The 65,216-nt window shown below is 46.5% G+C and overlaps 1 protein-coding gene across 3 annotated transcripts; it reads right to left on the bottom strand.

Annotated features, from left to right (window-relative positions):
• Window positions 1–11,540: 11,540 nt before the first annotated feature.
• LOC117346081 (neural proliferation differentiation and control protein 1-like) lies at window positions 11,541–57,323 on the bottom strand. Of its 3 annotated transcripts, none has more exons than XM_033915393.1 (9): window positions 57,268–57,323; window positions 30,017–30,163; window positions 26,587–26,691; window positions 23,929–24,120; window positions 21,306–21,372; window positions 15,915–15,993; window positions 14,347–14,426; window positions 13,517–13,637; window positions 11,541–12,639 (listed from the first exon to the last, which is right to left on the bottom strand). In XM_033915393.1, the coding sequence occupies exons 2-9, from the start codon at window positions 30,159–30,161 to the stop codon at window positions 12,562–12,564; spliced, it is 867 nt and encodes a 288-aa protein (XP_033771284.1). In that variant the 5' UTR covers window positions 30,162–30,163; window positions 57,268–57,323; the 3' UTR covers window positions 11,541–12,561. The 3 variants fall into 3 exon arrangements, with proteins under 3 accessions (XP_033771284.1, XP_033771282.1, XP_033771283.1); XM_033915391.1 differs by lacking the exon at window positions 57,268–57,323 and adding an exon at window positions 36,200–36,291; XM_033915392.1 differs by lacking the exon at window positions 57,268–57,323 and adding an exon at window positions 36,200–36,291 and having other exon boundaries at window positions 13,532–13,637.
• Between the last annotated feature and the right edge of the window lie 7,893 nt (window positions 57,324–65,216).

Here is a 65,216-nt window from a genome sequence, read left to right as displayed (position 1 = left end):
AGACTTGATGGGCTATAGCCCTTATCTGCCGTCATCTTTCTATGTTTCTTTAGTATCACTTGATATTGTTAATTCTTAAACTTTTAATTAAAAAATAAAAAATCACCAAGGCATTTTTGAAGAGCAGCGTTGGGTTTTGGTGACAAAAAGCAGCAACTGGTCCAGGGGTGCCGTTACAGTGGTAGCACTTGTGTTTTGACTGTGGCTAATGAAAAAAAAAAAAAAAAAAGGTGTATGTAAATATTTTATAAGCGTAGGGTAGTAAAATCTCACTTCTTTTGAGTTTTGGGGAGAAACAGGCATGTTTCATGCGCGCTTGTTAAAAGCCAACTTTTCTGGTGTCGGGTCAAAAGTGTGCCGGAACAAAGGCGCGCCCAGACAATTGAGCGCAGCGTGGAGGTGCGCACCGCACTAATTTACTGTTTTTTAGGGCTTCGACGGGGGGGGGGGCGTGGGGGGGAACCCCCACTTTACTTAATAGACATCGCGCCGCGTTGTGTGGGGGGTGTGGGGGGTTGTAACCCCCCACATTTTACTGAAAACTTCACTTTTCCTTGTTTTTAGGGAAAAAGTTAAGTTTACAGCAAAATGTGGAGGGTTACAACCCCCCATAACGCCAGCGCGATGTCTATTAAGTAAACTGGGGGGGCTCCCCAACAAAACTCCCCGTCGGATTCCCTAAAAACTGTAATTTAGTGCGGCGTGCGCCTCCGCGCTGCGCTCAATTGTCTGGGCGCGCCTTTGTCTTTCGCGCCGTTGTCTATGAACCACTTTTCTTCTTGTGTGTTTCTGACTGTGTGTCATGATTCAAATTTACATAAAAACCAATTACAAAATTTACCTGAATTATATGAGTTTTTTGGTAGAGAAAGGCAGGGCATGTTTATGCGCGATTGATAAAAGTCGACCTTGCTTCTCCCCTCCCATTCGTCCAATAGCTCTTGTCTGCCAGTGATTGACACACCGCTTACGGCTTACGTGACGCCAATGACGCTTTACAGCACGGAAGATACACAAAGCATGCCGGGATTTGTTCTGTGATTCCAGAATTGCGTTACCGAGCCGCTCGTATTTTGCGCAAGATTTGTGTTAAAATGTGGATGATGCTTCATATCTTCGTGCTCTCCATGTTGTTCTAATGACATGCGCACATTCATGCCTCTTTCCGGTCAGCGACTCGACGCGTGTAAATCGAGCGAATCTCCCCCGCTGTCCGATGACATCATTTGCATGCGAGATTTTTAGAGAATGTCTCGCTTTTTTAAATTTGCTATCACAACGGTTGCTCTTTTACGCGGATTTTTGAGAATCTTGCCCTACGTGACTTGCTCGGTGTCACAAGGAGCCAGTTCACACCCCATCGCTTTAACCCAGGAGTGGGGCAGCCGTGCTCCTCAAGGGCCACAACCCAGTTGGATTTGCAAGACTGCCACCTAGACTCTGCATGAGATCTATTTGCTAATTGGTGCCAATTAACATAAATAATTTGTTCTTAACTGCTCATTAACTAATTCATTTGCATGCAGATCTGGGATCTGCGCTCAGATTTGGTTGATCTTTATAGAATTCAGGGGATAGTGACTCACCCAAGATTTATTGGAATTAAAACTGTGACAGGGAGGTTTGCTTTTGTTTATTTATCCCCTGCCCTTTTCCAGGGCGAGTTACACATTTACATACAAATTAAGACATGACATTTATTGTACAAATCACACCAAAAGCATACTATAAAACAAATTACACACTTATATACAGTGAACTGCTCTGAAATTATCCACAGGAAAGCAGTAACTAAACTAGGTAGTTCTTAGAGTAGGGGGCTGAGAACCAGGGTCATCCAGTTCAAATCCCACTGCAGCTCCTGGTGAAATTGGACATGTCACAATCCCCTTGCCTCAAGTACAAAGTTAGGGGCCCTTTTATTACAGCTTAGAGCAGGGGTAGGGAACTCCGGTCCTCGAGAGCCGTATTGCAGTCGGGTTTTCAGGGTTTCCCCAATGAATATGCATGAGATCTATGTGCATGCACCGCTTTCAATGCATATTCATTGGGGAAATCCTGAAAACCCGACTGGAATACGGCTCTCGAGGACCGGAGTTCCCTACCCCTGTTCTAGGGCATGGGTGGGCAATTCCGATCCTCGAGGGCCGGAATCCAGTTGGGTTTTCAGGATTTCCTCAATGAATATGCATGAGATCTATTTGCATGCACTGCTTTAAATGCATATTCATTGAGGAAATCCTGAAAACCCGACTGGAATACGGCTCTCGAGGACCGGAGTTCCCTACCCCTGGCTTAGAGCATGTTATAAAATGGGCTTCTTGGCATTTAGCGTGCACCAGTAGCGTAGTAAGGAGGGTGCGGTCCGCCCCGGGTGCCACCTTGGTGGGGGCGCCAGAATCTGTCCTTCCCTCTGTCCCCCCCAACTCCTTCCCTTCCCCCCCGTACCTCTTTAACGTTCCCGGCACGAGCAGCAACCTCAACCTGCTGCTCACGCCAGCGTCTGTTCTTCCTCTGATGTCGCTTCCTGGTCCCGCGCCTAAGAAGTGACATCAGAGGAAGAGACGACGCTGGCAGGAGGGGGCAGTGAAGGAGCAGGTGGGGGTGAGGGAATAGCGCCACTGTCCCGGGTGCTTTAGTAAAAGATCTCCTTAAATTTCTGTACCTGACTAACTCAGGGTGACGGAATAATTGTGTGCCAGATGCCTGCGCGCTGACCATCCAGCGCCGACAATTTGGCGCAAGACAGAAGCGCGCGGGGGAAAAAGTAATTTTTAAAGAGCTCTGACGGGGGGTTTGAGGTGGCAACCCCCCCCCATTTTATTGGTTAGTGTTCGCGCTGCTGTTGCGGGAGGGGGGGTGAAACCCCCCCACATTATAGAGAAAACGGAACTTTTCCTGAAAAAAATCAGAAAAAGTTCCGTTTTCGCTATAATGGAGGTTTCCAACCCCCCGATCCCCCCTCCAACATCAGTGTGAACACTAACCAATAAAGTGGGGGGGGTTGCCACCCCAAACCCCCTGTCGGAGCTCTTTAAAAATTACTTTTTCCCCCGCGCGCTTCTGTCTTGCGCCGAATTGTCAGCGCTGGATTATCAGCACGCCGGATTATCAGCGCGCCACTGACTATGAACCGTATCGCAGGCCCTGATGCTCAAAAGGTTTCTGTGCCAGTAAGACTCATTAAATCAGTCCCACTGGCACAGAAATTCTCCTCCCAGTGTTCAGAAGTGTTCTCTGTGGCTGCTACTGATCCTCTTAGCAGCCACCGAGAACCCTATGAAAATGCATTACCAGGAGCTCATTAGTATTCTAATAAGCTCTCCTTGTGATGCACTGAAGGGACCCCCCCCCCCCCTTTTAGGATCGCAATTGTCTGGCAGCTCTGTTGTGCAGCTAGCTGCAGATGGTGGCTCCAGAAACACGATCAACTGAGAGCCGGCAGAGGGGAGAGCGGTGACTGCCGGTTCATCTGATTGCAGCTCCAGAGCTCGTCACCTGGGCAGAAGAGGAGAATGGCGGCTGCAGCCAGGAGCAGGACATGCGCCTAATGATTGCTCTTTTGAGCAGGTGCCAGGCATAGCTCCTCCCCTCTTTCACAGAGCTACTTCATGCAAATATCATGCATATGATTTGCATGCCCCTTGTTTGTGCATAGCCCTGTAAAAGAAAATCATTCCAAACGTGGTATTTTTTACCGTGTTGTCAGAGCGTTGTGCATCCTGCTCCGTCACCTTTAGCCAGTGGCGTAGTAAGGGGGAGCGGTGCCCAGGGCACTGTCGCCCCCTTCCCCCACCCCTTTTTAACTTCTCTTGCATGAGCGGCATCGGTGTCGGCTCACTCTCCGACAGCACTTCCTAGGCGTGGGTCCTGAAAGTGACCTCAGAGAGAGTGCCGATGCGGGCAGCGACCTCATGCTGGGGAAGTAAAAAAAAGGTAGGGGGAACGCAAGGGCCGCGCGTGGCAAGGAGAGGAGCGGAGGGGGCTGCGCCCATAGGAAGATGGTGCCCGGGGTGGACCGACCCCCTTGCCCCCCCTCCCCCCTGACTACGCCACTGAGCCTGAGGGTGACTGAGTGCAGTGAAAATGTCCCCTGCCTTCTGCTCTGCAAAAAAAAAAAAAAGATTCTATAAGCTGCCATCTAATTCATAGAGTATTAAGGGAGGATTCTCAAAATTTACCTTGCCTTTAACGATGGTTGCTAAACCAGCTCCAGTTGGTTTGGCATGGCAGTATTTTACCTTCCAATTATCAAAACGGCATACCATGGTCTTTTCCAAGCTTCCTAGCAGACTTTGACTCTGCCATGCAAATGTATTAAAATGAGGTCATAAATATTAAAATGGTAGTAAAATGGACTCATTAATATTTAAAGGAGCACTCCAGGCAATTCTGTATCATCACCGGGTGATTCCCCAAGTGTGGTGCTGCCTTATGATGACCAAAAATTACCCGCTGGTCCAGGGGTACTGGTACTGTGCAAAGTGCGTCTCAGATGTGTGTTTCTGGCTTTGGCTCAACCTAAAAAATTTTAAAAAACACTATTTACATATAGTAGTTTTTTTGGGAAAAAATATCTAGAAATCAAACGTTGAACGATGGATTTATGACGAGTCTGGCATACTAAAAACTCAGTTTGGATCCTCAGAGGGTAGCCATTGAGACCTTTTATACTTGTGTGTGTATATATCAATAATAATAAAAGGCTAAGCGTGCATGCGCTTTTCAAAAATCGTGATTCCTGGTGGTGTGAGGTGTGCTTCTGTGTCACACCTCACGGCGCCTGCGCTAGCTGGAAGTGCGTGTTCCAGGGACTCTTCCCTCCCGCTGCCGCTGCTCTTCAAAGCGGCCTGCTGAGGGAGAGAGAGAGCGGGCGGGTCAGAGGGCAGAGTAACTCAAGGCAACACCCCCTATTTCCCGGTGCCCGGGCTGCTGCTACTGGTGCTCCAGTCTCCCCGGTAACCGTCTCCAGAGGCAGTAAGCAGAGCGAGAGAAAGATCCCGGAGCGCTGCTGCTCAGGTACCGGGGAGGGGGCCGAGAGGGGGGGGGGTGTCGCAATAACCACCGAAGCCTGGGATCAGCTGAACCGGGCAGCTGCAGGGTGCGGTCGGGGCTCGGTCTGTCTCGCTGGCGGAGCTTCAGACCCTTCCCGATGCAATGTAAGAAACAAAAAAAGAAAAAAAAAGCAAATCCAGGTAGGCGAAGGCAGGACGGAGGCTGCGATCGGCAGCGGCTGCTGCTACTCCTCCAGCCGCCTAGCTCCTCTCCGCCGGCCCCGGCCGGCAGCCCCCTCCACCCCGTCCTCTCTGCTCCGGTGGCCTGCACAGGAGAAGGCGCGGATGAAGCATGATCACAAGGGAGACCGTGCAAAGGGAAATGCAAGGGGGTTGAAAAAGCGAAAGGTGGGACGGGAAGGGAAAAGGGAGGGGGGGGAAGCCTAAAATGAAAAAAAAACCAAAAACAACTTTATACAGGAAGAGGAGTCTCTAGCACCCGTTAATGTAACGGGCTTAAAGACTAGTATATATATAATTGTGTTTGATTTATAAGTAGGAAGATTTCATCTGTCGTATGAGCAAAACCTTCTAAGTACACTTTCAGCAAAAAAAAAAATGAGTTATAGTTTCATATGCAGAAAGGATATTATTATCTACCAGTGTAATTAAATGTTGAGAATGAAAACTGTATTTGTTATTCGCCTGCAGCCAAGTTAAAATAAGGGAGGAGGAGAAGCGCCAGCATTGGCTGACTTGTCTACAGGAATTGCCTCTTGCGGCAAGAGGCACATCCTATAGGCAGTCAGCCACCGCCGCCGCCTCTACTCCCTGGTGTCTCTCCTCCTCTCCACGCCTCTTCTTTTTCAGTACCCCCCACTGGAGGCTCAGGGCCCTGGCTGGAGGGCCTTCGCACATGCACGGACTTCAACATGATGACGTCTGTGCACTTCTGGGTGCCCTCTATCCGTGGCCACCATTTTAATGTGCTGTGGCTTGTAACGTTTGCGAGACACTAAGAACATAAGAGTTGTCTCCGCTGAGGCAGACCATAGGTCCATGTTGCCCAGCGGTCCGCACCCGTGGCGGCCCATCAGGCCCATTTCCTGAGCAGTGGTCCCTGACTAACTTACCTCTACCTCTATTCTTATCTGTACCCTTCTATCCCTTTGTCCTCCAAGTACCTATCCAAAGCTTCTTTGAAGCCCTGTAGCGTGTTCCTGCTTACTACATCCTCCGGCAGCGCATTCCATGTATCCACCACCCTCTGTGTGAAGAAGAACTTCCTGGCGTTTGATCTAAACCTCTCCCCCTTCAATTTCTCTGAGTGCCCCCTTGTACTTGTGGTTCCCCTTAATTTGAAAAGTCTGTCCCTGTCTATTTTTTCTATACCCTTCAGGATCTTGAAGGTTTCAATCATGTCTCCTCTAAGTCTCCGCTTTTCCAGGGAGAAAAGCCCCAACTTTTTCAGTCTGTCAGCATATGAGAGGTCCTCCATGCCCTTTATTAGTTTAGTTGCTCTTCTCTGGACTTTCTCAAGTACTGCCATGTCCTTCTTGAGGTGCGGCGACCAGTACTGAACACAGTACTCCAGGTGCGGTCGCACCATTGCACGATACAGTGGCAGGATGACTTCCTTCGTCCTGGTCGTGATACCCTTTTTAATGATACCCAACATTTTGTTTGCTTTCCTTGAGGCTGAGGCGCACTGCGCCGTCGCCTTCAATGTTGTGTCCACCATCACTCCCAGGTCTCTTTCAAGGTTGCTCACCCCTAGCTCTAAACAGTGAGGGGGGGGGCATACATATAGGCAGAGCTTGAGTATGCCTTCGTCACACATGAAACTTATAGAATACCATCAGTTTCACACAATGCATGGCACGCCCACTTTGCCAGCCTGTCATGAGCAGGTGCACCTAACTTGGCATACCGGTGTGACTTTGCAGTAATACTGCCCTCTTTAGTCATTAAAGAATTAGCACTAAGTGCGCCCCCTTGTGGCACCAATTTATAGAACTACTGCTCTAGTGTTTTAAAGTGGAAGGCTTTGTAAGGGTCAAATTGGAACATAGCTCTTTGCTTATAAAGGGGATAGAAGGTGTCACAGCGCTCTCGGCTTATTAGAGACCAAAAGAGACAAAGCACTCTGTGGTTAGAACAAACAGAGGGTGGCACAGTGTGCTTCCAGTTTACAAGAGGAATGTTCTGGAATATGAGGACAAAAGGTTTACAGAGAAAGATATGATCAGAAGGAAGAAGAGACACTTTGAGAAGAACATTGCAGCATTTCTTTAATGTGTTCTGTCTCCTATAGACACATAAATATACACCCTAAAGAGACCTACACAGAGCTGTACATTCACATATACTCATAAAGCTGCTTTGTGGTAGAATTGAAAGACATTGAGAGCTTGTAGCTCAGTATCTTTTATTTTATTTTGTATTTTAATTTTTTTTTTTTGGGGGGGGGGTGAGGGCATAAAGGCCACAGCGCCTCTGTATACTAATCTTATTTTTAATAAGACCCCTCTTTGGCTGTCGGTGCCCTATCTGTCTCTGTAGCTAAGTAAGACTATAATCTGCTTCAGGTAAGCATACACTTCACCTCCTCCCCGTCCAAACCCTCCTTCACACAGAGCTGCCAAGTTACCCATTCCAGGAGGGAGACTTTTTGGCCAGTCCTGGATTTCCGTCAGTCCCATTGTGGTGCATTACGGGGGGGTGGTCTGCATCACTGATTTCAATGGATAGAATCATGGACTTGAAATGTAAATTTAAAACCAGAAATGACCAAAAAGTCTCCCTCCTGGAACAGGTAACTTGGCAGCTCTGCTCGCATGCTGCCAACTGGCTCCAGACTCACCCAACAGCGTCGATCCACTCCAGGGGCTTGTAATTCTGATTTCCCCCATTTCCCTAAAAAAAAAAAAAAATGCAAGACTACAAATCCCTGCATGTGCTGTGATAAACCTAGGCCTGGATCAACCCTGTTAGGTAAATCTAGAGTCAGTTGGCAACCCCAAGTGGCTGCCCCATTCCAGACCAAGCATAACACAGGCAGCAAGCAGTATAACTTTACACCTACACACAGTGGTGAGGCGCCTGGAGCGATGCCCCCCCCATCCCCTCCTATTGCACCCCTTACCGCTTTAATATTCCCAGCACAAACAGCAACCCCAACCTGCTGTTCGCACCAGCGTTGGCTTTTCCTCTGACATCACTTCCTAGGTGTGGGTCCAGGAAGTGACATCAGAGGAAGAGCTGACGCTGGCACGAGCAGCAGATTGGCGCTGCTGCTCATGCCCGGAACGTTCAAGAGGTACGGGGGAAGGGACGTGGCATGCATGCATGGTAGTGGGGGTGGCCTGAGAGGAAGATGGGTGCCGGTGCCCAGGGTGGACCACCCCCCCGCCCCCCTTGCTATGTCACTGCCCATACACAGAAACTTTGCCTCTCCAAAGGCACACACAATGGCACACACAATGCCACACACAATGGCAATCCACGTTTCCTAAACACACTGCCCCCCCACCACAAAGCAGCTGAAGCTGTAAAACTGCTGATTACAGTAAAGTTCAGCACACGGTCTCCCTAACGCAAAACATGTGTCTCCCCATTGCAGTAGGCAAATAGGATGCAAATAAGCTGGATGTATAAAATGTTCGCTAACAGAGGTCAGCACACCGGACACATGAGCACAATGGTCTATGCTAGTGGCAAATGGAGGATTTCTGCACTCATTAGATTGTCCCCTCCTTCCTGTACTTCCTAATTCCCACTCCAGACCTTCCTAACCCCAACCAATGTCTTTTATGGTCAGTGACTCCTGGACATCCCTGGCCTAGGGTCTCTGGGAAACCCCAGACACATGAACCTGCCCAGTTCTGCCTCCAGCTCTCTTCCTTCCCAAGTCCCGCCCCCACAAAGCCTCCTCTCTTCTTCTAGATAAGCACAAGCCGTGTCTGGAGGGCCTGGAGCAATTGCGGATGTATGTGTCGTCATTTCCGCATGCTCAGAGGCCCTCCGGATGTGATTGGAACTTAAGAACATAAGAAGTTGCCTCCGCTGGGTCAGAGAGGTCCATCCCGCCCAGCGGTCCGCTCCCGCGGCGGCCTATCACCTGTGCAGTGGTCCCTGACTATTCCTATAACCTACCTCTACTCCTATCTGTACCCCTCAATTCCCTTATCTTCTAGGAACCTATCCAAACCTTCTTTGAAGCCCTGTAACGTGCTCTGGCCTAACACAGCCTCCGGAAGTGCGTTCCATGTGTCCACCACCCTCTGGGTAAAAAAGAACTTCCTAGCGTTTGTTCTAAACCTGCCCCCTTTTAATTTCTCCGAGTGCCCCCTTGTACTTGTGGTTCCCCACAGTGTGGAGAATCTGTCCCTGTCTACCTTTTCTATGCCCTTCAGGATTTTGAAGGTTTCTATCATGTCTCCCCTAAGTCTCCGCTTTTCCAGGGAGAATAGCCCCAGCTTTTTCAACCTGTCAGCATATGAGAAATTTTCCAGACAAATGCCGGGTTTTGGAAAGTCCTTCCAGGAGCCCGGACAGTCCTCTAAAAAGAGGACACGTCCAGGTTTTCCCGGATGTCTAATAACCCTATCCTTACTTCAGATATTTTTCTGGTTGTCCAAGTGGCTCCTTGCAAGTTCCTCCTCCATTTTTTTTCTCCTCTTCCAAAATATATTCCAATACTCTCTCTGACCTTCTCAACCCCTCCACCTCCAACATAGGGAGGCAGGAGTGATATCCACTCATTACTGTCTCTGCACAATGGGGGGCAGACGCTGCCATTTTGTAAGATGACAGCATGGTAGCTGGAGCTAGTGGGCATCTCTTCTATGTCTTAACACCTGATGTGTGTAGGGGGTGTCTGAGGGGGGCTCCCCTTGGATCCCTATCATATTTGTTATCTGAGAAGAATAAGGGAGGGGGGGGTGTAAGGGCAAATTGGGTCACCAGAAAAACCTTTGGGGTGGGGAGGTGAGGAGTCAGTGTTGGAGGCCATGGTCTACAATGAACGTTTATAGGAGTTTAGGAGTAAAGGAGAGTTGGGGTGTAATAGGAAGCATTGAGAGGAGAGGAGGAATCAGGGTCTGTGGCCTACTGGGCCACCAAGGGTTGTGGGTCATCAGATGTCTGGGACTGTCCGGGGTCTCGGATGGACTTTCCAAAACCCAGCAGTTTGTCCAGGTTTTGGAAAGCCGCATCTGAACATGCACGGAGGACGTCACACACATCCGCGCATGCTCCAGGCCCTCCAGACACGGCCAGAGCTCGTCGGGGAAGAAGAGAGGAAGTTTGTGGGGGCGGGGCTGAACTGGGAGGGGCTGGGGCAGAATGGGGTGGAGCTGAAGGTGGAACTGGGCAGGGCCGGCGTGGAATGGGGCAGGTCCAGAGGCGGAACAGGGCGGGGACATGTATCTGGATTTTTTGCGGCCCAAAAAATGGTAACCCTAATCTGAGGGGAAGTGCCGGACTTCACCTCATTCCTTTCCTTTGCTCTGGCACTCCAGTCTGAGCTGACCTAAAGATTCAGTGCAGAGAATGACACGGGGACAATTTTTTCCCCGTTCCCCGCAGGAACTCAATTTTCCCGTCCCATCCCCGTGAGTTTTGTCGCCATCTCTGTCCCATGCCTGCAAGCTCTGGCGTCATCTGCACAAGCCTCAAACACTTTAAAATCATAAAATCTATTTCTATCATTTAAATTTCTCCAGAATTCTTTTTTTTCAACGGTTCCTCCTTCTGCATCTATTCCTTTCTCTCTTCTCTTCTATCTTTCAAAGCACACAATTTTGTTAAATTGATTATTTTATCATTTTTTTCTCTTTCCTTACTTTGCACTTTATTACTCTCTAGGTACTTTAGTTAGATTGTGAGCCTTCGGGACAGTCAGGGAACTTTTAAGTACCTTTCTTACTTATAATTTTAATGTATATTTTCTGAAAACCGCTTAGAACCTATCGGATGTAGCGGTATATAAGAAATAAATTACATTACATAAATTACAAATTACATATAGGAATGGGACAGAGTTAGGGACAAAACTCGCGGAGATGGGACGGGAAAATTGAGTTCCTGCGGGGACGGTGACAAATTTGTCCCCGTGTCATTCTCTAATTCAGCGTTAAGAGAAAGGTAAGTTTCAGCACAGTTGGGGTGTTTTTTTTTTTCAATCAAGAGCAATTTTCTGTTTGGTCCCTTGCATGTGATTTGCCTGCCCCGTTGCCTTATGTGCAGTTTACTCATCTTCCCCAGAACAGGTATAACACCAGCAGCAACACTGCAGACTTCCCTCGGACGCAACCCTCCACCCCCCCCCCCCCCCCCCCCGACACACACTCACCCCCCTGAACAATACAAACTTTCTTCCCCCTATACACAACAGATATAGCACAGACTGTAGCAGTACATATTTCGACTCCGTCTCCTCAACACCCGCCTTGCCCCCATACAACACAAGTGTCAGCAATTCAAACTTCCCTCAATCTCAAGAGATGCCAGGCTACCCTGCTCCAGGCTGGAGATTTTGGACCGATCCTGGATTTCTAACCGTCACATCCTGTTGCATTATGGGACCCCCCCCCCCCCGCACTGAAGCCAATGAGCAGGGTCAGGCACTACAAATCCCACACCACCTTGGGATGTAAATTCAAAACCAAGACTGGCCCAGAAAGGCTCCAGCCTGGAACTGGCTTTCTTGGCATCGTACCACCCCAGCATCCACACCCCTAAAACGCACCCCAGAACGGGTATCAGAACTCAAGCTTTCCACTTCTCTCCTGACCCCACCACTTCAGGACATATACAGCACAGGCAGAAGCAGGGTAAGCTTTCCTGACCCCCTGCTGAATGACCTGAGCAGCATGTGTGTTGAAAGGTAGCAAAGGAAATGATAGGTCAGTGGGTGAAAGGTGCTCAGGACGGTGGCAACCCTCCCCGCCCTCTTAATCCCCTTCATCTCCGCACACTCCTTCCCCCGTACCTCTATATATCATTCCCTGCGCAAGCAGCAGCTGCATCACCAACTTGCTGTCCACATCGGCTCTCCAAATGACATCACTTCCTAGGCAAGGATCCAGGAAGTGATGTCAGAGGAACATCCGACACTAGCATTACAGCAGGTTGGTGATTGCTGTTCATGCCAGGAACATTACAGAAGTACGGGGGTAAGGAAGCAGCACACAGCAGCAGAAAGGCGGGGAAGGAGTGGGGGAGGGCAGAGGATGGGTGCCGGCGCCCCCACCAAGATGGCGCTCGGGGCAGTCCTCCCCCCGCCCCTCTTATTATGCCACTGGGTCAGTGGGTTGGCCAGATAGCAGCATTTGCAAGTGAAACTGTAGAGTGCAGCACCTCGCAGACTACAAAGCACTAATGGAGCCTTCTCCTCCTCATCTGGGCCACAGCATTGGAGCAGTTGCAAAGACAAGCCTGGAAGGAAGCAGCTGAGAGGTGCCTCTGATTAACCTGCACTCTCTTCCCTCGCTTTTGGCATGAGATGGGGGGGGGGAGATGGTATAGCCAGAGCCCAGAAGGAAAGTCTTCCACCTCTCCCTTCCTACTGGAAGCGTTGGTGATGGAGACCCTGCAATATGGAGGAGTCAAAGAGCGGGTTGTGGATTTCCATCTCTCCAGTCTGTGAAAAGGAAAGGAGAGAGAAGAGTTAACGCCACACTTTGAGTTTAATCATACAATAATACTAAAACCCTGGACTGGCTGGGCCTAAGATATATCTGTTTGGACTCTGTCTGTGACACTTGGATTATGGTTACCATATGGCTCCAGAGAAAGGAGAATGGATTAAGACATAGTAAATGACGGCAGATAAAGATCCAACTGGTCCATCCAGCCTGCCTAACCGTACATGTTCTATAAATTAATGATTTAATTTAAATTGTCCTTTTTCTTAGATATTTCTGAGCTAGAAACCCAGAGCTCTGCCTGGTTTTACTTTCATTGAAAGCAATGGAAGTAAGGAAGACAGATTGAGACATGCGGGTTTTACTTCCATCGATGGAGCCATATGGTAACCCCAGCTTGGCATATTCTTCCTTGACAGATTCCATAAAAGTGTCACCTCCAGGTTGTCTCAACCATTAGGCTATGGTGTAGCTAAGGGTGGTGGGCCTGGTCCAACCCACTTTAGGCTTGGCCCTCCTAAAATTGTGATACCCTTGCTATAGCTGGCAAGAATTCCCAAGCCCTGTCAACTGAGTGGAATTAAACTTTTAATATATTATTGCATTTGTATTCTTTATCAATGGATGTTATTACAAAGTATTTGCTACTTATTATATTACAGTATTTGCATTTTACAAACTGCTTTGGGTTGAACTGGAATAATTCACAAACTGCAGAAACTTATTTTTCTCCAGGAGCTACACAGCTACGAGGCCCCTCTGTGACCAGCTGCTGCAAAATAACTTTTTTGCTGTTTTAGAAGACAGAACAGCTGTGGGAAACAAAGAAAACCATCAGGGTCTGGCACTTTCCAAGTTTTTTAGTGAACTAACTTGTGAAAGACATACCGGAGCCAGACCTGGGCACTCATACACAGTGTACTCTCCATTTTCAGTCTCTGCTTCAGACTCTGTGGACAGCTGCTGCTGTGGCTTCTGGGATCCTGCTACTGCCCTGGAACAAGGAAAAGAAAGCAGAAAATAGCATATGATATGGTTTACATTACTATTTGGGCAGTGGTGTAATGAGGTTAGGAGGTGCCCAGGGTGGTGGCACCTCCCATGCCCTCTTCTCCCCTCACCGCTCCTTCCCGTCCCCATTCCACACTCGTGTTCTCCCTTCCCTCCCTCATGTACCTCTGTAAATCTTTGCCAGCGTGAGTGGCTTCTCCAGCATGCCGCTCGTGCCAGCGCTGGGTTTTCCTCTGACATCACTTCCTGGCCCTGTGACCTGGAAGTGATTCAGAGGGGAACCAGGCCAGTGTGAGTAACAGGCAGAAGTTGCTCACACTGACGAAGAGCTACAGAGGTTTGAGGTGGGGGGCAGAGATGGTGCAGGGAGGTGTCAGCGCTCCCATCAAAACAGCGCCCAGGGTGATCTTCCCCCCTTATTACTATGCCACTGTGTTTGGGTACCTCATGCTGGGGAAGATTAATCAATTTGGTGAGTTGGTAGCAGAGGTTGAGCCAGAATCGGAGGGGGGGGGGGCAGGTATTTAAAAAATATTGCTCTTGTTCCTAGGTGGTGCCAGAGCAGGAATATAGCCTGGATCTGCAGGTTTCACTGGGCTGTTGCACAGTAAGAGTGAATGGCAGTGATATTATTTTACCAGTCTGTAGATATCAAATTTTTTCCAGGTCACCTCTGCCTCATGTGGACTTACTCTTCCAGCGCCAGAATCTTCTTCTTCTCATTCTGGTAGTGATGGACCTGCACAGACTGAGCCAGCCTGATGTCACCAGGCTGAGGAGTGAAAGAGGAGAGGGAAAGGAGAAAGAGATGCAGAGAGGAGCAGGCCAGAGAATATGAACGGAAGAGAGACGGAGTGAGACAAATGTAGAAAGAGTGAGAGGCAGAAAGGGAGAGAGAGTGTGTGCATGCAAGTTGGACAAAGGAAGGAGATACGAAGGAAAGAGACAAAAAAAAAATAAAGGAAGCGTTGAGAATCTTAGGATTTCTCTTGGAGGCTGGCTCTGTCTGACTTTTGTTGATTGCTCTGTGCCTTGGTTTAATTAAACAGGGTTTCTTCTCAGTATCACCCCTTCCCTCCCCTCCAGGGAGAAATGAGCTTCCAAGTAAGCAATTAATAGTCATTGTGCTATAGTGGAACAGGCACGCATAATTAAATAATAGCGCCCTACCCAGGGCTGTGTGAACAGTGCAGTGAGGTTGCGCTGGGCATAGCTATGGAGGGTACAGAAACTGCTCCCAAATCTTTACCTTCGTTTTCCTCTCATTGGTGGAGATGGGTGACACCAGTGGGTGAGTCACAGCTCAATATAGTTCTCAATATATTACATATGTGATATACAGTCAGTGGTGTAGGGAGGGTGAGAAGCGCCCCTCCCCCACCCTCTTCTCTACCCCCCTGTTCCTTCCCCTCCCCCATGCCACACACACGCGCTCCCCTTCCCTACCCAGTACCTCTTTTAACTTCCCCGGCACAAGCAACATCACCAACTCGCTACCCTCGTCGGCTCCCCATTTGATGTCACTTCCTAGGCGCGGGACCCGGAAGTGACATCAGAGGGAGAGCCGATGCTGGTGTGAGCAGCAGGTTGGAGTTGCTGCTCGCACCGGTGAAGAGATAGAGCTACGGTGAGGGGGGAAGTGAAGGCACATGCGCGATGGGGGGAGGAATGTGAAGGAGCGGGAGGTTGGAGAGGAGGAGGGGAGTCAGCGCCCTCACCAAGACGGCGCCCCCACCTTACTGCGCCACTGTATACAGTACATATATAGCGTGAGGCAGAAAAGGTAACCCCCTAGAGTTTTTTGATGCTTTTTTCAGCAAAAGCTTTGAATTTCAATGAGAAATTTTACTTGTTTATTTAGTCATTATACTTATGTAATACTATTAACCAACCTTTAATTATCCAAAGTTATTTTGATGTTACTGACATGTTACTACTAAAATAAAAGGGTGATAGATGCTTGGAATCGTCTCCTGGAAGAAGTGGTAGAGACAGAGACTGTGTGAACTCAAGAAGGCGTGGGATGGGCAAGTGGGATGTCTTAGAGAAGGAGGAGATGGTGGTTACTGCGGATGGGCAGACTGGATGGGCCATTTGGCCTTTGCCTGCCATCGTGGTTCTATGTTTCTGTGTAACCTAGCGATTTTTGTGCATTAAAAATATTTGATCTAATACACAGTAAAATAACTTCATTCAAACAATACAATTAACAATGTGTCAGAATTTCTCAATCACTGTCGATCAGTCGGCCGTCACTCACCCTGTGTACTGGATACCTCCGACTTCCCCTGTAGGCAGTGTAGGCCATCTTCTGAGCCAGATGTACTTCCTTCTGTAACCTTTAGGGGGAGAAGGGGTTAGAAAAACAGAAAAGGGATGCTGGAGCAGAAGATAGTCACTGTCAGGAGTCATTTCATAAGAACCATTTTGACTTCTTAATGTTTATTAAAATTTGATGTCCCGCCAAATCTTACAACAATTCTCAGCGGTTTACATAATATTAAAAATAAAAATCCAATAAAATAAGAAAAAGAAACACCATAAAAGTATAGGATAGCACACAGAAAATACAATCATACAAGATTAAATCATACAACATTTTTACCATTTTTTTTCAGTGTTTGAGGAGTGCCTGAAAGCTTCATGTTAATCATTCATGCATTTCACCATGACTGGAAATGGTAACAGTCTCTCCAGCAACCGTAAAGGAGCCAGCCAGATTCCTCAGTTCCCAGAAATGGAGAAATCCATGATTGAAATCTATAACATCCCAAATCCTGAGTGGAGTAGAACGGGTACAAGTGGATCAATTTTTTTACTCCATCAAAAATTACAAAGACCAGGGGACACTCAATGAAGTTAAAGGGAAATACTTTTAAAACCAATATTTTTTCACTCAGAGAATAATTACGGTAAGCTCTGGAACACATTGCCAGAAGTTGTGGTAAGAGCAGATAGCGTAGCTGGTTTTAACAATTTCCTGGAGGAAAAGTTCATAGTCTGTTATTGAGAAAGACATTGGGGAAGCCACTGCTTGCCCTGGGATGTTGCGACTCTTTGGATTTTTGCCAGGTACTAGTGACTTGGATTGGGCTATTGATGGACCATTGGTCTGACCTAGTAAGGCTATTCTTATGTTCTTACGTGAGCCAAGTATAGGACAGTTAAGCCATTATAACATCACTGATGAGATTGACTCAGAGGCATTATGGAATGAGGCATTAAGAGCATAAGACTAGCCTTAGTGGGTCGGATCAATGGTCCATCAAGCCCACTAACCCGTTCTCACGGTGGCCAATCCAGGTCACTAGTACTTGGCCATCACAATCTCAGCTCTGGAATGTTGCTCTCATTGGGGTTCCGGAATCTTGCTATTCTTTTTGATGCTGAAATGTTGCTACTCTTTGGGTTTTGGCCAGGGACTAGGGACCTGGATTGGCCACTATGAGAACGGGCTACTGGGCTTGATGGACCATTTGTCTGACCCAGTAAGGCTATTCTTAAGTTAATTCCAAGGCATATTTTTATAGCTGGGATGGTGGTTGTGGTAGTACTGGATATGGGGACAGGGAGAGATGGGTATGAATGTTCAGCTTTGGACTGCCTGGATTTCACTCAAGTATGACATAGGCTGCCTTCTTACCAAATCCAAATCCCGCCCTCCAGCCGTCCTCTCTGCTCGTGTTCTGTTGGAGGCCAGGTTCCTGAAGAAGGGCTCCTCCCGAAACCAGCGCGGTTGAACCTTTCCTCCTGGCGGGTTTTTCCGTCGGTGTGATAGTTTTGGATAAGTATTGTTTATTTTTGGATATGTTCTTCACCTTTTGGTATGGTTTTTGATTTTGTTGTGATTTTGTGCGTGCTTTTTGAGGGGGTTTGGCTGGCAGGGTTTGTGTGGGGGTCGCTCAGGTCGTTTGTGTTGAGTTTTATTTACTCACTTTGATTGTTGATTGGTTTGATTCTTGCACACACAGGGCGCTCGATGATGGTGTGTGGGTGGAGGCTTATCGCCTTGACCCAGAAGTGAAGTGTCGGAGCTGTGCTCCTATCACTGAGGGTTCACACTGAGAGCGCCCTACAACATTATACAGTGTGACATGCTTTTTTGACATGTTACACTGTATTTGGCTTATAAGTTGTGAGAAAAGTTTGGCACTGTGGGCTTCCCCCACGCAGACCTTGATGTGACTTGGTTGCCTTCTTTGTTTTTTCTAGTTTAGGATTTGTTTGGCAAATTAGGAGTGTGTTGTTGTTGTTGTTCTTACCAAATCTGGCAGGATCAAAGTCTTTACGTAAGCACATAATGCTCACTCCACAGGAGTTTAAAGGCCTGAGCAGGACATTAACATTGTAATATTAAACTTGTTCTAGGTTTCTAATGATAACTTAATATTTGGTGGTACAGATGCATTTGCTAGCCAAGGGGTAGAGAGTTTGTACTGGCCATAAAGCAGGGGTGGTCAATTCAGCATCAAAACCTGGAGTTGTTTGTGTTTTGTTTTTTTTTTTTTGGGGGGGGGGGAGGATGCTCCCCAATATCCCCTTAAACTGTGTCTATGGTTGAAGGCAAAATGTTCTGTGGTATTGTCTGCCAGAGAGGATTTTTAAATTTGCTGTGAGATTCAGGGACAATGATTACAGACCTGAGGTCAGAAATAGGCTATGATATCAAAATCATTCAACTGACCCGCATTGGTAACAAAATTCATGGAGAGTGATCAAAATAAAGTTTATAAAAATACTCAGAGATATGGAACTCTGTAGGGAAGGCTTGAATACCTCCCTTGGGGGAAGAGTTCACCTTCCAGGCATTGTGATTTTATAAAAACTTTGATCACTAACTCCACAGAATATTGCTTAATTCAGTCTCAAAAAAAACTTTCATAATAAAGATTTTTAACGTATTTGAGAGTCACTGTGTGTTATAATATGTTTTGAAATAACACTTAGCTTAAACAGGACTTATTTCAAAACATATTATTTCAAAACATGTTATTTCAAAACATATTATAACACACAGTGACTCTCAAATACGTTAAAAATCTTTATTATGAAAGTTTTTTTTGAGACTGAATTAAGCAACATTTTGCAGAGAGGATTTTTAAGCATCTGACTCGGCAAACCAAATCACATTGAAGGATACGGGTGAACAAGGTATCCATCAAGGAACACCTAGCTTAGCCTCCGCGTGTGCGGGTCGCCGGACAAGATGGACCTAAGGTCTGATCCGGTGAAGGCATATCTTATGTTCTTATGTTACTGGGAACTGTGGAAGAGCAGCTTAGATGTCTGATCTTGATTAAATGCCAAGCGCAACATTCCAGTACGGTTTTCCAGAGCTGCAGAAAACCCGAAATTTGCACTTCTTTATTCTCTGTTTACTTCTTGGCGTAGTGTAAACAAGGCCAGATTCCAAAAGAATCTTCTACCCCACCCCACCCCACCCATCTTGTTTACCATACAACAAGGGCGCCACCTTCTGGCTGACTGTAGCATTGACTTCAATAAGCAGGCTCAAGCACTAAATCCCACTCTGCTTGGGGATTTTAAGTTTAAAACCAGGACTGGCAAAAAGTCTCCAGTCTGGAACTGGGTAATTTAGCATTTCTGTGAACTCCTTCTGTTCCCTGATGACCGAGGACAGTTTTTATTTATTTGGATTTAGTTCATTAATTTTTCACTAGTAGTTCAAGGTCAGATATATTCAGGTGCACTGGGTATTTCCTCTGCCCCTGGAGGGCTCACAGTCTAAGCCTGTACCTGAGGCAACAGTGACTTGCCTAAAATCACAAGAAGAGGCAGTGAAATTTAAACTAGGCTTTGCTTATCAGCCTAGTCCTCTGATCATTAGGCTCTTCTTCAACTGCCATCCTGGGGTCCCTTGCAGACCTATCTTTCAGCGACTCTGTTCCACTTCCTGAAGTCCCTTGTGACCTATGTCTAGATAATGGAGAGGCCATTATGTGGGAGGGGGGCATCCAGTGGCATAGCGAGGGTGGTGGTGCCCCCCTGCTCTCTTCTCCACCCTCCTCCGGGCCAGCTCTTTCCCTTCCCCGGCACAAGTAGCATCTCCAATTTGCTGCCTGCACCAACCTCGGCTGACACCATTTGCTGGTCCTGCGAGCCGGAAGTGACATCAGAGGGAGAGCTGAGGCTGGCATGAGCTGCAGGATGGCGCTGCTGTTCGTGCCGACTAAAGGTACTTGGGGGAGGGGAAGGGAAGGTCCGCAGTAGGGGAGGAGTGGAATGGAGCGGGGGTGCACAGAAAAGGAGAGGTGCCGGCACCCCCACCAAGACAGCACCTAAGACAGTCTGCCCCAACCTCTCCCCCTTTATTATACCATTAGGAGCATCTTCTTCCAAAATTACCCACCCTCTCATAAAACAGGCACCCCTTCCTCTCTCCTGGCAGCACTTTTTCATGGGTGCCACACTCCCTGATCTGTCGCATCCAGGGCCGGATTTTCCTATAGGCTAACTAGGCTTCAGCATAGGGCCTCAAGATCAAGAGGGGCCTACATTCAAATTGTTACCAAATTAAAATTACACTATTCTAAAAACAGTGAACACTAAAACACTGAACCGAAAATAAGGAGAAATTCTACGCTTCGGGATGGGAACCGGCTCTGGCCGCAACGGGGCGCCGACTCGGCTTCTCCCTTTCTTTTTCTCGCCCTGGGAGGAGGATCGGGGAGGGAAAGACATCAGTCCGGAAACAGCTGGGCAAAGCCCAGCCCCGCACGGAGAGAGGCAAAACGTGGATCCGGCAGGACAGGGCGGCCCAGACTGGCATCGGGGTGGGGGGGGTTCAGTGGAAGGGGGATGGGAGGCAGGCAGGCTGGCATCGGAGGGGAGGTGGGGGGGTTTAATGGAAGGTAGGCAGGATGGCATGGGGGGGTGTTCAATGGAAGGGGGATGGGAGGCAGGCGGGTATCGGAGGGGGGGTGAGGTGAGGAAGGACGCACTGGGGGCACTAGGAACATAGGAAGGGGCAATGTTGTGTGTTATGTTTGATTAGTTATTGTTACAAGTACTATATATGGTGCTGAGAATAAATGTCCAAATAAGTGTTCTCGACTTTTTCTATTTATTATCCGTGTCACATTTTCTATAAAGGTTAATATCAATAACAACATGTTTCATTTAACATATTGATATATATCACAGTAATGATGTATTTTATTATCTCTCATGTAATTTACAAACTTAAAAATGGGAGGTGAAAGGGCCTCATAAGTGGAATAGCCTAGGGACTCTTTTCATCTAAATCCGGCCCTGGTCGCATCTCATTACACTTGCTCCCCTTCTTTTCTTCCCATTTTTTAATTTCTTGAAATTAATGCTCTCTTCTCTATAGAACTGTTTAGTTCTTTCCCTGCTGTGAAATTTCTTTGATTTTAGAATTGTGAAATGCTCTGATCTGCAACTTTACTAAAGTGGTATAAAAATTTTAATAAACTATAACGGTCTTAAAGGCACAGAGATGAGCGGTAGCAGTACCGAAAGCCACAGGCCCGGAGGCCCCTGAGCCTTTTTGAGGGTGGCTGGATGGGGGGGGGGGGGGGGTCTGATCTAGCCCAGATAAGGATGGGATTGGTGGGGGCTATGGGGAAAGAGGGAGTCGGAATATAGGGCCGGAGAAGGACTTCCCTACCTGTACCAGCAAAGGCCAGCCACGAGCAGCGCAGAGATCCCAACAGCTGTGCAGATCACCACCAGGGCTGCAGAGAAAAAGAGATTTCAGTCACAGGCCTTGTATTATTTTTCTTTTTAAAATACACATTTGGGGGTTGGACAGTGCATTATTTATGCAAACAGAGCTTCTATGTGTAGTTTAATTTAGCTTATTCTGGTTATTTGCTATATCATTCTACGAGGATTATTCAAACAGTTTCCATATTTTCACGGGAAATGGAGAAGTGGTAAGAGTATTGCAAAACAAGGTGATTATGTGGAAAAGTGATATCATTTGCTTTTAAGATATTTAATAAATAGTGTTTAAAAAAATAAAAGTGTGGAAACCTTTTGAAGATCCCTCATATCATATTACTATGTTATCAGATACCTGTAACTTGGGAAATTTGGAGTTCTTGGTGAATCTGACTCTCTCCTTTCTGTGGGGGGGGGGGGGTTTCAGCCTGATAGTTTCCTCCTGTTCAATCATGTATAGAACCGCCCCCCCCCCCCCGTGCCCTCCTTCATTTTATATCCCCCTCCCAGCTCAGTCCAATGGAGACTGTCCTCAGCCAAAGGCAGTGACGTAGCGAGGGTGAGAGGTGCACCCCTCCCCCACCCTCATCTCTGCCCCCTCCGCTCCTTCCCCGTACCTCTGGTTGTTCACTGCCATGACCAACAACTTCAACGTGCTCTTCACAACCGCGTCAGCTCCCTCTCTGATGTCACTTCCTATGCATGGCACCTGGAAGTGACGTCAGTGGGAGCCAACCTGGCTCCCCTCTAAAATCACTTCCTGGTCGTGGGGCAAGGAAGTGGCGTCGGAGGGAAAGCCAGCGCAGGCAGCAGGCTGGAGAAGCTGCTTACGCTGGTGAAGATTTAAAGAGGTACGGGGGGAAGGGAGAATGCGAGTGTGGTGTGGGGGGCAGGGAAGGAATGGAGGGAAGCGGTGGAGAGGAGGGCGCAGGGGAGAACCACTGCCCTGGACGCCTCCTACCTTTGCTACCCCACTGCTAAGCACCTAACTTTTCCTCGTGTGCAACAGCATAGGAGGATGTTAATATGGGATTGGCGTGGGGCGTTGAGCATTTTGACTAGTCCTGCTTATTGAATAGAATAGCAATATTTATGCGCTCAGCTGTTGATTTTTGGCGTCAGCCATAAACATTGCGCCTAAGGTTTGGCACGAACTTAACGCTAGTATTGTTTGACAGATTTGGCAAGTGACTCTTTTCAGTTATAGAATACTAGCTCAGCACCCAGCTTTTTTGGGGTCTAACCATCTTTTCCCTCACCACTGGCTTAGGGGATTACCAAACGAGACATGGCTCCATCCTGTGGAACTTCCACAATCCACAGCGGAATGGTACAATTTGTCGCAGCCATTTTATCACGCCCAATGAATCGTCCTCTCCAAATCACTGTTGGTGCCTTTCCTCCTCTCCATTCCAGTGGGTTCATAGACAACCCTGCGAAAGACAAAGGCGCGCGCCGACAACTGAGCGCAAGATGGAGGCGCGCGCCGAAGAAAATTACAGTTTTTAGGGGCTCCGACAGGGGATTTTGGGGGGGAGCCCCCCAGTTTACTTAATAGAGATCGCGCCGGCGTTGGGGGGGGGTTTGGGGGGTTGTAACCCTCCACATTTTACTGTAAACTTAACTTTTTCCCTAAAAACAGGGAAAAAGTGAAGTTTTCAGTAAAATGTGGGGGGTTACAACCCCCCACACCCCCCACAACATGGCACGATCTCTATTAAGTAAAGTGGGGGTTCCCCCCCCACACCCCCCCCCTGTCGGAGCCGTAAAAACTGTAATTTTCTGCGGCGCGCGCCTCCACGCTGCACTCAATTGTCTGCGCGCGCCTTTGTCCCGGCACGTTTATGACCTGACACCTTCCAGTGACATAGTACAGGGGAGCGGGGGGGGGGCATCGGTGCCTCTCTACCTCTCTATCCCTCCTGCAAACCTCTTGAAAAGTTTATCGGGGCAAGCAGCCTCTGCCACCCCTTGCTCGCACTGGCCTCGGCTCACTTCTGACATCACTTCCTAGTCACAGGACCAGAATGTCCTGTCAAGAGGGGAGCCGAGGCTGGCACGAACAGGAGGAGGAAGATGCTGCTCGAGCTGGCAAACTTTTCAAGAGGTATGCAGCAGGGGGGGGGGGGGAAGAGTAAGGGGGCATCCCAAGTTGGGGGAGGAGGGGGCATTGCCCCCTCCAAATGAGCTCAGGTGCTGCTGTGATGCCCCCTGAGTGTAGGAAGATTCATCATGGCCGATTCAGTAATGAAATTGCTGTACTGAATTGTCCTAGATCCATCCACAGCATCTTTCATAATTTATATTCCACAATTCTATGTGGATTACAAATTATTCAGGTAATCAAGCATTTTTTCCCCTAATTGTCTCGGAGGGCTCCCACTGTCTAAAGTACCTGAGGCGATGGGAATTAAGTGACTTGCCTAGAGTCACAAGGAGCAGTGCGGGATTCGAACCCACAACCTCAGGGAGTCAAGGCTGTAGCTTTAACCACTGCACCACACAGCACCTCATTGTTTGCTGCAACTTAGCTGGGGGGAGAAACAGAGGCAGAGATCAGCACTCACTCAGAGACACTGCGTCATTCAGGTTGGGCAGGGGGTCTTTCCGGGGCTCCTGGATGGGTCCTGTCTGCCTTGCCAGTGCGGCGGGCTCAGAGGGTGGAAGAGTCCTGGCTGGTGTGGTGGCACTGGAGATTTGTACGGGAGTAGAGGAGGTGATGTTCCAGCCAGGGGAGGTGCCGGTGTTGTTAGATTCAGCTGAGGATGAGAAGACGAGAAAGCCATATGAAAGCAAAGGCGAGAAGGGGACAATTAGGGAAATGCTTTTTTAGAAAGTATATTAGAACAACCAACGAAGCTATCTGCTTGTACAGAAAAGAGCAAAGATAAAGAAAATAATAATACAGAAAGGATGCAATAAAGACCTAGTATATCAATAACCTCACCCGCATTAGAAGAGAAGAATCAAAGTGAAATTTTGGTCATTAATGAAAAACTAGATCAAGTACATCATTGGCTAGATAAAAACAGATTGGCACTCAATATCAATAAAACCAATGTTATGCTATTTCCGTGGAAAGAGAGTTTTCCTCTTGTTGCTCCTATTTCTATTCTTAATGTACCCCTACAATTAGTAAAAAACACAAAAATTTTGGGGGTAATTTTTGATACTAAACTTTCTTACCATGATCACATCAGTAACATTGTAAAAATCACCTTTTATAGGTTACGCAAAATTCGTTCCATTTCAAAATTTCTTTGTCCCAAATCAATTACAATACTTATTCACTCTTTGGTGATGTCTAAAATTGATTATTGCAATTCCTTATTTAAAGGAATTGCACTATATGAAATTAAAAGATTACAAATTATACAAAATACAGCCATAAAATTAATAACCAATGCAAAAAAATATGATCATGTAACACCACTCCTCAAAGAGGCTCATTGGCTCCCTGTTACTTACAGAATTACTTATAAATTATGTTTAATTATCTTTAAGACTCTGATCAACAAGACCCCTGCATTTTTATATCGATTTCTTGTTCCTTATTCTACAAAAAGAATATTACGTTCTAGCGAACAAAATCTGCTATCTGTCCCTTCGTTAAAAATTATCAATACAAGGAGACAATTTATTTTTTCTTGTACTGCACCACAGACATGGAACGCTCTTCCTATTTTCTTACGAGAGGAAAAAGAACTTGGAAAATTTAAAACTGAACTTAAAACCTTCCTTTTTAAAGATGCTTTTATATCATAATTTTAGTTTTAGTATTATGTTTTTTCTATATGAAACCTGTGTTAATTATTTCCTTTTGTGTTTCCCCTCAATGTTTCTTCTTTACTTTATGAATTGTAGTTCATCCCTTCTTTCCCATGTTTATCATTGTTAATAATCATGAGTTCTTACTCATTATTTAATAATTGTATGTACTGTATTGTTTGTTTTTGTTTTTTATATTTAATAATTGTTAAATTTAAAGTGTACATCGCTTAGAATATTTGATTAAGCGATTTATCAAGTCATCTAATAAACTTGAAACTTGAAGAATATACAGAATATAAGCAGTAATAAAGGCCTTATGGTGGACTGCGCTCGGACGTCCTGCAGTAATTTTATGATCGGTGTGCCACATGCTAAAAATTAGACCTTTTACTTAAGCTGTAATAAGAAGTAACGCATACTTACTGCACTAGTTGTCGGATCAACACATGTTTCCCACAAGCTAAAAAATATTTTTTCTTTTTTAGCGCTGGGGGTGTGTTTGGGGGGCCAACAGTAGGCGTGTTCTTTACTAGTGGAGCTTAGAGCAGTGTATCGCCAACTGTGTGCCCCAATGAGACGCCGGTAAGGAGGAGAGGTGTGGGCATGGACTGACTGCTTATAGGACATGCCTCTCGTGGCGAGAGGCATGTTCTGTAGGCAGCTAGCCGGCGCCAATGACTCTTCTCCTTGCCCCGCACCTCCCCTCCTCTCCTCCTCACCAAAGTGACGGGTTCAGGGCCGCAGCCAGATGGGCCTCCGTGCATGTGCGGACGCCGACGTCCATGCACTTCCGGGTGCCTTCTGGCTGGGGCGCTGGGTTTTGGAAAGCCCCGACAATCTCCGTCTGTGTCTGGATGGCCTCTGAGCATTTGCAGATGACATCACACACCTCCAGGCATGCTGAAAGCCCTCCAGACGCGGCCCGGAAGTCGGGGAAGAAGAGACTAGGCTTTCTGGGGGCAGTGCTGGGGGCAAAATTGGGTGGGGCCATATGGCCGGGCTTTCACTTCTCAAAATATGGTTACCCAACCTCAGAGCCTCTTCTTGATTGTTCTGCCTCCCCCCTCTCCCCCCCCCCCCATCTCCCATTACTCTTTCCTTGGTTCTACCTCTTCCCAATCAGGAATTTTTTCCTAGATTTCCTGCCTCCCCCCATGCTCTGTTGCTCCTTCCCAGGTCCCAGATAGAGATTCCAAGGTGCGGCAGCAACAAGAAGGAAAATCAGTGCTGGGTTTGTGAGTGTACAGCCCTGCCCCTCACATGAGTATCTTTGGTAACAGGAAGTTGTTGTAGAGGGGAGGATATGTGGCCTATGAGCATAAGCAAGCTCTCAACTGTTGCTCCATGAATATCGCCATCAGCCTTGACTTTTTGCTCAGGAATGATAGGCAGTTGCCAAACCCTGGCCATCATGTGAGAGGAGTTTGAGTAGAATTTATACCATTAGACCATACCATAGATGTCAGACTTTATCCCAGAAGGCCGTGTGAATTTCGGACTCTTGCTCAGAAACGTGTGAATGAAGTCTGTGATGCCATTGGGCTTCTCATCAGCGAGAGCTGCAAAAGAGAAGAAGGGGAGGTGAGACGGAGACTTCAGTGACACCACCCTGTCAAAATACCTCATCACCACCTCAAAGGGGCCATCACGAAACTTAGACTTGCTGCCTCTGCCTCACATCTCCACACTCATACACTCCTTAGGGTCTAGTGTCTCACTACTGCTGGAGAACAGGGAAAGGCCTGGACTCACGCCAACAGTACCTAAGAGAGCTTGAAGGCAGAAATGCTGGGCTTCCTCTCAGCCCTGGGAATATAACAGATTTTCTGCTATGCTCCCCCTCCCCCCCCCAATAGCTTGACACCTGTGAGTTTCTCATGAAGAACTGGAAATCTAAATATCTTTTCTCCATTTTATTAACCTCCATCAACTTCAATGCCATCACCCTTTAAATCAATCCCTGGACTCCAGCAGGGTCTATCCTTGTCTTTTCTCTATTTTCTTCCATTTTGCTATCATTTCTGCCCCCATAACATCCCCCAGGATGCTGTTTTATGCACTCAACACATTTTCTGAAAATAAATATTTCTCGATGGTTTTTCCGAGTTCATTCCTGCACTTTCAGAGCCTCACGGCCTCTTATTCCAGAACATTCTTTCCTTTGGAAAGGGGACTTGCATCTGATTTATACTCTTGAGGTATTTGAATTTCACTATTCCTTTTTCCCCCCCCCCTCCTTTCTGGATTTAGATGTTTGAGTCTCGTAGGGTTTTTGGTGCAGAACCTGTATCATTTTCAGTTGCCTGGTTCCAAGAACGAGATTTTGGGCCCGTCTTTGATTTTGGACAATCCCATCCTGATGCATTCTGGGACCTGCAACACTGATTTCAATGGGTAGAATCATTTACTATAAATACTATACTTCTTTGGGACTGGCAAAAACACCCTCCCTTCTGGAATGGGTAGCTTGGCAGCTCTGGATATGATCGCTCATAAGAACATAAGATTTGCCATACTGGGACAGACCGAAGGTCCATCAAGCCCAGTATCCTGCTTCTAACAATGGCCAACCCAGGTCTCAAGTACCTGGCAGAACCTCAAAGAGTAGCAACATTCCAGAGCTGAGATTGTGATGTCATCCTGTCTCATTCCACCAATGCCTAAGAGCCAACCTCCAGTGATATCACAATGGCTTGATTATCCTATACTTGTCTCACATAAGAACATAAGAGTTGCTATGCTGGGACAGACCGAAGGTTCATCAAGCTCAGCATCCTGTTTCTAACAGTGGCCAACCCAGGTCCCAAGTACCTGGCAGAACCTCAAAGAGTAGCAACATTCCAGAGCTGAGATTGTGATGTCATCCTGTCTCATTCCACCAATGCCTAAGAGCCAACCTCCAGTGATATCACAATGGCTTGATTATCCTATACTTGTCTCACATAAGAACATAAGAGTTGCTATGCTGGGACAGACCGAAGGTCCATCAAGCCCAGCATCCTGTTTCTAACATGGCCAACCCAGGTCTCAAGTACCTGGCAGAACCCCAAAGAGTAGCAACATTCCTGAGCTGAGATTGTGATGTCATCATGTCTCATTCCACCAATGCCTAAGAGCCAACCTCAGCAGTGATGTCACAATGGCTTGACTGCCCTATACTTGGCTCACATAAGAGCTGCCATACTGGGACAGACCAAAGGTCCATCAAGCCCAGCATCCTGTTTCTAACAGTGGCCAACCCAGGTCCTAAATTCCTAGCTAGATCCCAAATAGCAAAATAGATTCTATGCTGCTTATCCTAGGAATAAGCAGTAGATTTCCCCAAGCCAGGGGTAGGCAATTCCGCTCCTCGAGAGCCACAGGCTTTGGTCACATCTTTTTCAGTCTACTTGCTCAGAGTATCCAGTCTGTTGCACATCCTAATATCATCTCTAAAAAGGCACTTTTACCTCTAAACCCTTTGCACTATTGCTCACAAAGAACTGCTTCCCAGGACTTATCCCTGTAGCACCCACTGCTCTCTTTTTGGAGTGAGTCTTATCAACATATTTCTAATCCAGTCAGCCATCTAGAGCAGTGTTTCTCAACATGCGGTTAGGGTACGTGGGCTGCTTGTCGGGGGTACACGGCCCGGCCTGTGCGGAGGATATTCCCTGCCCATCAGTAGAAACTGCTGCCGCCGGGATCCCTGTCCCCCCGCTGAAGCCGCTGCCAGGGATCCCTCCCTGTGCTATTATTACGGGGGTGGAGTAAGGGGCGGAGCTTGGGCGAGGCTATTCGGTTGGTATTTGTTAGGCTTAGGTAGGGGGTACTTGGCTTGAAGAAGTTGAGAAACACTGATCTAGAGTCCCACTGGCACATTTTTATTTTGCCTGTTTTGCTGATGATAAATCATTTTTCACAAATTCTCAGGTACTGCAGAGTAACAGTGGAATACAAAGTCAGAAATGTGTCATTCACACATGCGCTGACACTACAACCAGTTCTAATGTTATTTCAGTATGAATCGAGTAAAGAATATCTTCATTCAGTTTTAAACATCAATATATACATAGATGTAGTGGGTTGCTAAGAAAGCATTTACATCACCAAGAGAACGTAGCAACGGGAGTTCAGATTTTGACCTTAGAGTATAGAGTGCTCATTCGGTCTGTCATTCGTCATTAATCCCTGCTAATGTTCTCATATTCTTATATATTTTTTTAGAATCTTTTTATAATCTTTTTGTTGTATATTGTATCATTTGAGTTAACAATAAACTACTGTTTATCTATAGTATATTTTGATCATTTAGCTTTTTATGTGTATCTGCATTCTGTGATCTACTGGTTCACCAGTGCTGTCCCAGCATTAGATTAAATATTCCCCCATGCCAACGCGTTTCGCTTAGCTTTGTCAGGGCTGGGGAATCATAGTTTTAAACTTCCATACTAACACGCCGGTAATAACCAGTAGATCACAGAATGCAGATACGCATAAAAAGCTAAGTGATCAAAATATACTATAGATAAACAGTAGTTTATTGATAACTCAAATGATACAATATACAACAAAAAGATTATAAAAAGATTCTAAAAAAATATATAAGAATATGAGAACATTAGCAGGGATTAATGACGAATGACAGACCGAATGAGCACTCTATACTCTAAGGTCAAAATCTGAACTCCCGTTGCTACGTTCTCTTGGTGATGTAAATGCTTTCTTAGCAACCCACTACATCTATGTATATATTGATATTTCAGTATGAATGCAGAAATAAATGCAATATTATTGCTGTATTTTTCCCCTCAGCTATAAAGCATACTGCTGTGTCCCACAACGGTGCCCAGTTTGAAATTCAAAACAGAGGAATGACTCCCCCATCCCCTTCCATCTCCTTACTCTGTTTTTGCAGCCTCGTTAGAACACAGGTCCCTCCGGGGTCCTCCTGGTACAGAGGCAGGCAGGAGCCACACCGCTGAGCCCCCCGTACACAGGACTGGCGGCGCTGAATGAGGCAGGAGATTTGGGGGGAACACTGGGACATAGCTAGCGGGAGAGAAAGAGAAAGAGGAGAGTTTTAAGAACAGCAGAAGGCACGCTCAAGGAAAAGAGTCACTTTCTGATCAATTGAAATCTATTGCCTCTTGGTTTCGGCAACATAAGTTGTTTCTCAATCTTCATAAGTGTGTTTTCCAGGTAGAATTTTTCTTCTCCTTTTCACCCAGAATTGAATAGCTTCTGTCTGCGTTAAAGATCACATCTGTTGAGATAATGAACTTTCTTTTTTCTTCACTTATTTCTAAGATAATTTATTTGTTCTCTCTAGCTTTGTTTGAACGAAAGAAGATTCTTTGTATGCAGGAAAATTACAAGGAGGAGGACACATGGAACGCGCTCCCAGAGGCTATGATAGGCCAGAGCACGCTACAGGGGTTCAAGGAGGGTCTAGATAGGTTCCTAAAAGAAAAGGGGATTGAGGGGTACAGATAGAAGTAGAGGTAGGATATAGGAATAGTCAGTGACCACTTCACAGGTCAATTAAAATCTATTGCCTCTTGATTTCAGCAACATAAGTTGTTTCTCAATCTTCATAAGTGTGTTTTCCAGGTAGAATTTTTCTTCTCCTTTTCACCCAGAATTGAATAGCTTCTGTCTGCGTTAAAGATCACATCTGTTGAGATAATGAACTTTCTTTTTTCTTCGCTTATTTCTAAGATAATTTATTTGTTCTCTCTAGCTTTGTTTGAACGAAAGAAGATTCTTTGTATGCAGGAAAATTACAAGGAGACCCAAATTGGGATACTGTCACATCTAAATCTGCCATGTGTAGGAACACACAAGAAGCAAACTGGTGCCAACAGACAGGCGCTTTGTGCACACATTACAGAAATCAAGCATTTATATGCATGATTTCCACCATTAAATACCAATTATGTGTTACCGTGGATAGAGTGTGGTTGTGTCCCTGAGATATATCCAACGACCTACTTGAAATCGCAACTCTGTCTTTGTAACTATGACCTAACTGTGGCTCTCTTTTACTAAGCCGCAGTAGAGGAGTCTACCACGGCCCGGAGCGCTAAATGCTCCGACATTCGTAGGAATTCTATGAGTGTCAAAGCAGCGTCGGAACATTTAGCGCTCCGGGCCGCAGTTGAAACCTCTACCGTGGCTTAGTAAAAGGGGTGTGTGTAAGAACTGGGTCAGACCAGAGGTCCATCGTGCCCAGCGGTCCGCTTCCGTGGCGGCCCATCAGGTCCATGACCTGTGAAGTGGTCACTGACTATTCCTATATCCTACCTCTACTTCTATCTGTACCCCTCAATCCCCTTTTCTTTTAGGAACCTATCTAGACCCTCCTTGAACCCCTGTAGCGTGCTCTGGCCTATCATAGCCTCCGGGAGCGCGTTCCATGTGTCCACCACCCTCTGAGTGTATTACTAACTGTACTGACCTACCTGTACTAGCAACTCTATTGAATGTCCGTGTCAAACTTCCTAGGTAACTGACCCAACCTCTTGTAATGTAATCCAACCTTGAACTGAATAGGTAAAGGCAGACTAGAAAACCTGATTAACATAGCATAACATATACACATAACTTGTAGAATACGGTACTCCCCCAAAATTCACGGGGGTTCCATTCCAGGAACCCCCGCAAATCTTGAACAACCGCGAATACGGTTTTTTTTTTGTGGGGGAGACTGGAGAGGGCAGCGGGAGAGGCAGGAGAGAGCAGCTCTGACACGCAGCTCCCGATTGGTAAGGCCCAACTTTAGTGTAGGAAGAGGCAGTCGGAGCATACATCGAGTGATTTCCTTCACTCGCCGGTGCTCCAGCTACTTTCTCCTGCCTCTCCAGCTGTCCTCTTCCGGTCGGCGGTCGCAGTCGGAAAATACCGCGAATGACTGGGGGACTGTGAACTGCCGACCGCGAATGACCAGGGGAACACTGTACTATAGATTTTGCGTGCTTCAAGGCCCACAGTTAAATGCATATGATTGCCGATTAGGTTTGGCGACCACTGGGGTTGTTTATTAATCCAATTTCCCTAGCCTCCCTATTGTTTTTTTACCCTCTATGTCTTCTTTAATTTAAAATTGTAGTTCTCCACACTTTCCTTTCGTTTTGATGTTTGTCGAGTATTGTCTAGCCCAGTGTTCTTCAACCTTTTGACACCTATGGACCGGCGGAAATAAAGTAATTATTTTGTGGACCGGCACCGGTCCGCAGACTGGCAGTTGAAGAACACTGGGCTACGTCGTGCCCATCTCCATCCAATCTCCGCCCCCAGATCCCGCCCCATAATAGAACTAATTGTAACACCATTTTTTCCATTCATTTTTCATATATACACACACACAATATAATCGTATTAACAACACATAATGGTTAACCACACAATTAAAATACACAAAGCACACTGTATGCTTTTCAACATTCATTCCTACTAGAACACAGATAACCCCATGCAAATACAGGACCAAAACCTAAAAGTAATAATATACACAAACAAACCCTAAGATGCAACTCTGCATGCAGTACAACCCCAGAGGAAAAGAAACAAATACATTTTTTCCTGAACAGACAGCAGATGTAAATCAATCACTAAATTCAAAAATAAAATAATTCCCCCTATTGTTGTTGTCTCCCTCCCTCCATGCTGTGCCTTGCTTTCTGGCCTGCTCCTGCCTGGCCATTTTATGCTGCCCCCTGGTGTTATCTTTGGGCCGGCTCCCTCTTCCTCAGTGCTGCAGTGCACAAAGCTGTGGGCAGAGGCTCCTCGCGCGTCCCGTGCCTCATCTGGAAGCCTTCCCTCTGACGTTGCGATGTCAGAAAGGCTTCCAGTTCAGGCGCAGGACACACGTAGGAGCCTCTGCCCACGGCTTTGTGCACTGCAACACTGAAGAAGAGGGAGCCGGCCCGAAGAGAACGCCTCATCGATCACACCAATGGACTGGCAGCTGACGAACACTGTCTCGGGCCCGATGCATGTGCCGGCCCTGCAGACCGGCAGGAAATTTCTGCGGACTGGTACCGGTCCACAGACCAGTAGTTGAAGAACACTGGTCTAGTCGGTTCTTATCAGTTCAATGTTTCCCCCTTTTTAAATTGTAAAATGCTTAGAATTTATGATTAGCGTTTTATCAAAATTTTAATAAACTTGAAACTTGACTTGGCGTTAACTGTTGGGGCCTAATTGTAGGTGCATCAGTGCTGACTTATGCTAGTATCCTACAAAGGAATCTTGGCACCCAGATACTGTGATAGAATTGATACTAAGGACATGGTTTTTTTTATTTAATATATCGCCCTTCCTTATACAATAACAGAGCGGTTCACAAAAATTTATAAAACATACCATAAAATTACACTAAAATTAAATTAAATTGAAATTAAAAAAAAAAAAAGAATAAAAATATTGCAGGGAACAGTGCTAGTAAATCCGAACCATATCAGAACCGTCCAAGTGAATAGAGAAGGCCTGTTCAAAGCGGTGCGTTTTTAATAAAAGTTCTAAATCTTAGATATGTTGGTTCCACACATATTAAAGATGGGAAGACAATTCCAAAGACATGGAGAAAGACAGAAAAACGCTCTCTGTCTAATAAGTTCATAGTGAACTAAATGTGGAGAAGGAATATGGAGACGTTGATCATTCAAGTAGAAGAATAGAGATGGATAAGTAATGAAAGACATGAAGGAGTATTGCGATGTATTGATTTAAAAGAAGAATTTTAAATTTTATACGAAACTTAATAGGAAGCCAGTGATATTGAAGATACAAAGGAGTAAGATGATCATAGCGTGATGCATTAGGAAGTAAACGAATTGCATGGCATTTTTGCACCCCTGTTTTGGTGCCAATTTATAGAATTACCATCAAGGACACTGAGGAAGCTCAAATTACATTGAACAATGTGTTTATTTTATTTTTTTCACCTTTATATCCCGCATATCTGTATGATCTAAGCAGGTATTTAAAAAAAAAAAAAAACCCAAACAAACATAATTATCAAATAAACCAAAAACAATACAACAAATACATCAGAAAAAAAACAACAAAATGCAGTGTGATACCAACATCGTACTCGAGGCATTTCATCTCATACACTTTATTATTTTAAAAAACTTGGCTGAACAAATAGGTCTTTAATTGTTTCCTGAAAAAAAAGACTAAGATGTGTCTTGTCTTAGTTTGAGGGGTCCGAAGGTCCATCAAGACCGGTATCCTGTTTCCAACAGTGGCCAACCCAAGTCCCACCAATAAAAGTCATGCAAGAATGGTCTTCCTCTTGGTCAGGGGTGGGCCTCCTCGGTCCTTGAGCACCTCAACTTGGTTGAGTTTTCAGGATTTTCCCCATGAATAATCAAGAGATCTATGGATGGAGGTAATACAGGCAAATAATGTAGATCTCATGCATATTCATTGGAGAAATCCTGAAAACCTGACCGAAGATCAAGGTTGCCTATCCCTAGAAGGACTTGATGAAAGGAAGGGATGTCCAGTGGGCACTTTTCTTAAGATCTCAGTGATCTAGATCATTGGTTCCCAACCCTGTCCTGGAGGACCACCAGCCAGTTGGGTTTTCGGGATAGCCCTAATGTACATATGCATGAGAAAGATTTCTATATAATGGAGGTGACAGGCATGCAGATCTGCCCCATGCATATTCATTAGGGCTATTCAGAGAACCTGAGTGGCTGGTGGTCCTCCAGGACAGAGTTGAAAACCACTGATCTAGATGGTTGATACACTTTATGGTCTATAGAAATGCTCAAAGGAACATCATTGTGAAGAGCTTTAAAAACTAATAATAATAATTTTAAATGTATTTCACAGGCTGTCAGAAGCCAGAGGAGAAATGTGCTCCAATTAAACATGCAGTGGAATTGTCAGCAATATCTCACATCTAGTGGCATTTGAGGGAAACCACAAAATGATATGTTGCAATAGTCTACCTGGATCTTAACCAAACCTTGCATAACCCAACGAAAGTTATCAGGGACCAAAAGATTTTTTTTTAATTGTATAATTAACCTAATTTAAATAAAAGATGGCTTTTATGACAGCAGAAATTTGAGCTTAAAACGATGAAAAATCCTGATATATTAGTGACTTCCTGCAGGGGGAGATCGTTACCCCAAAAGCCAGAGATGGAATCCTAGACCGAGACAGGCACAGATTTCCTCTTCCTTCAGAGGAAGGGGGAGAGGTTGGGGACATTTGGAAGATTTTGCTAGCAGAGGCTGTTGCAGGTCCAAAGTATGAAGGAACTGAAAATTGGGCAGTTATCGGAGAGTTGTATGATGGGAGATTTTAAGCTAACAGCTGGATTCGGAGTTAGGAAGGAATTTTCATCAACAGCCAAATTGGCAATAGACACTAGGTGTCCTTTTGCCATCCCCTGGATTTAGAGAGGGCTCTGCTGAGGTCCCCACAGAATTGGGAGCTTCAATCTGATGAACTCAAGTGCACCGGACACAACACACACACACACACATGTGCCTCTGCCTCTCCCCCTCCCCCCCCCCCCCTACTCTTCAAACCTTATCACCTCTACATCATACTGGAATAAAGAAGCTGTACCCAGAGGAAACCTTCAGTTTTTCTGGAGATTATTATTATTATTATTATTATTATTAGGTTCTTATATCCCGCCATACCCAAAGAGTTCTAGGCGGTTTACATTCGTTACATTAGGATCCGGTCTGAGCCCGGATTTACAAAAATTTCTGGGTTAGGATGTCGTGAGAGCCTCCGGGAATAAGACAAAGCATCACATTACGCTATTATGCCTCGAGACTGACACACTTAGACCAATGCACACAGAGACACCGTACACACAATATAGCATGCCTAGATATTACACACACATACAACATATATGATTACGGAATACATGTGGGGAATGCATCTGCCCCAAACATTGCTGACAGAGACTACATACAAACAAGCATAAATATGCTTATTGTACACACAGCCAGAGAGAGTAGGGGGAACTCTTCTCCTTTTGGCCAAGGCCAGATCTCACCTTCCCCCCCTAAAAAAAAAAAGCTCCTTCCCTCAATCCATTCTTACCTGTGGGGGCAGCAGCAGCCTCCAGGGACAGCAGGGGCAATAGAAAGAGACAGAGGATAAACCTGTACTGCTTCCAACACTCAGCCTGCATCTCCTCCTAAGTCCCAGGATCTGTGGTGGTGGGGAGGGGAGGGTGGCTGTTCTTGAATCCCACTGCTGCTCCCTTCTCTCCACCCCACCTGCTCGGTTCTCAGGCTCTCTCAGGGCTCTGGGTGGCTGAATCCTGTTGGTCTCTCTCTCTTTGATGTCTGACTGCCTTTTCTTTATGAATGAAGATTGCAGAGAAGGGAGGGGGACAGAGGAGAGCAGACTGTGGGAGGGTTGTGTATGTATGTGTGTGTGTGCAGTGTGTAATTACAGTCTATCAGTCAGATGCAAAACTGCAAGACGGGGAGAGATGAAGGGAGGGAATCCTCTGATTTGGGGGCTGCCTACATTTTCTGTTTTGTTTTGGGGTTCATTTGTTTCTCTGCAGTTCTGTGTCTGCTCTGAGCATATTTATGCATGTCCTTTCTCCATGTATATATAATCTGTGTATTCTTCTTTGTACCTATGTGTGTTGGTTGAATGAGTAACAATGTCCTATCCCTCCCCCGCTAATTAATCACTTGCAATGCTGATGCATCTGCTGCCTCGGGTGCATGGCAAAGTGGGGGAAGAAGATATTAGATCTTGTGACCCAGGTTCTGAATCCATTTTGCTATCCTCTTCCGCTGTGTGACAGCCTAGCGCCGGGATCACAGGGTTATGACCCCTAGACATCCAGATTCTAATCCCACCGCTGCCACAATCTCTTACTGTGTGATGGCCTAATGCTGAAATTCCAGAGCAGTGATAGCTTCAGACCCATGGTCCGATTCCATCACTGCCATCAACCCTCTCTCGGTGACATATCTAGCTTTATGTCCCTCTAAAGACACACATATACATACCGTAATACACAGAAGCATCGTTGCGCATAAAGATACATCAGAAGCACACTGATATACACTCTAAAATCGCTGTCACGCACACCTAGACACAACCCCAGAGCCAGTTTTCAGTGGGGTTCCCATGGCGCAAAGCCTCCATTTGTCTAGAATGGACAAGTATGTGTGAGAGGACGGGGTGGGGGTGGGTTGTTTGTGTTCTTGTGAAAACTCAATGAGGTTATTTCGCAGGAGCTAATGGACTCCCTCAAAACACAGACCAACCAGTTCCCGAGGGAAGGGGGGCAGAGAGGAAAGGGGAGATCTAGAGGTAGAGAAATGAAAGAGGAATATCGGGAAAGAGGAAGGAATATAGAAATGGGTAATATGGAAGATGGAGTCAAAAGAATGTGTGAGAGAGAGAGATGAAAGAGTGAGAAGAGTAAAAGCGATAGAAAAGGAGTACGAATGAAACAGAGAAAATACAAAGCTATGTGGGAGAGGGAGGGCATGAGTTACATTACATTACATTAATGACTTCTTTTCCGCCCGTACCTTGCAGTTCTAGGCGGATTACAAAAGAGACTAACTGGACATTTCCAGGAAAAATACAATTTAGGAATTTTGGATTTCAAAAAAAAAAACATAACTGGACATTTCCATGGGAATGAAATGTAGGGAGTTGGTTACATTTCCAGTAGATTTGTAATTTAAGGAGTTGTTTACATGGTTGGGTATTTGGAGAAACTGCTTGTGATTCTGGGTTTTGATAAGAATAAGAAATTACTTACCTGTAACGTAGGTTCTCCGTGGACAGCAGGATAGTCAGCCACATATGGGTGTTGTCCCAACAGCTCCCAATTTGCAGATAAGCTCTCCAATAGCTCAGAGAGATTTTTTTTTTTTTCTCTGAGCACGTGCAGTGCCCGGGCCCCACTGGGCATGCCCGAGCTCTACCCATTTCCCCCTGCTTCCCCCTAATCCCCAGTCTTTAGTTTCCGCCCGTTTCCATCGGTCGGATTTTTCCACAGCTCTCCATCACCATTTTGTCTACAATCGTTACTTTTTCTACTTACCATCTTGAAGATGCCAGAAACATCTAAGAAATGTCCGGGCTGCAGGAAAAGGATGAGTACACTGGATCCTCACGATCTGTGCGTTTGCTGCTTGGGCCCAGTGCACGAGGAACAGTGTTGCTTGCACTGTGCTCGCCTGTCAATCACGGGCACGCAAGCTAAGGAAGAGGGCACTGAGAGACTTCTTGAAGAGAAGTGAGGCCCGAGAATCTTCTTCCAGCAGCCATCCTCATCGGAATGCTTACCATGTGCCTGCTTGTATCCGCACGCACGTAAGCCAGCCCTCCTGGAACTGTGCCCACCTGTTCTCATGAGCACTCCAGTTGAGGAAGAAGGCGCTGAGAAACACGCAAGCTGACCCCTGCTTACCTTGTGCCCGCTTGTACCCGCACACACGTAAGCCAGCCCTCCTGGAACTGTGCCCACCAAAACAAATTATTAAATAATAAAGATATGTTGTTAATACAGGGTTTTTTTCTTGAACCAAATGCATGGAATTTGTTCATAGTGCTATGTTTAATATCATTTCTTATACCGCCTTCACCATATTACAGACCTCAGCGGTTTACATTCCAAGTTACATTAAATAGCTAAGAAAAATCGATTCCCAAAGAGAGATGAAGATAAAAAAACAAGTGTACTGTAGATAAAGACAATGAAACTACATCAAGGTACAGCTAAGAAGCAGCAAACAAAAGAAAGATCAAAATTTGGCCATCCCACAAAAGAAAGGTATAATCAAGCAAATCAAATCCCATTCAGTCTCCACAGTCTCATCCCAATTGGTTGCCCAATGCTTGTAAACTTCCACTGGCAGCTCTCAGCTGGGTTCCCATCCATCTGCTGCACACCGGAGGCTGAGGAGGGAGGAGAGAAGGCAAGACATATTACCAGTCCATTGCTGGCGGTCCCAAGCCACACGGACTCCAGTTGCAGGGGAACAGCGCCCGATGACCAATGGCTCAGCTGAAACCAGAGCTCTGCTGCTATGGTCTTTTTTCAGTTTCCTCGCCGCCGATTTCCTGCCCCTGGGAGGGCTCCTCACCCTCCTGCCGCTTCCCGTTCAATTTGAAAGCGCCCAAAGTCTGCATCAGGCTGCCTCCATCCACCAGACTCTTGACGGTTAGCTGCTATTCTCCACCTTGTAGCGGGCTGCCGCCAGAGCCCCACCACTGCGCTCCTCTGAAGGTCCGATGCCTTGCGCACTTTTCCACCGCTACCCCAGGTTTCGCTGCCTTTTTCCTGGCTGCGCCTGGAGCATGAGGCTGCACAGAGGCGGAGGCGGATGCTGGAGTGGTTTCGGCCATGCTCTGCTATGCCCCATCAAGCAGCAATCCCCCGACGTCGCCAGTGGGCCCCAGCACATCAACCAGGCCCCGGCAGACAGGTGCATGATCCCACGAAGACGATCAAAGACCAGGCCTTTAGGTTAATGGACTGTTATGCTGTGATACGCATTGACATCAGCTCATGCACAGATGCCCTGCGGACGCAGCCCCAAGCTCAGGGAAGGAGACGTAAGGTTTGTGGGGTGGGGCTGGGGACAGAACAGGGCGCAGCTGGGGTTGGAATGGGGCAGGACTGGGAGGTGTAATGGGGTGGGACCAGGTATCCTCTTTTTTTAAAACGTACATCTGGTAACCGTATGTCTTGGTACCCTCCCACTGTCAGTGAGCTGCTGGAATGGTGGGGATAGCAACTCCCCCCCCAACCTTGATTTTACATAGAATGTAAATGCAAATCATTCCCATGTAAACAGAAATAAAATAAAACCAAAAGGAAAATAAAAATTATACCTCTTTTGTTGGGCTAAGGATATTTTTTTTGACAAGCATGAAAAGCATTTTATTGAGAGTCTTCAGCATAAGCATCACCTCCCACTCCAAAAAATTGCTTTGCCCCCCCCCCCCCCAGAGCCGGACAGTTCTAGAACTGGGTCATATGGTAGCTCCTTCTTAGAAGGGCTTGGTCCCACAATTCAATCCTGCAGTCTGTTGCCAGGCTCCATGTCTACGGAGGCCTGCGCAGTTCAAACATCATCTGTGGCAACCCATAATGCTCTCCAGAAGACCCCTACATCCATTTCCTACCAATGTATGGTGAGAAAGGAAAAAAAAAATTAAATCCCTATCATCTATTTTGAAAAGAAAAGAAAGATATGATAAGGCGAGGCCTTGTTCAGTCATTGCCATAGCAACCATGGGTAGATGAATGCCAACGTTTCTGAGTGTTGAACAAATAGCAGGTCACAGCCAAATCTGCATTGCCTTAGTAATGGGATACACTGCACCAAGAGACCCCTATGAAACTGAAACATGGAGACTGACATGTCTCTTTTCACCCCACTGCTAGGGGAGAGATGGAGAGTGCAAGTGAGACAGGAAAGAAGTGAGTCAGAGGCATAAAGAGATAGAAAATGACTCACTTTAACCTCACATGCACAAAATCAATGACAGAGCTGGGGATTGGAATCGAATCAGAGGAGGACACTGGCCTGGCGAGGGTAGGAGGCATCCAGGGAGGTGGCGCCCCCTCCCCCTGCGTCCTCTTCGATCCCAGCTCCTTCCGCCTCCCACACCACACACTCTCTCCCTTCCCCCCAGTACCTTTTTAAATCTTTGCCAGCATAGAAACATAGAAATAGACGGCAGATAAGGGCCACGGCCCATCCAGTCTGCCCACCCTAATATCCCTCCCCTACCTTTACTCTGTGAATAGATCCCACGTGTCGATCCCATTTGGCCTTAAAATCAGGCACGCTGCTGGCCTCAATGACCTGACGTGGAAGACTATTCCAGCGATCAACCACTCTTTCAGTGAAAAAGAATTTCCTGGTGTCACCGCGCAGTTTCCCGCCCCTGATTTTCCACGGATGCCCCCTTGTTGCCGTGAGACCCTTGAAAAAGAAGATATCTTCTTCCACCTCGATGCGGCCCATGAGATACTTGAACGTCTCGATCATGTCTCCCCTCTCTCTGCGTTCCTCGAGTGAGTAGAGCTGTAACTTCTCTAGCCGTTCCTCGTACGGGAGATCCTTGAGTCCTGAGACCATCCGGGTGGCCATTCTCTGGACCGACTCTAGTCTCAGCACATCCTTACGGTAATGCGGCCTCCAGAATTGCACACAGTACTCCAGGTGTGGTCTCACCATGGATCTATACAAAGGCATAATGACTTCGGTCTTACGGCTGACGAAACCCCTGCGTATGCAACCTAAGATTTGTCTTGCCTTGGATGAAGCTTGCTCCATTTGATTGGCAGCCTTCATGTCCTCACTGACGATCACCCCTAAGTCTCGTTCTGCTACAGTTCTTGTTAGGATCTCGCCATTAAGGGTATAAGTCTTGCATGGATTTTGGCTGCCCAGGTGCATGACTTTGCATTTTTTGGCATTGAAGCTGAGTTGCCAGGACCTAGACCAGCGCTCCAGTAGGAGTAGGTCGTGCATCATGTTGTCGGGCATTGGATTTTTGTCCGTTGTGCTTTCGCCCACTACATTGCTTCGTTTGGCGTCATCGGCGAATAATGTTATTTTACCTTGGAGCCCTTCTGCCAAGTCTTATAAAGATGTTGAATAGGATCAGGCCCAAGACCGAGCCCTGCGGCACTCCACTGATCACCTCCATCATTTTGGAGGGGGTGCCGTTCACCACTACCCTCTGAAGCCTACCTCCAAGCCAGTTCCCCACCCATTTCGTCAATGTGTCGCCCAATCCTATAGAACTCATCTTGCTCAGCATGAACAGCTTCTCTGGCCTGCTGCTCACACCGGCATTAGCTTTCCCTCTGATGTCACTTCTTGGCCCCATAAACATGAACTGAATTCAGAGGGGAGCCAGGCCGGCTCGAGCACGTTATCCGGCCTGCTGCTCGCACTGGCGAAGATTTAGAGAGGTACAGGGTGAGGATGGGAGGTTGCAAGTGTGGGGGGAGGGAAGGAGGGAGTGAGCGTGGTGTGGGGGGGAGGGAGGGCTCAAGTGTGGGGGAGAGGGAAGCAGAGGTGCCAATGCTCCTATCAAAATGGTGCCTGGGGTAGTCCACCTCTCCCCCTCCCCCCCCCCCCGGAGAAGGACAAAGGGATTCTCACCCCATGTAAAGCATTACAAATGATTCAAAATGCGGCGGCGAAGCTGATTTGTGGGGTTAAGAAATTTGACCACATAACACTATGGTTGAAGAAACTGCACCAGTTACCTGTGCGATCAGGCATTATTTTCAAAACTTTAAAGTTGATGTTCAAAGTCAGTTACCATGGGACTCCTTGGTATCTGTCAGAAAGCATGGCAATCTATCGACCACTCAGAACCTTACGTTTGTCTTTGATGGACTTCTCAAAAATGCATTATGGGAGCACAAGAACTTCGGCAATTTCCATCGTGGGAGTAACGCCGTGGAACAAATGAAGTGGACCACTGAGGGCTTTATCTGATATTCAGAGGTTTAAAAAAATTCTTAAAACTACACTATTTCTGGAAGCTTTTCAATAAATGATATGTTGTTTAATGCTGGTTTTAAGAGGAATGATTCTATGGGGATTTATGAAATCTTGGTTTTAAGATCTCATTATTCATTTGTATTTTAAGATATGTGTGTAAGTCGTGTTTGTTTGATTTTATGAATGTTATTTTTGTAATGGCGCTTAGGAATAGGCGGTTGACAATTTTTTTAAAATAAATATACACATATAAAGAGATAACGACAGAACCGGGACAGCCACTGCTTGCCCTGGATTGGCAGCATAGAATGTTGCTACTATTTGGGAAAACCAAAAAAAACCCAACTCTGTGGAGTGACGATGTTCCTAAATGGACTTTATTTGAAAGTGTCAAAGTTCCAAAGGTACACTGGAATCATCCACATAAAATAATTCCATCCACATAAAAATAAATCATCCACATAAGAGCCTTAAAGGACCTAGTCCGCTAGGGATACAGGACCCAACACGGTCCGCGTTTCGACAAGAAGTCTTCTTCAGGGGTCCCTAGGGATCCTATAAAGGTGAGTACGTGTCTCACTTCTGGCTCACCACACAATTGTTTCCCACGTACTCACCTTTATAGGACCCCCAGGGACCCCTGAAGAAGACTTTGTCAAAACGCGGACCGTGTTGGGACCTGTATCCCTAGTGGACTAGGTCCTTTAAGGCTCTTATGTGGATGATTTATTTTTATGTGGTTGAAATAATTGATGTGGATGATTTCAGTGTACCTTTGGAACTTTGACACTTTCAAATAAAGTCCATTTAGGAACATCGTCACTCCACAGATTTTTTTTGGTTTTCTCTAGATTTTCTTCTTTCTGGATATTTTGGGGTCAATTCCTTTTGTTTTTTTGCTTGCTACTATTTGGGATTCTGCCAGGTACTTGTGACCTGGATTAGCCACCGTTGGAAACAGGATACCGGGCTAAGATGCACCACTGGTCTGACCCGGTATGGCTGTTCTTAGAACTGAGGGTCGTGGAGGCAAAGGCACTCACCCCATGTTCACATATAAAGAGACAGTGACAAGAGCCAGGAATTAGAACTGAGGCACACGGAAGCAAAGCAACTCACCCCAAGGACACATACATACACAGAGAGGCAGCGACGGAGCCGAGGATTAGAACTGAGATGCATGGAAGCGAAGGTAGGATTACCAGACATTTAGATTTCCCCGAAAATGTCCTCCTTTTGAGGCAGGGGCATCTGTGCGGACGCAACACATTGTGACATCATTACGTTATATCCACGCATGAGCGAATGCCGTCTCGGGGTGGGGGCTGGTGGCGGAACAGGGCGTGACAGTAGCAGAACTGGGCGGTCCATCTGGGTCTGGATTATCCCAAAGGAAAATCTGGTAACCCTAGGCAAAGGGACTTACCCCAAGGACACACAGAGAGCCAGTGATACAGCTGGGGATTAGAACTAGAGAATGACACGGTGACAAAATTCATCACCGTCCCCGTCCCCGCGGATAACCGCGGGAAACCATCTTCATGTCATTCTTTAAGTAGAGAGGGAAGAATCAGAGTATGAATGGCCGCAAGCTTTGCTTTGAAGAATGCTGGTGTAGAAGGACTGAGGTTGAAACAGACACTACAGAATGACAGTCTCTGGTATCCAGAGCAGATATTGTGATGTCATAATGCCTCATTCCACCAGTGCCTAAGAGCCAATCACATCAGTGATGTCACAATGGCTTCATTATCCTTGGCTCCCATAAGAATCAGAGTATGAATGGCCACAACCACTGGCCCTCAAGCTTTGCTTTGAAGAATGCTGGTGTAGAAGGACTGAGGTTGAAACAGACACTACAGAATGACAGTCTCTGGTATCCAGAGCAGATATTGTGATGTCATAATGCCTCATTCCACCAGTGCCTAAGAGCCAATCACATCAGTGATGTCACAATGGCTTCATTATCCTTGGCTCCCATAAGAATCAGAGTATGAATGGCCACAACCACTGACCCTCAAGCTTTGCTTTGAAGAATGCTGGTGTAGAAGGACTGAGGTTGAAACAGACACTACAGAATGACAGTCTCTGGTATCCAGAGCAGATATTGTGATGTCATAATGCCTCATTCCACCAGTGCCTAAGAGCCAATCACATCAGTGATGTCACAATGGCTTCATTATCCTTGGCTCCCATAAGAATCAGAGTATGAATGGCCACAACCACTGACCCGCAAGCTTTGCTTTGAAGAATGCTGGAGTAGAAGGACCGAGGTTGAAATAGACACTAGAAAATGACATGGGATTATTTCCCGCGGTTATCCGCGGGGACGGGAATGGTGATGAATTTTGTCACCGTGTCATTCTCTAATTAGAACTGAGGCATAAGGGCAATAAAGGGATTCTCCCCCACATGGACATGTAGAGAGACAGTAACAAAGCCAAAGATTAGGAGGGACTCAGGCACACAGAGATAAAGAAACTGGCTGAAAGGTCACAGCGACACGCAGTCATGACAAAGGCCCCCTCCCCCCACGCAATCAGTGACAGAGCCAGGATTTGCCCCCGAGTTCACACCTAGAGAGACAATGACAAAGTGGAAGATTAAAACCCAAGAACAATGAATTAAAGTGACTCTTCCCCAAGATCACACAGAGCCTGGGATTTGAACTAAACCCATGGAAAAGCAGGCTTTTTTTTTTTTTTTCCAATGTCTCGTTCTGTACCTTTAGAGATCTGCATCTACTCTCAGAGCATCAGCGTTAGACAGGTCCTGGAGAGCATGTGAGCTACACTGATGAATCTCAGTGTTAGCAAGTGTCAGCGACATTAGTATCAGACATTAGAATCAGAAAATAATATTAAATATTGAACTAAGGCCAGTACTGGGCAGACTTGCACGGTCTGTGTCTGTATATGGCCGTTTGGTGGGGGATGGGCTGGGGAGGGCTTCAATGGCTGGGAGGGTGTAGATGGGCTGGAGTAAGTCTTAACAGAGATTTCGGCAGTTGGAACCCAAGCACAGTACAGGGTAAAGCGCTGGATTCTTGCCCAGAAATTGCTAAGAAGAAAAAAATTAAAAAATTTAAATTGAATCAGGTTGGGCAGACTGGATGGACCATTTGAGTCTTTATCTGCCATCATCTACTATGTTAGTAACTAGGTCTCTCTGCTGCAGTTTAGAAACTCAATTTATTTCCCTGGGCCTCAGCTCATTCAAGCTTCTTCTTTTTTTTTTTTTTTATTAGAACAAGAACATTAAATTAATATTTCATGTGCAAACATACAAAGGTCAGTATTATTTATGGAGAATTACAATAAAATTATATTTTTAATCTATCTGGAGATAGCAAGAGGGAATAGTAATGCAGTCTGTGCTTTACATTAAAAGGAGATTAAGGATTCTCTGCTGTTTCATATAGTCCAAGAGGGGTGGCCAGACAGGTTTGGCCCCTAGTACTTGACACTCTAAGCCACACAAGGCCCGTGGGCCGAATCTGGCCCACCTGGTCTTTTTATGTGGCCTGCAGCAATGCTCCTGAACTTCTCCTTCTCACAGCCCAGCGTGTCTTCCTTCCCGTGCCGGTCTGATGTCGCTGTCACGCTGGAAAGTCTGATGGCAGCAATTTGGCGGTGCTGTCCATGGCTCCCATTCCTGCTTTCCGTCTGCCATGGTCCATCCAGGTGGAAACAGGAAGTTGCGCGTCATTGGAGACAGACCGCGGCAGGCGAAAAGCAGGAGGGGGAGCCACGTACAACATTGCTGAATTACCAAGGTTGGAAGATTTTTCAGCTTGGCAGCGACATGGGACCGGCGTGGGAGGGAACACATGCTGGGCTGTGAGGAAATAGAGAAAAAGGGAGAGAGGTTGGACCTGGGGTGGTGTGGAGGAAGAGGGAAAAAGATACTTGAAGGGAGAACCGTTGGGAAGAGAAAGGGAGAAATGGTGGACCTGGGGAAGGGAGGGAGGCAGGCAGACAGGGGGAGAGATGGGATGGGGGCAGTTGGGAAGAGAAAGGGAGAGAAGATATTTATTTATTTAAGTATTTATATGCCACTTATAGCCTAAGTGGTTTACATTCAGGTACTCAAGCATTTTTCCCTGTCTGTCCTGGTGGGCTCACACTCTATCTAATGTACCTGGGGCAATGGGGGATTAAGTGACTTGCCCAGGGTCACAAGGAGCAGCATGGGATTTGAACCCACAACCTAAGGGTACTGAGGCAGTAACTCTAACTACTGTGGAAGGGAGGGAGAAATGTTAGTGGGTGGAAGGGAGAGAGTGGGGGTGGAAGGGAGAGAGTGATACAGCATCTTTTTTTTTCCCCCTTCCATCTCATTGTTCAGCATCAAGGAGGGAGGGAAGAAGAGCAACAGAAAAGAGAGGGAGCAAAATGTTGGACCAAGAGGAGAAAGAAGAAAAGATAGAAGGAAACAGGAGGCTGGGAAAGGAGTGAGATGGGAAATGGGAGAGCTACAGAAAAAGAGAAGATGGAAAGTTGATAGGTAGCTGAAAATTTAAAAAGAAGAGAAGGATGAGAAAGAGAGCGAGATTTGAGTTGACAGAGTCAGAAAATAAAAAAGGAGAAAAGTTGAAAGGGAAAAATCAATATGTTGGAGACAGGGACTGGAGCAAGAGAGAAGAGGAGAAAAAAAAAATGGACAGCAGACACTGGAAAGAGAATGAGAAGATAGACAAAATCAGAAAGAGAAACTGGGACCAAAAGCAAAATGACCAGACAACAAAAGGTAGAAAAAATAATTTTATTTTCTATTTTGTGATTTCAATATGTCAGATTTGAAATGTGTATCCTGTCAGAGCTGTTAGCAAGCGTGAACTAGGACCTAAAAGAGAGAGGAACTGTCCTGTCCTGATCACCTAACCCTTCTCTCCCTTATACTTCCTTTCTTTTTTTTTCCTAGTCTTTTACTACTAATAGAAACATAGAGACATGATGGCAGATAAAGGCCAAATGGCCCATCCGCAGCATCCACTATCTTCTCCTCTCCCTATTGGTTAAGGCTCTTTACACCCGCATTGTGATATCATAGAACTTTATGGTCATAAACAAAAAGAGAGACATTTCCAACTCTTTACAGCATTATTCTCCCAATCAATAACCCCCTTTCAATTCCCTCTACCCCTTCCTTGCCCCCTATCTAGCAGTGCCTGTCCTGATCACCTAGCCCAGGGGTCTGCAACCTTTAAGACATAAAGAGCCACTTGGACCCGTTTTCGAAAAGAAAAAAAAACTTGGAGCCGCAAAACCATTATAAAACAAATCTAACACTGCATATATTGTTTCTTATCTTAATGTTTAGATGCTGATTGGTCCGGCGGCACGGTGGGGCGGGGCCGCCGGACCAATCAGCAAGCAAGGCTTTCATCTGTGTACGTGCTGAGCTCACTGCTCAGCATGGCTATTTCCCGCCGCGACGCCGGACTTGTAAGCTGCATGCCTGCATCGCCAGAATTTAGGTAGGCTGTTTTCATCCCCGTGGGAGTCCCGTGGGCCAGGGGGGGAACCCACGGGATCCCCGCGATCCCCGTTCCCGTGCAGACCTCTATCACACGTCATCCTCCGCGCCTCCCATTCTTCAGGAGCGCGCCGCAGCCACTGAAAGACTCCGGCCCGCGTGACACACTACCGGAGCCGCGGCAAAGGTGAAAAAGAGCCGCATGCGGCTCTGGAGCCGCGGGTTGCCGACCCCCGACCTACCCCTTCTCCCCCCTTATACTTCCTGTGTGCAATTCTGGAGGCCATATTACCGTAAAGATGTGCTGAGAGCAGAGTCGGTTCAGCGGATGGCCACCAGGATGGTCTCGGGGCTCAAGGATCTCTCTTACGAAGAAAGGCTGAACAAATTGCGACTCTACTCTCTCGAGGAACGCAGAGAGAGGGGAGACATGATTGAGACGTTCAAATATATTACCGGGCGTATCGAAGTGGAAGAAGATATTTTCCTACTCCAGGGACCCTCAGCCACAAGAGGGCATCCGCTTAAACTCAGGGGCGGGAAATTTCAAATTTCATGGTGACACCAGAAAGTATTTCTTCACTGAAAGAGTAGTTGAACATTGGAACAAGCTTCCGATACAGGTGATCGAGGCCAACAGCGTGCCAGATTTTAAGAGTAAATGGGATGCCCATGTGGGATCCCTGAGAGGGTGAATGGAGCGGGGGCTCTAGAGCAGACTTAGGGAGTGGGTCTGAGGAGTGGGCAGACTTGATGGGCTATAGCCCTTATCTGCCGTCATTTTTCTATGTTTCTATGTTTCCTTTCTTTTTTTTCTAGTCTTTTACTACTAATAGAAACATGGCGGCAGATAAAGGCCAAATGGCCCATCCAGTCTGCCCGTCCACAGTAACCATTATCTCTTCCTCTCTCTAAAAGATCCCACATGCCTATCCCGGGCTTACTTGAATTCAGGCGCAGTCTCTGTCTCCACCACCTCTTCCGGGAGACTGTTCCACCCTTATAATTGCTGTAGTGCTGCTAGACTTTTATACAGCACTGAACATTCAATACGTTCAACAGAGTTTGCAATCTAATGAAAACAGACAAATAGGGGCTTGGGATTTTCTCACACAGGGAATGATAACACAGATATTACATGACATTAGTGACTTTTTTTCTGCCTTTACCTTGCAGTTACAAAAGAGGTAAGCTGGGCATTACCAGGAGAGTTATAGGGTAAGGTACTAATTTCAGGACTAGAGATAAATTACGGTACTGCGCTAATTTGTCCTGACAATTTTTCTGAATCGCAGGTTTTTCTTTTATTTCCCTGAGGAGGGTTTTTGTATTCAGGTGTTGTTATCAGTAAGTTGGAGAGGTAGCTTGAGTTGCTAGTAGAGAATGACACGGTGACAAAATTCATCACCGTCCCCGTCCCCGCGGTTAACCGCGGGAAACCATCTTCATGTCATTCTTTAAGGAGAGAGGGAAGAATCGGAGTATGAATGACCACAACCACTGACCCGCAAGCTTTGCTTTGAAGAATGCTGGTGTAGAAGGACCAAGGTTGAAACAGACACTACAGAATGACAGTCTCTGGTATCCAGAGCAGATATTGTGATGTCATAATGCCTCATTCCACCAGTGCCTAAGAGCCAATCACATCAGTGATGTCACAATGGTTTCATTATCCTTGGCTCACATAAGAATCAGAGTATGAATGGCCACAACCACTGACCCGCAAGCTTTGCTTTGAAGAATGCTGGCGTAGAAGGACCGAGGTTGAAACAGACACTACAGAATGACAGTCTCTGGTATCCAGAGCAGATATTGTGATGTCATAATGCCTCATTCCACCAGTGCCTAAGAGCCAATCACATCAGTGATGTCACAATGGCTTCATTATCCTTGGCTCACATAAGAATCAGAGTATGAATGGCCACAACCACTGACCCGCAAGCTTTGCTTTGAAGAATGCTGGAGTAGAAGGACCGAGGTTGAAATAGACACTAGAAAATGACATGGGATTATTTCCCGCGGTTATCCGCGGGGACGGGGACGGTGATGAATTTTGTCACCGTGTCATTCTGACATTTCCCTTTGAAAGTGCCTGCGGAAATTTGCTCCTGCTATTTCGGCGGCAGCTTCAGTCAGCAAAAAAAACAACCACAACACGCTTTGTTTTGAAGAATGCTGGTGTAGAAGGACTGAGGTTGAAACAGACACTACAGAATGACAGTCTCTGGTATCCAGAGCAGATGTTGTGATGTCATAATGCCTCATTCCACCAGTGCCTAAGAGCCAATCACATCAGTGATGTCACAATGGCTTCATTATCCTTGGCTCACATAAGAATCAGAGTATGAATGGCCACAACCACTGACCCGCAAGCTTTGCTTTGAAGAATGCTGGTGTAGAAGGACTGAGGTTGAAACAGACACTAGAGAATGACAGTCTCTGGTATCCAGAGCAGATATTGTGATGTCATGTCTCATTCCACCAATAAAAGCCAAGCTTATCAGTGATGTCACAATGGCTTCATTGTTATATACTTGGCTCAGATAAGAATCAGAGTATGAATGGCCACAACCACTGACCCGCAAGCTTTGCTTTGAAGAATGCTGGTGTAGAAGGACTGAGGTTGAAACAGATACTAGAAAATGACATGGGATTATTTCCCGCGGTTATCCGCGGGAACGGGAACGGTGATGAATTTTGTCACCGTGTCATTCTCTAGTTGCTAGCTCTTTACAAGGGAGTGGGAGTTAGGAGTTAAAAGCAGAAAGAGTGGGCTACAGCTGCATTCGCCCTCCAGCGCAGGCCAAATCTACCTTAAAAGATTCAGGAATGGTTTTATAACTGCACACTCTCCTCCCTGGGTCCCCCTGCAGTGTAGGGACTGTTTAGGTGAAATGTACACTTCTGCAGCCAACTTCCTGTTAACTCGCGTAAAGTCCAAACCGTAGCCCCGCCCCCCAGGCCTGCCCAGTTTCACCCAGCCCCACTCTGTTATGCCCAAGTCCTGCCCCCCTCAACCTGTTCTCGTGACCACATCGGCAGGACATCTGTGCATGCCGTGGATACAACACAATGACATCAAGCACATGATGTCACCACATCGCAACCCTGCATGCACAGATGCCCTCCTGACACAGTTCCAAAGTGCAGGGTTTTGAAAAGCCGTCTGGACGCCCAGACATGTCCTCTAAAAAGAGGACGTCCAGGAAAATCCGGACACCCGGTAACCCTACTGTTAACTAATACTGCTATTTATTATTTCTGTAGCGTTCCCAGATGTACGCAGCGCTCGAAAGAACTTACAATCTATGACAGACACACAGGACAAAAAGGGTGAATTAATGGTTCTAGGTCAGTAGCCACCTGGACAGTATTCATTGGACAGTTCCCACCCACCGATTGCCACCTGGAAAACTGCCACTTAGGTCAATTCCCAGCCATAATGGACAATTCCCCTCCATGACCAGGCATATACCCAATAATACAAAAACCACCCATTCCACACAAAATAAAAACCTCACCCAACTCTAACACTCGGAGTCTCCCCCCTAACACCGTGACAACGGTGTCAGGTCAAAAGCGCGCCGGGACAAAGGCGCAAGCAGACAATTGAGTGCAGTGTGGAGGTGCGCGCCGGCAAAAATTACTGTTTTTAGGGCTCCAACGGGGGGGCGTGGGGGGGAACCCCCCCCCACTTTACTTAATAGAGATCGCGCCGCATTGTGGGGGCGTTGTGGTGGGTTTGGGGGGTTGTAACCCCCCAAATTTTACTGAAAACTTCACTTTTTCCCTGTTTTTAGGGAAAAAGTTAAGTTTACAGTAAAATGTGGAGGGTTACAACCCCCCACACTCCCCACAACGCCCCCACAACGCGGCGCGATCTCTATTAAGTAAAGTGGGGGGTTCCCCCCCCACGCCCCCCCGTTGGAGCCCTAAAAACAGTAATTTTCTTCGGCGTGCGCCTCCGTCTTGCGCACAGTTGTCGACGCGCGCCTTTGTCTTTCGCGGGGTTGTCTATGAACCGTGACAAACAATGCAAGCATAATAAATGTGGAGACCTATCTAAAAGATCAAGGACCTTCTTTAGAAAGTCAACAAAATCTCTCATCGGAAAATTAAACCACTTTGTTCACGCCAATCTTGGTCTTGCATCGCTTTGGACTTTCCCTCTGGGTTCAAGGAATGCATTATGCAGAGGACCAAAGAAAGATATATATATAGTCCATAGAAATGAAGTCTGCTGGAATGCATCCTGTAATTAAAAAAAAAAAAAGATTTTCTACATATTTAGCAATCAGAAACATCATACAGAAATAGGTGGCCATAGAGCGAGCAGATGGCAACACATGCATTGCCATAGCAACCTCAGAGAATGCGGCATATCTACGATATCATATGAAGTGAGGCCGACAAAGTAATGATGAGCAGAGGGCCAGCCACCACACTGTACATTCCACACTGAGGAAAAAATAGGAAAAGGAGCAACTGGCGATGCCACGTCAATCCAAATTGGTTTATTTGTTTATGTACCACTGATGGGCAATGGGGGATTAAGTAACTTGCCCAGGGTCACAGGGAGCAGCGTGGGATTTGAATCCACAACTTCTTCAGACATGAATCCCCGTCAACCTCTTTCTAGAAAGACCAACTTCTGCCCCCACAGATTCTGTTGTATTTCACCATGCCATTCTTTAACAAAATAAGATGATTTCTTTGCTAGTTGCGGTCCTTAACCCTTTCAGGACCATAAGGATCGTAGGCCAATTTTTGTGGTTTTGACGACATTTTTATGGTAAAAAGGGCTTGCAGATGCCAAAAAATTGATTTTTTTTGTGAAATATCATTATTTTTATTTAAAAAAAATCACACTTCTGGCTTATGGACAGTGTGGCAAGTGAATCTTCTCGTCAATCTGGCAACGACGCTAATGAACGAATGTCGGAACCAGTTTGTTTACATAAAGGCAGTATCATATGGAATCCGTACATATCAAATTTAGAACTGTAGACTATCCCAATCAAAATTGATAGGATTTTAAAGTTATGGGACAAATATGTCCCTTGGTCCTGAAAGGGTTAAAATCAGCTTTCTGGCAGGGTGAGGGGGGGGGTGTCCTGTTTTCTAATGAGATGCAACGATGAATCTCGCTGCAGGTTTCCATTGACTGACCACTTGAAACAGGAAGGTCGGAAGATAATAATTTCAGCATTTTAGCAGGCATATTAACGATGTAAATTGAATTAGACGGCCTGTAATGCCCAAGACTTTATCTTATTCCTTATTCTGTCTTCATAACATGTTCACTTGCATTATTAGACAGTCAGCTAAACCAACCGTCCAACATCCACAAGGAAGACTCTGTATTCTTTATTATTATTATTTCAACTGTTTATTTCAAGAAAAAGCCAAACTATAACTTACTGCAGGCAGCGGCTGGAACTCAGAAAGTCGTTCTGATGATATTCTGCCTCCAGCTCCACCTTGTTCCGCCCCCCCCCCGCCGAACCTCCTGTCTCCTTCCCCGAGGTCTGGAGGCCCTCTGAGCATGCGCGGACGTTGATGCGATGATGTCACGTGCATTTTAGAGGACTGTCCGGATGCCCAGAGGGATTTCCAAAACACATCATACACATGCGCGTGATGTCATCGTGTTGATGTTCGTGCATGCGCAGATGTGGTCCCGAGCCAGGGGAGATTTGTGTGGAGGCAGGGTGGGGGTGGAACGGTGCAGAGCTGGAAGCAGAATGGGTTAGGGCTGGGGGGTGCGGAACCAAGTGACCTTTTATTTCATAGAGGAAATCTGGCAACCGTAATTCTGGGACCTCATTGATTCATTCAATTTTCTATACCGCTCTTATAAGGGAGCTCAGAACAGTTTACAAGAATGTATTCAGGTACTCAAGCATTTTTTATGGCAATCAGGGTATCACATACTCGTCTCATAGTGTCTAGGCTACTTTCCGATTTGTCTTACTGCTTGACTTCATCCTTTGAACAATAAACTAAAGCAAAAAAGTCAATGGCTTAAAGAAAATATGTTGGCCTTGAATGTATCAAAATCCTCAGTAATGTTTTTCCCATGGAAAAAGGATCTTTAATTTACATCGCAAATACTCTTAGATAAAACCCCACCACAAATAGTAAGAGCTATTTGCTATCTGCTATCTATTCCTTCATTAAAAATTATTAATACGAGGAGACAATTTATTTTTTCATGTACAGCACCGCAGATTTGGAACGCCCTCCCTATTTTTTTACGGGAGGAGAAAGAGTTTGGAAAATTTAAAGCCGAGTTAAAAACCTTCCTTTTTAAAGATGCCTTTACAATATAATTTTTTTATTGGAGTATTATATTTTACTTCGTTATACCTGTGTTACCTATTTCCCTTTTGTATTTTCCCTCAATGTTTTATCTTTACTTTATGAATTGTATTTCATCCCTCTTTACCCTATGTTTAGTAATGTTAAAATTAAGAGCAATTTACCATTATTTAAGTATTTGTACGTATTGTATTGTTTTCTAATAATTGTAAATTTTATAGTGTACATCGCTTAGAATGTTTGATTAAGCGATTAATCAAGTCACCTAATAAACTTGAAACTTGAACTTGAAACTATGAAAATATTGGGAGTAATACTAGATCAGGAACTTCCATATCACGATCAGATCAGTTCAGTGGTAAAGAACCGTTTCTATAAGTCACGCCTTATTAGATCTTTATCAAAAGTCTTAAAACCAGAAGCTCTCAACATCCTTTAATTATCTCTAGTTGATGGCTTCTGCAACCGAGGGCGTTATTTGGATTTTATAATATAGCCTCGCCCAAACCCAGGGGAATGTCAGCATTTATCTCCAGAGCCCTTTTGATGGGAAAAAAAAGCCATCCTCACCAACTGGCTCTCCCGTGATCCCCCGTCATATGCACAATGGAGATCCCTAATGATAGTGCACGCAACACTGGAGAGACACTTGGCTCGGGTCGCAAATTTTGTCAGGTGTGGGAGCACTTTTGGCAGGACCTCACACCGCGTGCTCGCAGTAGACTTTTGAATCTTTAAGATTTTATTCCCACTCTCAGCTGTTGGACTGGCCATGGATTCTTGGGGAGGGGAGGGGAGGGGGGGGGATGGGAGGGGAACTGATTATATTGTTGAAAATGTTATTTCCTGAATGGTACTACTGTTTGTATTTGCTTCTTACTGCTGGAATAATAAAAATCATTTAAACATAATTATCTCTAGTCTTGATTATTGTAATATGTTATATCATGGTATAACACAGAAAGAAATGAGAAGGCTACAAACTATACAAAACAAAGCAATAAAAATTATTACTAATTCAAAAAAAAAAAATATGACCACGTAACACTACCTTTTGAACCTGGGCGTGGCAGCCTATTAAAAATGGACAGATATGTGGTGGAATGGGCATACATGAAAAATAAAATAGCCATTATATTTTCCTCCCATTGCTCTAGCACCACACTCAGAGAAGACAAAATCTGTCTTGTGTGTATTTATTGTTTGTATCACCTTCACATGAGTTACCTGTACATATTATGCATATATTTGGGCTTTTTAGGGTTTACACTGTGCATTTCTTCTTTATCTTAATGCATTTAATTCTAGGTTACTAGGCCCGGCACTTCTGGGTATAGGGAAAGTAAGCTTGAGGTTCTCTTATTTTAGGGACATTTAGGGATTTTTGATATGCCTCACATATCTACTATAGCAAATCATTCAACTGACCCACATTGGTAACAAAATTCATGGAGGATGATCAAAATAAAGTTTATAAAAATACTCAGAGATGTGGAACTCTGTAGGGAAGGCTTGAATGCCTCCCTTGGGTGAAGAGTTCACCTTCCAGGCATTGTGGTTTTATAAAAACTTTGATCACTCACTCCACAGAATATTGCTTGATTCAGTCTCAAAAAAACTTTCATAATAAAGATTTTTAACGTATTTGAGAGTCACTGTGTGTTGTACTATGTGCTGAAATAACACTTAGCTTAAGCAGGACTTGGGGGTCCCAACATGGCCTGTCATTCTTTAGTGTCTATCTTCAATGTAAGGCTTGAGGGTCTGATTCTTCCCTCTCTCTCCTTAAAGAATGACATGGGGTTGCTTTCCCACGGTTATCCACAGGGACAGGAACAGTGATGAATTCTATCTCTTTGTAGCCAGCCCTTACTTAAAAAAAACAACAACAACAAAAAAACAACTTTCATCCCAGAGCAGAGTGGAATTCACAGGCCCCCTATTCTACCTGTTGAAATCAGTGCTGCAGGTTCCTTAATGCATCAGGCTAAAGTTGGCAGAAATCCAGGACTGGCCTAAAATCTTTCCCTGGAACTGGCTAACTTGGAAGCTCTGGCTGCCTCATCAGCAGCTGCCAAAATAATTGGTTGGGTGCAGCGATGCCAAGTTACCCAGTTCCAAGCTTTAGCTTTTGGAACAGTCCTGGTTTTGAACTTACTTCCCAGAGCAGTATGGGATTTGTAGTGCCTGATCCTGCCCATTGCACTCAGTGCTATAATTCCCATCATGGACCCGGATGGGTTGGTCAGAAACCCAGGAGTGTCCTTAAATCTCCAGCCTAGAACTGGGTAACTTGGCATCTCTGTAGGGGCTGATTTTGGTGTTCCCGCCACACAGGCTGCATGAACCTTGTTAGGACCCTGTGAGGAGGCAAAACTAGGATGTACAAGCAGCGGTGTGGCGAGGGTGAGAGGTGCCCCTCCCCCGCCTTCTTCTCCGCCTCCCCCCAATCTTTCCATGCGTGAGGGCCCCTTCCCCTGTACCTCTTTAACATTCGCAGCACGAGCTGCAACCCCAACCTTCTGCTCGTGCCAGTGTCGGGTCTTCCTCTGATGTCACTTCTTAGGCGCAGGACCAGGAAGTGGCGCGAGAGGAAGAGCCAACGCTGGCACGAGCAGCAGGCTGGGGTTGTTGCTTGCACCGCGAATGTTAAAGAGGTACAGGAAGGGAAGGGGTGCACGTGCAGTAGTAGGGTCAGGGAAGGAGCGAGGAGGGATGGGTGCCAGTGCCCCTACCAAGACGGCGCTTGGGGTGGACCGTTCCCCCCCCTTCCTACGTCACTGTGTACAAGATCCAAACTTAGACTGATTCAGAGCTGCCAAGTTTCCCATTCCAAGAGGGTAGGGTTACCAGTGTTCTTCAACCGCCGGTCCACGGTGCGATCGATGCGGCGTTATCTTCGAGCCAGCTCCCTCTTCCTGATTCAGTGCACAAAGCCATGGGCAGTGGCTCCTACGGGCATCCTGCACCTGAACCGGAAGCCTTCTCTCTAACGTTGCAACGTCAGAGGGAAGGCTTCCAGATGAGGCACGGGACGTGCAAGGTGCAATTAGTACTATTAAGGGGGCGGGGTCTGGGGGTGGAGATTGGATAGAGATGGGCGGGGTCTGGCCCAGTGTTCTTCAACCGCCTTTCTGCCGGTCCCTAGGTGTAAAACGGTTGAAAACCACTGATCTAAGCGGTTTTCACAATCAGGTACTCAAGCTTTTTCCCGGGGGGGGGGGGGGTTGGAGTCCATAATTCCATCCGGGTCCCATAAGGCAACCGGAGGGCGGTTGGGCACAAACTGCGGACTGGCTCCCCTCCTGGCATGGCTATCTCGGCAGCTTCCCCGTCCTCGCCTTTAAGACCAGCTGCCGTCTCGAATGTCTCCCTCGCCTGCCGCCCCCCTCCCGGCCGCTAGGGGGGGAAGCCGGAGCTGCGGGCTGGCTGGCGCCCACGGGAGATGCCTTAGCCGGGTTTTCGAAGGCAGCGAGGGCCGAGGGGTTTTGCTCGGCTCTTCCTTTCCAGCTGATCGCTTGGAGCCCGGGCCGGCGGCCGAAGGTAAAAGACGGATCCGATCGGACTCTCCCAGCTGCGTGGCCTAGCGAGGATGCGTTTTAGTGCCTTAGATGTCCTTTTCCCCCGGTCCCCCATGCGTGCTGAGGTCAAACATGGCGGCTTCCTGCTTCCCTTTGCATTGGGGCTTATTTATGTATAAGTCGGTCCTCGAGGGCCGCAATCCAGTCGGGTTTTCAAGATTTCCCCAATGAATATGCATGAGATCTATGCGCATGCACTGCTTTCAATGCATATTCATTGGGGAAATTCTGAAAACCCGACTGGATTGCGGCCCTCGAGGACCGACTTCGACACCTGTGATGTATGTTGTTGAAAATGAGTTGTATGCTTTATTTTGTTAATGCTATCTCTTTTTTTTTTATTTATTATTATTATTGAGAGGTCTGCAGAGTTTGCTAAGGTAAACCAGCTCCAGGCTGGGGGGGGGGGGCCAGGCCTGAATTTCTGTCCCCCCCCCATCCTGTTGACCTCTCATATCCTGACAGACTGAACATAAGAAATGCCTTCACCGGATCTGACCTAAGTCCATCCTGTCCGGCGTTCCGCGCACGCGGTGGCCCTTTTAAGTACATCTCTTGGGAGACCCGGATTTCCCGTATCCCTCGATGTGGCTTTCAAGAAGATGTGCATCCAACTTACTCTTGAAACCCAGAGCAGTAGTCTCCGCCACAACCTCCTACCGATAGAGCGTTCCAAGCGCCAACCACTTGCTGTGAGAAACAGAACTTCCTGACGTTTGTCCTGAATCTGCTGCCACTCGGTTTCAGGCTGGGGCTGTTCTCCCTGGAAGAGCGGAGACTTTAGAGGAGACATGATAGAAACCTTCAAGATCATGAAGGGCGTAGAAAGAGTAGACAGGGACAGATTTTTCAAACTATGGGGACCCACAAGTACAAGGGGGCACTCGGAGAAATTGAAAGGGGGCAGGTTTAGAACAAACGCAAGGAAGTTCTTTTTCACCCAGAGGGTGGTAGATACATGGAACGCGCTACCAGAGGATGTGATAAGCAGAAGCACGCTACAGGGCTTCAAAGAAGGTCTGGACAGGTACCTGGAAGACAAAGGGATTGAGGGGTACAGATAGGAGTAGAGGTAGATACAGATAGGAGTAGAGGTAGGTAATAGGGATAGGATTAGAGGATTAGAGGCAGTTACAAAATTAGTCAGGGACACTGTTCAAGCAATTAGGCCTGATGGGCTGCTGCGGGAGTGGACCGCTGGGCAGGATGGACCTCTGGTCTGCCTCAGCGGAGGCAACTTCTTATGTTCTTATGTTGCAATGGGCTGGATCGGGCACTGCCTCTGGGATGTAAAGTTCAAAACCAGGACAGGACAAGCAAAGCTGCAGGCTAGAGCTGCGTAACTTGGCATCAGTGGGGGCGATATGCTTGCTTTTACCCATGTGTTAGCTCAGCCTTGGTGCTTAATTTTGTGGGTGCACCGTGCCAGGAAACAAGTTTGGTGCAGAGCCTTTTGTGGACGCTAGTGCAGGGGTCTCAAAGTCCCTCCTCGAGGGCCGCAATCTAGTCGGGTTTTCAGTATTTCCCCAATGAATATGCATGCGATCTATGTGCACGCACTGCTTTCAGTGCATATTCATTGGGGAAATCCTGAAAACCCGACTGCATTGCGGCCCTCGAGGACTGAAGTTGCCCACCCCTGAGCTAGACAAATGATGTGTCAGATTACACCAGGGTTCTCAAAGTCCCTCCTCGAGGGCCGCAATCCAGTCGGGTTTTCAGGATTTCCCCAATGAATATGCATTGAAAGCAGTGCATGCAAATAGATCTCATGCATATTCATTGGGGAAATTCTGAAAACCCGACTGGATTGCGGCCCTCAAGGAGGAACTTTGAGACCCCTGACTTATAGCCTAAATGGATTACATTCAAGTACTCAAGCTTTTTTCCCTATCTTCCTTCCTATGTTTGTGTATATAATACTATGCTTACATATAACACTGTTTGCCATACTATGCTTGTAAACTCTATAAAGGGAGCAAGACTCAAGCAAATGGTTTTGGAGCCAACTAGGGATCAGGTGATTCTAGACCTAATACTTACCAACGGAGAAAGTGTCACAGATGTCTCTGTGGGAGACACGCTGTCATCCAGTGACCACAACATGGTATGGTTTAACCTCAGAAAAGGTTTCACCAAATCCAACACATTAACTAAGGTCCTCAGCTTCAAGGACACCAACTTCGAGGACATGGGGGAATTCATCCATCAGTCGCTGCAAAACCAAGCAGAGACTGATAATGTAGAGGAATTGTGGTCAACACTGAAAGCTACCGTACACGAAGCAACAAACCGATTTATTAAATCTGTAAGTAAACGACGAAGAAAAAACAAACCGCAGTGGTTCTCTACGGAGGTCTCCAACCTCATAAAAGAGAAGAAAAGAGCATTCATCTCCTTCAAACATTCAGGGAAGCAGGGCTTCAGGGAAGACTATCTGGCCAAGTCAAGAACCGTCAAAACAGCAGTCAGAGAGGCCAAATTGCAGGCGGAGGAGAATCTAGCAACGAATATCAAAAAGGGCGATAAAGCATTCTTTAGGTGTATTAGTGATAGAAACAGGAACACAGGAGGGATAGTACGCCTTAAGAAACCGGACGGGAACTATGTAGAATCGGACTCCGAGAAGGCTAAACTGTTAAATGAATACTTTTGCTCAGTTTTCACCCATGAGGCGCAGGAATCCGGCCCTCAGCTACCAACAGGGGATAGCTCGATAGACCCGTTTTGCAGCTTCGAGTTTACGCCCAGTAGTGTCTACAGTGAACTATCCAAACTCAAGGTTCACAAAGCTATGGGGCCAGACAACATACACCCCAGAGTACTCAGGGAGCTAAGAGACACCTTGGCGAAACCACTATCAACACTCTTCAATCTCTCCCTTAGCAAAGGAAAAGTCCCGCTAGACTGGAAAACGGCTAATGTCATTCCACTCCACAAAAAGGGAAGCAGGACGGAGGCTGCGAACTACAGACCAGTGAGTCTCACATCAATAGTAAGCAAACTAATGGAAACTCTAATCAAACACCAATTGGATACGGTCCTTAACGAGGGGAATCTGCGAGATCCCCGTCAACATGGGTTTACAAAGGGGAGGTCCTGTCAATCCAACCTGATCAGCTTCTTTGACTGGGTGACGAGGAAGCTGGATATTGGGGAGTCCCTGGACGTCGTGTACTTAGATTTCAGCAAAGCATTCGATAGCGTACCACACCGCAGGTTGTTGAGCAAGATGAGCTCTATAGGTTTGGGAGATACCTTGACTACATGGGTGGGGGATTGGCTAGGAGGTAGACTTCAGAGGGTGGTGGTGAATGGCTCCCCCTCCGAAACGACAGAGGTGATAAGTGGAGTGCCGCAGGGCTCGGTCTTGGGCCCAATCTTGTTCAACATCTTCATAAGAGACTTGGCTGAGGGGCTTCAGGGTAAATTAACGTTATTCGCCGATGACGCCAAATTATGCAATATAGTGGACAAGAACACAACAGGACCTGACAACAAATCCAAGACCGATAGTATGGCACACGACCTCCTCCTACTGGAGAATTGGTCCAGGACTTCAATGCCAAAACTTCAATGCCAAAAAATGCAAGGTCATGCACCTTGGCAACAAAAATCCATGTAAGACTTACACTCTTAATGGTGAGATCCTGGAGAGAACTGTAGCGGAACGAGACTTAGGGGTGATCATCAATGAGGACATGAAGACTGCAACTCAGGTGGAGAAAGCTTCATCTAAAGCCAGACAAATCATGGGTTGCATACGAAGGAGTTTCGTTAGCCGTAAGCCCGAAGTCATAATGCCATTATATAGGTCCATGGTGAGATCCCATCTGGAATACTGTGTACAATTCTGGAGACCACATTACCGCAAAGATGTGCTGAGACTTGAATCGGTCCAGTGAATGGCCATACGGATGGTCACGGGGCTCAGGGATCTCCCGTATGAGGAACGGCTGAATAAATTGCAGCTCTACTCCCTAGAGGAACGCAGGGAGAGGGGGGACATGATAGAGACATTCAAGTACCTCACGCGCCGTATCGAGGTGGGGGAGGATATCTTCTTCTTCAAGGAACCCACGTCAACACGAGGGCATCCATGGAAAATCAGGGGAGGGACATTGCATGGCGACACCAGGAAATACTTCTTCACCGAGAGGGTGGTGGATCGATGGAATGGTCTTCCGATGCAGGTGATTGAGGCCAGCAGTGTGCCTGATTTTAAAGCTAAATGGGATCGAAAGGTGGGATCTCTTCGCAAAGGGAGGTAGGGGAGGGTCATTGGTGTGGGCAGACTTGATGGGCCTTGGCCCTTATCTGCCGTCACTTTCTATGTTTCTATGTAATATACTATGTTTGCTATGTTATGCTATATAAATAATATTATGGTTGCCTTGCTATGTTAGCCACTTGTAATACTAACCACTGCTTGGCCTACATCGGTAGCATGGAATGTTGCTGCTCCTTGGGTTTAGCCAGGTACTAGGAACCTGGATTGGCCACCGTGAGAACGGGCTACTGGCCCAGGACGGCTATTCTTATGTTATTACGTGAGCTAAGCATAGGACAATTAAGCCATTGTAACATCACTACTGAGGTTGGCTCTGAGGCACTGTGGAATGAGGCATTTTGACGTCACAATCTCAGCTCTGGAATATTGCTCTCATTGGGGTTTTGGAATAAGAACAGAACATAAGAAGCGCCATCTCCGGATCAGACCTTCGGTCCATCTAGTCCGGCGATCCGCACACGCGGAGGCTATGCCAGGTGTACACCTGGCGTAATTTTTAGTCACCCATATCCTTCTATGCCTTCTTGCTGTTCTTTGAGATGCTGGAATGTTGCTACTCCATGGGTTTTGGCCAGGTACTAGGGACCTGGATTAGCCACCTTGAGAACGGGCTACTGGGCTTGATGGACCATTGTTCTGACCCAATAAGTCTATTCTTATGTTCTTAAATCATGCTTTGTTTTGTCATACAATGCTCGTCATGCTATGTCTCACCATACCATGTTATGTTTCACCATCCTTTAACTATGTTTTGCCATGTCCTGCTATGCCCCGTTTGCCAACACCTTATATAAACACGCTTTTAATATGTATGTAAACGTGGAACCCGTTCTGAGCTCTCCTGGGAGGACGAGATACACTGATTTATGTATTTATTTGGTTTTATGTCGCAAACTTTGTCGAGCCGCAGCACATGAAATGTGGTGGCTGTGACTTGAGGCATCCGGAAATGCATGGACGTCAACGGGATGACGTCGCGTGCATGCGCGAAGGCCCCCCAGCCGGGCCCTGAGCCGCCAGTGGGGAGTTGCTAGAAGGGAAGACATGCAGAGAGGAGGAGAGGAGCTGGTGCCGACTGACTGCCTACAGCAGGGGTGTCAAAGTCGGTCCTCGAGGGCCGCAATCCATTCGGGTTTTCGGCATTTCCCCAATGAATATGCATGAGATCTATTTGCACGCATTGCTTTCAGTGCATATTCATTGGAGAAATCCTGAAAACCCGACTGGATTGCGACCCTCAAGGACCGACTTGACACCCTTGGCCTACAGGATGTGCCTCTCGCCGCAAGAGGCACACCTCAAATCTCAGATGGCACACAGTTTGCGATAACACTGACATAAATAAACATACACGCTTAAATCCATGCGAATGAAGCTATTAGCTATTCAGCACATATACAGAGAAGACTGAGCTCGATACAGGACCCAAATGCAAGGTCCAAGGAGGCATAACGGCTCTATCTTTGGTGGCCACTGCAGAAAGCCGCTGACTGCACAGCTCACCTGCCCAAGATGCATGCCGGGATTCAAAAACCACACCTAAGCCCTTGCGCCCAAATGCCATGGGAATCCACATAAAGTGCTTTTCTTTAAAAAAAAAAAAAAAAGGCACTCGGCTCAGTGTCTGAGAATAGCGCATAATTTTCCTGGCACCTCAATTTGGGCAGCATTTATAGACTCTATATACCAAACTAAACCTTAGGTTTGTATACCGCGCCATCTCCGCAAGCGCAGAGCTCGGCACGGTTTATAGAGTTAAGAGGAAAGGAACTACAATGAAAGGATATAGGAGAGGGACTAAGAAGATAGAGAGGGACAGGAAACTAGAGAACGGGAGGTGATTAGATTTTTGAAAAGAGCCAAGTTTTCAAGTGTTGGCGGAAGGATTGGAAGGAGCTTGAATTTCTGAGCGGGGAGGAGAGGTTGTTCCAGAGTTCTGTGGCTCTAAAGAGGAGGGATGTTCTGAGTTTTCCTGCGCGGGATATACCTTTTATAGAGGGGAATGATAGTTTCAGTTTTTGGGAGGGTCTGGTGGAGTGTGGGTTTGAGGAATTCCAAAAGAGTGGGATGACGGGAGGAAGGACGCCATGTAGGATCTTGAAGGCGAAGCAGGCACATTTAAAGAGGACTCTGGAGTATACTGGGAGCCAGTGAAGCTTGGAGAGGAGTGGGGAGACGTGATCGAACTTGCCTTTTGCGAAAATAAGCTTAGCCGCGGCGTTCTGAATTAGCTGAAGTCTATGGAGGTTTTTCTTAGTTAGGCTTATATAGATGGAGTTGCAGTAGTCCAGTCTAGAGAGGATGGTAGATTGAACAAGGACGGCGAAATGAGAATGTTGAAAGCAGGATCTCACTTTCCTCAACATATGAAGGCAAAAGAAGCATTTTTTTTACCAAGGAGTTGAGGTGATCATTGAAGGAGAGAGAGGAGTCTATGACGATGCCTAGGACTTTGCTTGAAAACTCATTCTGGCTCGCCTCTGTTTATCCTGTCTTCTCGTTCCCTTTAGCCCCGATAGGTTCCTTTAGATCTTCCCAACAGAACACTCTTGTTAGTCAAAAGAACCTAAGAAATGCCATACTGAGACAAGCTGAAGGTCCATCGAGCTCAGCATCTTTTTTCTAGCAGTGGCCAACCCAGGTCCCAAGTACCCGGCAGGAACCCAAAGAGTAACAACGTTCTAGCGCTGAGATTGTGATGTCATAATGCTTATTCCACCAATGCCTAAGAGCCAACCTCCAGTGATGATGTCACAGTGTCTTCACTGTCCTATACATGGCTCACATAACAACATAAAGAGTTGCAATAATGGGACAGACCGAAGATCCATCAAGTCTAGTATCCTGTTTCCAACAGTGGCCAAGCCAGGTCCCAAGTACCTGTCATGGTCCCAAGATTCCTTTCATATTACTGTCTTGATACTATA

The sequence above is a fragment of the Geotrypetes seraphini genome, chromosome 12 (assembly GCF_902459505.1).
Source record: "Geotrypetes seraphini chromosome 12, aGeoSer1.1, whole genome shotgun sequence".
Taxonomy (NCBI): Eukaryota; Metazoa; Chordata; class Amphibia; order Gymnophiona; family Dermophiidae; genus Geotrypetes; species Geotrypetes seraphini.
Note: the sequence above shows the minus strand (reverse complement) of the source record. Positions and strands in the feature narration are given on the sequence as shown.

What these genes read in the sequence shown, in the direction of transcription:
- LOC117346081 (XM_033915391.1), bottom strand. Translation starts at nt 36,290, where the DNA reads ATGCAGGCTGAGTGTTGGAAGCAGTACAGGTTTATCCTCTGTCTCTTT. An exon ending in AACGAGGCTGCAAAAACAGA is followed by an intron (nt 26,692 to 30,016) that starts GTAAGGAGATGG and finishes TCTCTTTTGCAG; the next exon opens with CTCTCGCTGATGAGAAGCCC. An exon ending in AAGATTCTGGCGCTGGAAGA is followed by an intron (nt 13,638 to 14,346) that starts GTAAGTCCACAT and finishes TCCTTGTTCCAG; the next exon opens with GGCAGTAGCAGGATCCCAGA.